Source organism: Hesperophylax consimilis, chromosome 26, assembly GCF_061612785.1.
Source record: "Hesperophylax consimilis isolate HC1 chromosome 26, BYU_Hcon_1.0, whole genome shotgun sequence".
Taxonomy (NCBI): Eukaryota; Metazoa; Arthropoda; class Insecta; order Trichoptera; family Limnephilidae; genus Hesperophylax; species Hesperophylax consimilis.
In genome coordinates, this window is record NC_142861.1 from 12,762,340 (window position 1) to 12,834,428 (window position 72,089).

At 34.7% G+C, this 72,089-nt stretch overlaps 1 protein-coding gene across 2 annotated transcripts; it reads right to left on the minus strand.

Annotated features, from left to right (window-relative positions):
• Nucleotides 1–16,174: 16,174 nt before the first annotated feature.
• On the minus strand, nucleotides 16,175–57,542 carry LOC149411134 (uncharacterized). 2 transcript variants are annotated; one of them, XM_089647195.1, is made up of 11 exons: nucleotides 57,445–57,542; nucleotides 57,178–57,356; nucleotides 55,864–57,060; nucleotides 36,057–36,167; nucleotides 33,814–33,923; nucleotides 29,388–29,467; nucleotides 28,572–28,643; nucleotides 27,423–27,648; nucleotides 23,474–23,567; nucleotides 17,686–20,513; nucleotides 16,175–17,535 (listed from the first exon to the last, which is right to left on the minus strand). In XM_089647195.1, the coding sequence occupies exons 3-10, from the start codon at nucleotides 56,765–56,767 to the stop codon at nucleotides 17,758–17,760; spliced, it is 4,353 nt and encodes a 1,450-aa protein (XP_089503321.1). In that variant the 5' UTR covers nucleotides 56,768–57,060; nucleotides 57,178–57,356; nucleotides 57,445–57,542; the 3' UTR covers nucleotides 16,175–17,535; nucleotides 17,686–17,757. The 2 variants fall into 2 exon arrangements, with proteins under 2 accessions (XP_089503321.1, XP_089503320.1); XM_089647194.1 differs by having other exon boundaries at nucleotides 57,178–57,506.
• Nucleotides 57,543–72,089: the final 14,547 nt, after the last annotated feature.

The following is a 72,089-nucleotide window of genomic DNA, read 5'->3' on the forward strand; positions in this document are numbered from 1 at the left end:
TTTCGTCGTACTGTCGGAAAATCATGTTTTGGAAATTTTCTTCAGTGTTTTTGCAAATTTCTTGTCATTTTGGGTTTCTTCTTCTCAGATTAACAAGTTTCATCTTAAGGAAATGCACTGTAAAAGTTTATTTTCTTAGTCAGATGAACCTTGCCCTTGGAAAACATTTCGACATTTTTCTGCTTCAAGGACATTTTTATTTTAATAATAGTTTTTTTGGGCTAGTGAATGAATAGAGTAGGCTGAGAGCAATTATGTTGTCTATGGTCGCATCTTTTTTTAAATGGCCTTGAGTTTCCTCTACCTTGTCTACTGCTCTGCTCCGCACGGTAGGTACTGCTTGTATATCTGTGGTTAAGTACTGTATAATTCTGTTGGATACAAAAAAGTAGGGGGGTCGACTCCGACCTAAATTTTGGTCCTAGAATGGTGGTGCTTTGGTGACGTCATAGCAATATTTAAAATGCCAATATCCAATAGGAACACTTTGAACGCCATAGAAGAACTGAGTTGTATAAAATGGGATATCTGTGGTAACAAAAGTCAAAACACCACATGTTTATGGTTGTTTATTTATGTTCATGGTTCTTCGCCGACGTAAATATTTGTGAAAAGTGAAAGTAGATTTGTTAAAATGCCTCGCTAATTTAAAAACGACTTGTGGCTCGTTGAAAAAAGATGCTTTGCCAACCCTTAATCTTCCAGATATCGGAATAAATCGGGATTTACCTGGTGCACAAGGGACCCGGGATGTTAACCAAAATGCAGGTGCGAATCTCCCTCTGTTTGTTCAATGTTTCTAATGTAACTTATCATTAACTTGAATCACCTTAGAATTGAATCTATTTTCTTTTTTAGACCGTATTCGTGTTCTACGTGTACCCCCAGTATACTACTGCACAAATTGTGATGCCCTCCGAGATCACAATTACAGTTTTAAAGGTATAAATCTCTATCGACCTATCTTAATATTATTCATATGATTGTGAGTGTTGGTAGAGAGATAGAATGAAAGAATATACGTTGATTTGAGTCGTTATTATGATAAAGATTTTCATTCAATAGAATTATTATTTCTTAAAACCCAGCAACTGAATTACAGATATAATATTCTATGTTTTGTTTGAGTAATGTGATGTTTATTTATTTCAGAAGCTAATGTCTTCCCTGAACCCAGCAGCGGGCCCATTGCTGCCAAAATGGACGTAGAAGCGTATACCTTCATACGCTTCTATATACAACTGTTTTATTTTTTTCTAAAGGAAATAATATTCTAATATTCTGTTTTGGTGTGTTAACATTTTATTGTCATTTAAAATGTGTTTTGTGTTTGCACAAGCTTGTATGTCTCTGATGATCTCTTGCCCCGCTACCCTTCGGCCGAGTTTGTTGTTCTGGGGGACTTCAACGTTCATAACAAACCATGGTTGAAGTTCTCAGGCCCAACGGACTCGGCTGGCCGACAGGCGGAATCCTTTGCCATTTGCTACGGATTAGAGCAATTGGTTCAGGAGCCTACAAGGGTTCCTGATGTCCAGACTCACCGCTCCAATCTGTTAGACCTATTCTTAACTACTGTGCCACACGGTTATAAGATTGACGTCACAGCGCCTCTGGGATCATCTGACCACTGCCTAGTGACGACATCAATCCCCGTTAGCCTCAGACCAACCAATGAGAGGCTGAGGAGAAAAGTGTGGCACTATAGGTCAGCAGATTGGTTCGGTATGCGGGCCCATTTCAATGCTTTTCCGTGGTCAGCTGTTTGTTTTCGGACTTTGGACCCTTCAAGATGTGCCCAGGAGATTGGTGAAGTCATCAAATCGGCGATGGATGGCTTCATACAATCGACTACTAAAGAAACTGGTGTGGGCTCAAAGCCGTGGTTCAGTCGACAATGCTCCGAAGCAGTTCGACGAAAAAACGCGGCTTACCGAGCCTACAACACATCTCGAACGCCCGAAAGCAGATCAGCATACAACAAATCGGCAAAGGAATGCAAGAGAATCATCAATAGGTCAAAATTCGAACACGACCTGCAGATCAGCAAAAAGCTGGCTGCCTGCCCGCATGGCAGCAGAGCATTCTGGTCGCTTGCGGGCTCAATAGGTCGGAATTTTTCCAAACCCAGTTTGCCACCTCTTACCAGACCTGACGGCTCACTAGCAAACACCGCCACCGAAAAGGCAAACCTATTAGGGAAAATATTTGCGGAAAACTCGACCCTCGACGACGGGGGTGCTGTTCCGCCGTCGGTTCCTCACTGCGGCTTCTATATGAAAAAGCTGAGGATCCGGCATCGGGATGTACTACATGTCATACGGGGGCTCGATGTTAACAAAGCTAGTGGACCTGATGGAATACCTGCCCTGGTATTGCAGAGGTGTGCTGCGGAAATAGTTCCAGTTTTGACAAAGCTCTTCAAAATGTCCCTGAAGTGTGGCACTGTGCCCTCTGGTTGGAAAAAAGCGGCAATTCACCCTATTCCCAAGAAAGGTGACCGCTCCAACCCGGCCAACTACCGCCCCATAGCGATCACATCAGTTCTGTCCAAAGTGATGGAACGTGTTATCAACGACAAACTGCTCACATACCTCGAGAAGAACAAAATTATCAACGACCGTCAATACGGATTCCGGCGGAACCGCTCGTGCGGTGATCTTCTCGCGTATGTGACGCATGTTTGGGGGCGGTGCCTGGAACGTCACGGTGAGACCCAAACGGTCGCACTAGACATATCCAAGGCCTTTGACCGGGTCTGGCACCGAGGACTTGTCAACAAATTGCATTCTTACGGACTTCCCGCATCCCTGTGTACGTGGATTGCTGACTTTTTAAGGGATAGGTCGATTCAGGCGGTTGCTGACGGTTTCACCTCTTCCTCGCACTCCATAAATGCTGGCGTCCCACAGGGATCGGTTCTGTCTCCGACTTTGTTTTTGTTGCACATCAATGACCTTTTGACATGTGCACCGATTCATTGTTACGCGGATGACAGTACAGTTCATGATAGCTTTTTGTTTGACAAGCCCCCAAAGGGCACACAAACTCCAACGGCTCGGAGGGCTTTGAAGCAGAGAATGGACGGTTATCTCGAGAGTATTTCCTCCTGGGGTAAAAATAATCTCGTCGAATTTAATGTTTCAAAGACCCAATCCTGTCTGATTACGTCTAAAAGGGATCCAAATGATAATCTAGTCTCCTTCAACGGAAGCAATCTTCCGAACAGGCCTTCCATTGATATGCTTGGTGTAACTATAAGTGACCAGCTCAGGTACGGGGGCTCCATCGAAGCCAGAGTAAAGTTGGCCTCTCAGAAGCTGGGCGTACTGTACAGGGCCCGCAGATACTTTAATAGTACACAACTGCTCACCCTGTACAAATCGCAAGTGCGCCCTACTGTCGAATTTGGCAGCCATCTCTGGTCTGGAGCCCCAAAATACCTGAAAAAAACCCTTGACTCTGTGCAGAAACGGGCGGTCCGTTTGATAGATTCCCCAATCTTAACAAACGGACTGCAATCTTTAGAGCACAGGCGTCAGGTAGGTATGCTGTCCTTGTTCTATCGGTATTACAATGGAAGATGCTCTGAGGAACTAGCGTCATTGATCCCTTCGGCACCGGTGCGTAGTCGGGATACACGCCAAACGCGCGCCCAACATTTGTACACAGTTGACACTTGTCACATGAGAACGGTTCGCTTCTACGATTCGTTCTTAAGTTCAACAGCTCGGCTGTGGAACGAACTGCCGGCCTCTGTGTTTCCTCCCTCCTACAACATGGGACTCTTCAAGACCCATGTTCACTCCTTCCTCTCCACAAAAAGACCCTCCACACAGCATCCCCAAAGATGACATAGGCCCTGAGGGAAATTATTTTCTTCAGGGCCTCCTGTGTGGAGAAAATATAAAAAAAAAATGTCCCTTTTTTGTGTTATCTGTGTTTGAGTAATAAAATAATTCATGCAATTACGAGTTTTTCACTTTTAAATAATATTTTAGGCTAATAAATTGGGACCGTTTTTATATTGTCTATGGTAGTACCTTTTTTTTTTACTTTCCTCTATCTTTGGTCGATGGTTTGTGACGTCGTGACAACATATTCCCTTCTCTTTCTTTTTCTCTTAGTTCCTAACTTGTTTATTTACGGTGATAAGTTTATTGTTCGCCAAACAAGTTGAGAAAATGATTAGTTTACTAATGCGGATTTTGTGTTGTTTAGATATACAGAGAGGTTATCTTGCCTTTATCGCGAGACTAATTTTAAAATAAAATTTTGAAACATATTTATATTAGATTAGCCGGGCTTTACACACAATTTTTAGAATTCGGATGTAGGTAATAATTTTTATTTTATTCTTATCGTCAAGTATGCAAAATTTCATCAACATCGGAATAAAACTGTAGATTTGTATAAAAAGCCAAACCAAACATCTTTATATATTATTATGCATGTAGATAGATATATAGCTGATGACCCGGCGTTGCCCGGCTTTATGCAATTATTTCGAAAAGTGGCCCTGTCCCAATGTTTTTGTTTTTGTCGGATGTTTTGAAAACATTTTGTCGCTGGAGACCTGACTTGAGATGACCGCCGCTAACTATGAAATTTGGCAAAATTTCGTTGTTGTTTCTAAGCATACAAAAATAATTACTTTTCTACCAACCTTACGGTTTTACTGTCAGTGAATTCAATTCATTTGGCTAATACCATTTGTTCCCACCCAGCCTGGCTGGTTTCGTCGGCTGGCTAAGTCCCCCATCACTGAATAAGCAACCAACATCTGCCGCTTATAATGACGGTAGTAGGAGATTTTTAAATAGTGATAGGTTTTTCGAAATCCGAGAATGATTATCTTTCTTTTAAGAAATAAACCTTTTCGCAATTGTCGTCCATCGTAGAAAGGCAGCTACTAAGTCATTGGTGACAAACATAACGCTAGAGCCAAAGCAGTTCGTTAAAATACAAGCCAAAATCGATAGTTAATTTTGACAGACGTGAAGAGAGATAATTACGTTATTTTCTGTTATTTCTAATACAAAATGTATCATAAAATCGTCCACCATTTTGAATTTTCGGAATGCTATTCTTTTAAAATTAAATTTGTAGTGAAGTATAAGCGGCTCTGAACGGAATTTTATTATGTTTAAAAAAAAAAATAAAGTACGTAAAGTTGTACACGAACGCATTCAATTTTCGACTATTTCAACACTAAGCTAAGCGTTTGTGTAGTGGATAATAGGATAAAACCTGCAGTCGTGGGTAGGATTCTAACTCACGACTGTTCAGGAAGCGAGCATCATCCTAGACAAGAAAATGAAATTAATGTATTATGTCGTCAAATTAACCTTTGTTTGTATGGACTCGTCTTTTAAATGACAGCGTATCGTTATATACATAGGATATACACCGTTGCCAAATCAAGACCAAATTAAAAGGATTCTGAAAGCATCGGAATATAAACGTATGGCATACGGGAATATACGGAAGTCGTTAAATGTTCGTAATGAACGGACGCCTTATTAAAAACATAATGTACTGTGAAATTCTTAAGATATATGCGGTTACCAAAAGGGCAGCAATATGAGAGGGTGTCCAAAAGACTCTAAAATGTATGTACCTTGCAAAAATATGAATACTCTTAAAACACGATTTCTGGCAAATTCTGTTACGATCACTTTATTCCAGTCATACTCAACCTGCGGCCCGCCATGCTATTTTGTGCGGCCCTCAATACATTTAATATCAGGAACATGGTTTACAAAATCTGGCATTCTATATCACGTTAATTTGGGATTAATTGCGACTTTGACGTACAGACATTGAAACCGAAGAGGATAGTCGTTGTCGTGTCAACATCAGATCTGGTATAAGAGTGTTGCCACTGCACACGCTAGATCTATCTCCAAAAAACAAAGATATGACAGACAAAATAAATATGCGCGCAAATAATTTTGCTCGTGGCAACACATACATTTTTGACAGCTCCAAAGTTAAATGCGTCACATTCATAGTGTTGCCAAAAAAACGGGGGTGGTGGGTTTCATGATATTTTTTGTCATACCAGTATCAGTGTTGCCAACGAAAAAATCTAAAAAGCGAAAAAATCTAAAATCGAAATGGAATTCCGTAGCTACCCCCCCTCCCCAATGATTTCGAAAAATTGGTGTGGGGAATCACATATGATGTTTTTGGATTTTTTTCAGAGAAGTTCTGACAAACCCCCCCCCATGGATTTCAATATTTTGTGGGGAGCACTCATTTTGAATTTTTTTTGTGGGGAATTATGTTTTTTACAGAAATTCTCTAACAACCCCCCCCCCCCATGGATTTCGAATAATAAAAGGGGGAATCAAGCTCACGTAAAATATTTGTGGGGAATATGTGGGCAGAATTACTGCAACTGAAATTCGGCTACATTACGCTACTTAATGTTTGCGACATTAGGCCAAGATCCGTTGGCAACACTGACCAGTATAGTGTTGCAGCCCGCGTAGCTTTACATTAGGCCAAGATCCGTTGGCAACACTGACCAGTATAGTGTTGCGGCCCGCGTAGCTTTACAAACATATGAATTTGGCCCATAAGTGTACAATGTGAGTGCCGCTAAAACTCAGAAACGAAACCGGTACGATCAAGCGAGTTATATGGTGTGGTAGCCCTCTATCCCCCATTCTTCAAGAAGGTTTCCGTTTTTAATTAAGATATAAGGGTTGGAAGTTTCGCCCTCTAGAAATTTCTAGAATAGTCCAGAACATTCAAGAGTATTCGAGAGCATTCCACAACATTCCAGAACATCCCAGAACATTGTGGAATGTTGTGGAATCTTAGGGAATAGTCTGGAACGTTCCCTGAGCGAAGTCGGGTACCCCAGCTAGTTAATAATAATTGTGTTTTTGTTTGCAGCAATTGAAGAGAGAAACTGAAGAATATAGATATCAAGTCATCACAGGGAATTATGAAGCTTTGGCCACACCCGACACGACAGTCAAAAAGAAAATTAAAAAGGATTCCTATTTTAGCGATGAGGAGATATCAGAATAAATATTAAATCTTTTGAAATTAATATTTGAGTTTCATTTTTGTGATAATCTATAAATATCTAGATGTTTTATAAAATTTCTCGCATTGAGCAGTTTACATCTAGTAATTAGAATTGCCAGAATACCAGGAACTTACCAAAATGGTGAGGTATATTAAACAGAAAATAATTTTTATTTAAATTTTTTTTTTTTTTATTCTTTGATAATTTGTACTCATTGCAACAATAACATTTGGCTGTCATCAGTTGTTTTGTTTTGCTCTATCTAAAATTAATTTTTTACGATTCTTTTTTGTTTTCTGGCAAAAAAAAAAGTGTAGTGTGTTGTGCCTTGAGGTTTCTTCTCCCTCCTGATCTTCCAGGAGTCACTTTTCGCTGCTGATTTCCAGATATTTATAAACTTTTTTACTTCTGTTATTTTTCATACTATTATTGTAGTTGTTTACGGTTGTGAATAATGGAGGAAGATTTCCCTCCTGGACCCCCTACAAAGCTCCCAAATCCATCTCCGGACCCCCCAGACGGGGAAAATGTAGAAATTTCTGACAGTGATTCTGTCATTTTGACTTCTACCAAAAAAAGGAAATTTACTCCTTCTTCCCCAATAAAACTTGACTCGCCTTCGACTTCACAGTCCTCACCAGCACTTTCTCAACTTCCTCCAACAAACTTTTACTCTCCTCATTCCCGTGGCCCATTCATGAGCAAGAAAAAACCATCCACCCTCTTGAATTTGGCAAATTCCTATCAAATAGCAAGAATCTTTCAATCAAGCCTGGAGGTGTAAAAGCCGAGGGTCGCTTCCGAATCTCCGTCGAATTCCTCTCAGGGTCAGCTGCCAACAGTTTCATCAAAAATATCTTCATTTCATCTAATTCAAATTTCAAGGCATATATCCCTACTTTCAATGTCACTCGCATGGGCCTGGTCGCGGTATCTCGACCGATCTGTCCATCGAAGAAATTCTGTCTTCACTTTCAACCCCCCAACACATTGGCAATCCCATAAAAGCCAGGAGGCTAAATTACAAGGACTCCTCTGAGGGTATAATTTCCTGGAAGCCCTCCCAATCTGTCGTTATCACCTTTGAAGGTCAATCTTTTCCCTCCTATATCGGACGCTTGTTCATTATAATTTAAGAATGACTTTATATTGTTTTTGTTTACATCTTTCGCTACTATTTACTACTATAAGAAATAAATAAATATTGTTTGCGTATAATGTTAATCCGTGGATGTGACATTAATAAACTATTTTGAAATTGTCCACATTCACGGAACTCTGCATTGTGTACCTAGCTTTAAGATTGTCAAATTCCTTGAAATGTAAAAAATGTAACTTGTAAAAAAATAAACAATAAACAATTGGCCGGCGGGTAGCAAATTAGAAAGTGTGGGGTCCAAGGCTGGCTGGTACGCTCCAACGGCTATAGAAATCCGACCAATGAGAAGCCATAAAACGGTCCGCTGGACCTTGGCTGACCTTTTTTTATGTGCCGTTGCCGAGTCGCAACTTTGACAAAAAGCAGCATTTTTAAATTCTAAATCCTCTTTCTCCATTGGATCACCCTCGCCTCGGACCTCCGCATCTACGAGCTACCTGCCGCTGCCCCTTTCTGCCAAGTTCTGAGAATTTTATTGGCCTTTCTCCTTCAACTGAAGAATCCTGCATCGACAAGATTCCGGCGGGCACCACGTGGCTTAAGAAGCTGACATACTTAACTGCCTTTTTAAAGGCAATCTTTCATTTATTTGCATTTGCACAAAGTCGTATATATACCAGAAACGTCCTTTTCAGGACGAGGTTCAATTGATTTGCATTTTGCACAAAGTCGGGTATATTCCAGAAATGTCCTTTTCAGGACGAAAGTCAATTGATTGGCATTTACAAAGTCGTTTGAGTCGTGTAACTAACCCCTATTTTTTCAGTCTGTATGCACACGACATTTAGTCGGGTACACCTCCCATATATATTTATTCTTCAACTCATTACCAGTTGAAATGTATACTTATCCCACCACTCGATGTTTCAATTGCTGCCGTTTTGGTCATACCAAAGCTGCATGCAGATCTCAACCCAGATGTTTTAAATGTGGAGAAAACCACGCAGCTGACCAATGTCCTTCTTCCTCCTCACCTAAATGTTTTAACTGCTCAGGCTCACATACAGCTATCAACACATCTTGCCCAGAACAATCTCGCCAAAAAAATATTCAATTTCTATGGCCTCTCAGAACTTGTCTTTTCTGCAGGCTTCTAAACTATTCCCGCCTGTCAAAAAATCATTTGCTGAGGCTTTATCCAGCAACTTCTCATCCAACCCTCTTCCCTCCACTACAACAACTTCTTCTCGTTCAACTAAATTCACATACAAAAATGCTATCTCTAAACCGGCTCCTGGATACGATCAGCAACAACACAACTCACTGCTCTTAAATCCCAATGGTTCATCTCTTTCAAATGCCACAAATGGGTGTGCAAATAATTATAATCCGTCCTCAATGAACTCTCTTAAACTTTCTGAAAAACTCTCCCAAGACAATTCTTCATTTATCCAAACTCTTATTATGCTTCTAATTGACCTTATTTCTTCTCAAACTAATCTACCGTCCAACGCTGCTACTATTATTTCCACATTAAAATCATTTATTCAAAATGACTCTTCAGGATGTCAGAATACTTCAGTGGAATAGCCGAAGTGCTATTTCTAACAAATCTGATCTCCCCTATTTTATTATTTTTTTTATTTATTTAATATTTGAAAAAATTTTTTTTTTACATAGATAAGTATACAGGATATAAACAAGATATAAAACTATGGGAATTGGTAGTGAGACAATGAAAGATAAGGATGTTGTTGTTGTGGTGTTTATTGAGAGTCAGTTGCCGTGACGAGGAGATGATGTTAGGACAGATGTTGAATACTCCGGTTGCTGCGATGATGTGGTGGTCAAGCGCGGGTCAGTGAGTCGACGCCGGACGCTGGTGACCGGGACTCGATGAAGGTCAGGCACTGGCGAAGAACGTCGGTCTTCAGGCACTCCAGTGCTGACGAGACGGCCAAAGGTGCGGTGGACCTTGTAGGCGGTTGAACGGGCGCGGTGTGACCAGTGAGGATGCTGCGTGTCCTCGTGGTGGTCATGATGCGTGGAAGAAACGCTGGTCAGAGACGCTGGGACCAGGGCGCTTGTAATCCGAGTAGCGCTTGCCAGGGACGGCGATCCGGACAAGGCGCTAGGTTGATGTCCCGGTAGAGTCCATGATGGTACGGGCGAAGCCGGGTATATGTCCTTCGCGGAGGGGCGCGGGGCCCCCCAGTTGTCACTCGTGAGATTAGTAAATCGTTGGCGGCAGATTGATGACTTACTGACTACTGACTGACTTACTTAGGTCCTCCACCGCTTATATAGCTGCTGATTCCTTTGTTCTCGTCTGCCACGGGTTGGAGTAGCGTCTGGACTTCGAACCCGCAGGACCGCTGACTCGGTTTATTGTATGAGCGTTGGTATCACCCTATATGCAAGTCAGCAGTCTACGTATGGTGGTACCGAAGTTTCGTAAGAATGATTGCTGTCTCGGCTGTTTAACACATGCCGTCTGGTTATGATTTTGATGACTCTAGGAGCGGTGACATAACCGCTACAAAACAATAGAAATTAAAGTAGCCTTTCCTCACCATAAAGAGACAATGCTCTTGTGTTTGGTGAGGGAATTCTAGTTCAATTATATATATGTTAGTACATATTAAGGTAAATAAATTATTAAGAAACAACACAAGATTTAAACAATATTACTTCTAGATAGATGTAAGTAGTGAACGTATTTAGGACTTATAATAGTTTAAGGTAATTTTTTAATTTAAGGTGAAATTCCTGAATATTTTCGATATTTTAATTTAATGGAAGGTTATTAAAATAAATTATGCCTGGATAAAGATAGGTATTTTGAATGAGCTTAGTGTTAAATTTTGGGATTTTAATAGTTTTCTGGTATCTTGCTGATGTATTGAATTGCAAGTTATGAGTATTTGACTGTATTTTTTTCTAAATTTAAGTATTGAATATTTTTGATACATTTTGTCTACTGTAGGTACTTTGAAAATTGAAAAAAGAATTTCGGTAGAAAATTTTGACGGTTTTTTCAAAATTACTTTGATTACCAATCTTTGAACTACTTTAAGTGGGTTCAAAATTTTATTATATGTTCCTCCCCAACCAATACCATATTGTAGTATAGATTGAACAATCGCATAGTACACTTATATATTTATAAGTCTTTAAATATATAAATACATTTCCTAATCCTTTTGACGAGTTCACAAATATGTGTTTTCCGTTTAAAATGTTGATCTATATATACACCAAGATATTTGATTTTTGATGTTGGACTAAGGATAGGACAAGTTTGATTGCAGTTAGTTCTGTCACATTTGCGTTGGTGTATTATAATGTTTAACTCTGGTTCTGATTTAAATTTATTGATTGAAAATGGGATAAATTTTGTTTTTTCTGTGTTTAATGAGAGAAGATTTTTATCGAACCAATTTTTCAGTATATTAATATCAGCATTTGCCAAGTTATTAACAGTATTCCAATCCGTACCTTCTATTATTATGACAGTGTCATCAGCATACAATATTATTTTCCCGTTTAGTTTTTGTATGAATATGTCATTAACATAGATGATAAACAGTAACGGACCCAGAACTGTACCTTGCGGTATGCCGAATTGACTCGTTTTTGGCAAGCTAAACACATTGTTAATTTTTACGACTTGAGGTCATTTGGAAAGGTAACTTTTTACCCATTCTAGAGCTGTACCATTTAATCCAATGTTTCTTAATTTACTTATAAGTTTGTCATGTGATATGCTATCAAACGCTTTTTTGAGATCTATGAAAATTCCAAGGCATTTTAATGATTTATCTAAAGAATTATATACTAGGCTACTCAATTTTGCAATTGCATCCTGTGTGCTTCTCCCTTCCATAAAACCGAACTGGTTTTCATTAATTATACCATTGCATTTTATAAATTGGCTCATTCTTTTTTAAACTATTTTTTCAAATATTTTGCTATATTTGAGATGACTGATATGGGTCGGTAATTGTTTACTTCTTCTGGATTACCTGATTTAAATATTGGAGTAATGGTAGTTTGTTTGTAAACTGATGGGAATACTCCGCTTTGAAAACTTGTATTTATTATATGCATTAATGGTTTGGAAATTAGTTTTTTAATGTTTTTTAAAATATCAACGGTAATTGCATCAAAGCCCGGAGCAGAACCTCCTTTCATACCAGTTATAATAGAAACTATTTCGTCCTCTGTGGTGATTTCAAATGTTGCCATTTTTTTTCAGCATCTATATTGCAGTCTGGAGATGTTATATTTGGGTCAATATGTATAAGATTGAATTAATTAAATAAAATTAAAATTAAATTAACTATTAAATTCCAACTTTATTTCTTTGGCTGCTATCTCGGAGACTTGGTTTACTCCATCCACCCACTTTAATGTGGGAGGGTATTCCTGTCTCCGCGACGACCGCCCGGAAGGCGGTGCTGCCCTTTTTATTAAAAAATCCATATCATTTTCCCCAATAAATAATATCAAACCCCCCAATGCTGACTTCCAAATGGTTGCAGCTAAAATAAAGGACACATACTTTATTTCAGTCTATCTTCCCCCAACAGCCCACTTCAATAAACAAACTTGGTTGCAAATTGTAAGTCAACTAAGCCCTCCTTTCTTTATATTAGGCGATTTTAATGCCCATTCCCCCGTCTGGGGTTCTTCTTTCTCCGACCGAGATGGTCGAAGTGTGATGGATTTCCTAGATCAATCCAACCTTTTCCTTTTGAATGACGGATCTCCTACTTGGATCTCACGCCCCAGCACAAACCCCAGTGCAGTGGATCTCTCGATATGTTCTACTAGTCTGGCTTCTCTCTCCTCGTGGGTGGTGTCCCCCGACCCTTGCTCCAGTGATCATTTCCCGATCACCATTACTTATCAAACTTCTTTCCAATCGGACAAGTCTCATATTTCGACAAAGATTAAAACGAAACACACCAAATGGGATGAATTTAACTCTCATATGGACAAGTTCCTACTAAATTCACCCGCCACCGATATATTTTCCGTCAAAGATGATTATAATAACTTCAAATCAATGCTCATAACTGCAATAAATAAATCAAATCCTCCCCCTAAAACTAAATCTCTCAAAAAACTCCCTCCAACTCCCTGGTGGGATGAGGAATGTTCCAAAGTAGTAAGAATTCGGAAAGCTAAATCTCTTTCCTATCGTTACAATATGACTATGGAGAACTATCTTATATACAAAAACGCTGAACCCAATGCGAAAAGGGTATTGAGGTCAAAAAAAAGATCCGGGTGGTACAACTTCTGCAGTTCAGTATCTCCGAACACTCCAATTTCGGAAGTTTGGTCTATGATCCGAAGATTTCGATCCTCCTTCAGTTCACCATCTCCTTGAGCGTCTCATTCTAAATGGATAGATGAATTCTTGGACAAAATTGCCCCCCCTTCTGTACCTAACTTAGATGAAATAATGCCCATCTATAATACTCCTATGTCTAATTATTGGCTAGACTCTCCATTCACCTTAATTGAGCTAAAAAATTGTTTATCAACAGTCAAGGACTCATCTCCAGGCAGAGATGGTATACCTTACAGCATAATCAAAAATAGTAATGATAATGTTCTAAACCACTTCTTAAGCATCTTAAATAAAATCTTCCAGACTGGTATAATGCCTGATGACTGGAGTTGTCAAATAATCATCCCTATTTTAAAAACAAACAAATCACCAAATTCTGGATCCAACTACAGGCCAATCGCTCTCTCATCCACCCTCAGTAAACTTTATGAAAAATTAATTAAAAACCGATTAGAATTTTTTGTCGAGAGTAAACAGCTTCTCTCTCCATCTCAATTTGGATTTAGGAAAAAAAAATCCACTCAAGATAACCTTGCCATCATCAGCACTGATAGGAAGTTTGTCTTGCCGTCTTTATAGATATAGAAGGCGCCTTTGACAATGTTTCCATCGCAATCCTGAAAAAAAAACTTCTAGGCTTTAGCCTTCCCCCCATGTTTGTCCAATCTATTATTAATATATTTGTATATAGAAAAATTTTCATTGAACTTCCAGATATTTCTCCTCAAAGTAGGTCTATTTGGAAGGGTTTACCACAAGGCGATATATTGTTCCCCTTACTGTATAATATATACACATATGATATGCATGTCACTATTCCCACACAAGTAAAAGTTATTGAGTTCGCAGATGACATAGCTTCTTCGTATCATCCAAAATCATCCCTCTCGCCGTCAAATATCTTAACGAAGCCATGAATGCCCTTTGCACATGGCTCACGTTAAATGGTTTTGAACTTTCAATCCAAGAGACTCAGTGTGTCACCTTCTCAAACCGCCATAAAAACTCTCCCGTTCAAATTTTATTTAAAAATTCTCCAATCCCCAACGCTTCTGAAGTAAAATTTTTGGGAGTAACATTTGATAGGAAACTTAAATGGTCTTCTCATATTAATAATTTAGTTACTAAATGCGAAAAAAAATTAAATATCATCAGATCATTATCTGGCGTTTGGTAGGGAGCTCACCCTACTTGCATTAAGTTGCTTTACAACGCACTTATTCGAAGCCATCTTGACTATGCCTGCCCACTTTTTAGTACTGCCTCAAAAAATGTACTTGATAAATTAGACAAAATTCAATCTAAATCTTTGCGAATTATTACTGGAGCGATGCAATCGTCACCCATCAATTCCCTTCAAGTAGAATGTTCTGATCCTCCTCTTTATTTAAGGCGTCAACTATTTACTGACAAATTTGTTCTTAAATGTTTAAATTCTAAATGTCATCAGGTTATCCCCAGCGTCTTGTTGTTCATTGACTCAACCCATTCATCTACAATCAGAGCTTCAACTAAACCTCTTCCTGACGTCTGTAAAAATTTTAAGTCTCTTTCAGAGCTTCACATCATCCAAAATGATCTATCACCCTATCTCCAACAATATTAGAAGGGATCGGAATCCTTAAAAGTCATTCCAATCTCCCGGCCCGAACTGTCAATAATATGTTCAATGACATTATTTCATCTAAATGGCCCAAATTTTCTCTTTTATTTACTGATGGATCTCCCGACTCTCCTAACTGTGGTATAGGTATTAACGTTTACCACAATAATTCTAATGACAGAATATTTCATTCAATTTCAAATCAATTTCAATATTTTCAGCAGGGTGCATTGCAATAATAGAATCTCTCAAATATATAATCAAAAATAATTTTGAACATTCCCTCGTTCTCTCTGACTCTCTCAGTTCCCTCCAAAAACTTAAATCCAGTCCTCTTCTTCATCCTGATGATCACTTTGTATGCCTTATTCGAGAGATGATAGCCTCCATTCAAAGCTCTGGTAAAACTGTAACTCTGATTTGAATTCCTGGACATGTTGGTATCATGGGTAATGATATTGCGGATGCCTTGGCAAAACAAGGAGCGTCCAACCCTGTTGTTACCCTCGTAAACCACATTCCCCTATCTGACATTTTTTCCATCATCAAAGATAGATCCCGCAATGTTTGGTCGGAGTATTGGCACATTGCTAGTCAATCCAAGGGAGCCTGCTATACCTCAATACAAAGGACTATTCCATCAAAACCGTGGTTTCAGCAATTCCCTCATTTTTCCAAAAAAGATTCCTTCACTCATTCTAATGAGGATCGGACATTGTTCCGTTCCTTCTCATCTTTTTAAAATTCACGTCGATGACTCCCCAGATTGTACATTCTGTGGTCTAGAAGTGGGAACTTTAGATCACATATTTTTTGGTTGTCCATCTCTAAACAAATATCCTCTCTTCTATCAAGCCTTATCTAAAATTGCCTCCCCTCCATTCATCTCTTCTAAGTCTGAACTCGACTCCAATTTTCATTATAATTTTGAAATTTGCCTATTTAAATAAAATTAATATTTAAATTCACCTTTCATTTCTCAATAATTTTAAATGATGGCCAAGAACACCCTTGAAGGGTTAAAGCCAGAAATAATGGAAAAAAAATAAATAATAATTTGTACTCACATTTAAAGTATATTATGTTATAATGTCACGTTTTAAAGCTTACATGTTTATATTTTAAAAAAAAATATATATATACAGTCGAACTTAGTTATAACGATCACGGCAATAGCGGGTTCACGGCTATAATGAGCAAATTGTTGGCTGTTATAACGAGGTCGATTCACTGATACACTGTGCAAATAATTTTGTCAACACAATTTTTGTTTACATGAATTGAATGGGTCTGAAAAAAAAAACAGAATAATTAGGAATTATTCTTGAAGTTAGCTGCCCGGCATACAGCGGCGGCTGGCGGGAATTTTAAATCCCATTATAGTCCAAGCGATGACCGTAAAAATTCCATCCCATAGGCCACATAAACCAAATTAGTACTGGGCTTTAACCCCAAATAAGATTAGTTAAAAAAACGCATTCATCCAGATTTCGGCCCGGGAGGAGTCCTGGAAAGCGACGACTTCCGCTGTCATTTTTGGGATGAAAATATCCGACGTGCCACATTACCAAAACTAACGGCAAAAGTTGATTGCAAATTTGTTATGAAAAAAAAAAATCGTTCGGCCAACTTTTGTGTGGGGAGAAGTACCTAACAAATGATATTGTAGGTATCCTCCAGATGCGGCAAAATATCTCATCGGCCACACAAATGAAATCGATGTCAAAATTTAGATAAAAATTCCCTGTTTACGAATATGTCGTTCGGCCGAGGAGAACCTTGTGGTCTACGCGATTATTTGAGCGAAAAATACCTTTCTTCTAGCGACATTTTTAAATTACCCGCGTAGACCACAAGGTCGATTCGACCGAAAAATCGATTCATTTTAAAATAATCATTGATTATAAATTTGGTTAATTGAAGTGTATTTTTTTAATAAGTACTACTTAGTCGTATTTTGAAAATATACTGTACATTTGCGAATACATTATTAGTAGAGGAAGGTAGGTAGGTACACTCCCTTTGTGCTCGTTATAACCAAGTATGACTGTATATAGGTAAATGAGTGAAACCAAAATAAAACATAAACTAAATATTTGGTGGCACAAAATTTACAAGCTACTTACTATGTATAAATTCTTAAGGCCTCTGCAAAATAACACTTTCGTATTTTGGAACTTGGCACTTTATTTATTTTTGCCACTTATTTATTTTTGGTACTTTAATGTGTTTTATGAGTTTATAATTTTTTTATGCAAAATAAATTTCTCTCGGGAAAAAGCCTACCTCCTGCATATTTGTGTGCTGCAGTGAGAATCGAACCCCTTCAAGTGCGTATCCCTTAACTTTATGGAGGCCGATTTAAAAAGTACTTTTAAGCCGGGAGTTAATGGAAATCCAAGCCGCGATGATGAAAAACCTTGATCCTGAAAATTTTAATATTATTCGATTATCTAAATTTAAATATATAATGTATACACAGTACTCTCAGTAAACCACAATTCCAAAAGTAACAATTTTTAAGCACTTCGATTTGAAAAAAAAATCACTGTATGTAAAAATCACTTCAAAATTACCTGTTTTTGCTGTCTCCTGTAATTTTGTTGCACAAGCAAATTACGGCTTTTGAAAAAAACCAAGCCTGTTAATTACTTTTTACTTGTATTGATTGGCACCTTTTTAAGTTCACTACGAGAAGCAGTTTGCTGTAAAAGAAGGTCCCAGAAATTAATTTTCTCAGGAGGCTGTTCTTCAACGTGGTCTGCGCATTCAATCACTTCAGGGGATTGTTCTCTTAGAAAATCCAGGAGTTGAATTACTTCAGAAGGTTCTTGGTTAATGAATTCCTTAAGATAAATAATTTCACAAGGTCGTTCTACAATTATTTTTTTGAGATCAATTTTTTTAGAAGGTCTTCTTTTGACAAGGTCCTTGAAATTTACTTTTTCGGAGGAACATTCTCTTTTCCGTTTCTTTCGCATTTCAGTAAGATTTTTCTCCATCGACATCCGATCCCTGAGACGGTCCTTTTCTTCTTCCAATTCCTTTGACCTCTGTTCTCTGCGTTTGCCTTCTTTGTAGTCCTTACAGTTTACTGTGGAAGATTTCCACTCTTTGATATGTTTGTTTCCGTTTTCAACATGTCTTAGAGAGGAAGTACTTTTGACAGAAGAGTGTCGATGTGTACGGTTTTCACCAAACCGTTCTTTATCACGGGAGCTTTCTTTATGCCTGGATGTTTCTTTACGGTCAGATCTTGCTATATCACCAGATCTTTCTTTATTGCCAGAATTTTCTATATTACTGGATCTTTCATCATCGCCGGATGTTTCTTTATTAATGATTATTTCTATATCACTGAATGCGTCTACATCACTCAACATTTTTGTATCGCTGGATCTTTCATTATAATTGGATGTTTCTTTATTTCTGGATATTTCTTTATCACAGAGTGTTTCTTTTTTATTATTTTTTTCTTTCTCGTGACGTACTGAGTCACCTGTTTTGTTATCGCGATATTTTTCTTTATCCTCATAATGTACTTGGGGGGAATATTCTCTTTTCTGTTTCCCTCGCACTTGGGCAAGATTTCTCAACAGCCACCTCTGATCCCTGAGCCGCTCCCTTTCTTCTTCTAACTCCTTTGACCTTTGTTCTCTGCATTTCCCTTCTCTATAGTCCCTATAATTTAACTCCTTGTAATCCCTTTCAGCATGTCTTTGACAGGAAGTACTTTTGTCAGAAGAGTGTCGGTTTGTATGGTTAACACCAAAACGTATTTTATCCCGGGATCTTTCTTTATACCTGGATGTTTCTTTATCACCACATCTTTCTTTACGGTTGGATTTTGTTATATTACGATATCTTTGTTTATCGCCAGATTTTTCTATATTACTGAATCTTTTCTTATCACTGGATCTTTCATAATCACCGGATGTTTCATCATCACCAGATCTTTCTTTAGCAACGGATATTTCTCTATCACTGAATATCTCTGCATCACTCGATATTACTTTGTAACTGGATCTTTCATTATTTCCAGATGTTTCTTTACCACCGGATATTTCTTTATCACTGGAACATTCATTATGCCTGGATATTGGATGTTTATCTCTGGAACTTTCTTTATTCCTGGACAATTCTCTACCACCGGATGTTTCGTTATTCTTGGATGTTTCTTTATCATCGGATGTTTCTTTATCATCAGATGTTTCTTTATCATCAGATGTTTCTTTATCATCAGATGTTTCCTTATCACCAGATGTTTCTTTGTCATCAGATATTTCTCTATCATCAGATGTTTCTTTATCATTTGATGTTTCTTTATCATCAGATGTTTCTTTATCATCAGATGTTTCTTCATCACTCGATATTTCTATAACACTGGATATTTCATTATTCCCGGATGCTTCTTTATGGCAGGATATTTCTTTATCACTAGTTATTTCTTTATCACCAGTTATTTCTTTATCACTGGAACATTCGTTATTCCACAATTCTCTACCACCGGATGATTCGTTATTCTTGGATGTTTCTTTATCATCGGATATTTCTTTATCATCGGATGTTTCTTTATCATCGGATGTTTCTTTATCATTGGATGTTTTTTTATCATCAGATGTTTCTTTATCATCAGATGTTTCTTTATCATCAGATGTTTCTTTATCATCAGATGTTTCTTTATCACCAGACGTTTCTTTGTCATCAGATGTTTCTCTATAATTAGATGTTTCTTTATCATCAGATGTTTCTTCATCACTCGATATTTCTATAACACTGGATATTTCTTTATTTCCGGATGCTTCTTTATCAGCTGATATATCTTTATCACTAGTTATTTCTTTATCACCGGTTATTTCTTTATCACTGGAACATTCGTTATTCCTGGATATTTCATTATCACGGGATATTTCCATATCACTGGATTCATTATTCTTGCATGTTTCATTATCACTGAATCTTTCTTTAACCACAGATGTATTTTTATCAGCGAATGCTTCTTTTTTACTATTTTTTTCTTCCTCATGGTGCTCTGCATCATTATTTTCTTCTTTATTATCGTCACATTTTTCTTCATCCTCATAGTATACTACAATATCCCTATTCTTTACTTTATCACCAAATATTTTTTTACTTTGTTTTTTACTTTGTTTATTACTTCGTTTTTTACTTCGTTTATTACTTTGTTTTTTACTTTGTTTTTTACTTTGTTTATTACTTTGTTTTTTACTTTGTTCTTTCCTATCTCGGTTATCAATAGCATTCTCGTCTTGTTTAGGTATCGGGGGCACAGAAACCTTCAAAGATAATTGTTTAAGATTATTTTTATTATAAACTTCAGTGCAGTTGATTGTTAGTTGACTTCGTTTTTCAGGATAATGATATTTCTTCATAATATGGGCATCTGTTGAAAAAGAATCATGTGTTTTTATTAGTTTTAGAGGACACTCATAAAATCTGGACAATGTTAAAAAATGAAAATGCAAAAAATATTCAACATTTTTAAGTCAAAATTATTATAAAAGATTTTTAATATTACTTTCTTTATTCTTGACTAGGTTTTATTTATTCATAAAATAAAAAAAAAATAACGATTTGAAGTATTATAACAGAAATGTTGCATCTCTATTGTATTCATAAAAAAAATTCAAGAATGCAATGAAATTGTATACTCTTTTCAAACACAAAACTTATAATGGAAAAACTAAATTATAACTATTGAAAACACTTAGGTTGGAATGTACCCCCGCAACTAAAGATATTATAGAATATGAGGAGATATGCTGTGAGGTATGTCCTATCACAGTCACGATAACGGTATATTGAGCGTGATTTTAATACGCCAAGGATTCGTCAATTTAGTTGAGTTTGTGTTGTCACGGAGAATTTTTCATCCTCGTTTCATTCAAAATGTCGTCTTGTTCAGTGCAACTTTATAAAAATGCGACACGCCAAGTGAACTTCACAACAAATGGAATATCAATTTACCAGTAAGTACAAAATTAAAATACGATATCAATATTTAAATGAATTTTCAAAGTATTTATTGGCGTAAGCAGCCGCACTCTGCCGGAGAAGCTATCATGGCCGGTACATCAAAGCTAGTGATTGGACGCAATTTCATTTTTAATACCGAATTTCGATATTTCATCACGCTAACTTTAAATGTATTGTTTTTGTTGATAATTATTGCTGTGGACACTGATGGCAGAAGAAAAAAAGGCAATGTTTTTCTTTTCGAATACAAAATATTATTACCTATGATTTTTTTTTCCCCATGAACTTGAAATGAAAGGAAAAATGGAACTTAATACATCTTTTATTATCTCTCCCGCCGTAATTCAGTTGAAATAATGTGGTGTTTAAATAATTTGTGCGTATTAAGAAGTAAGTTGAGTAATTGTTTATAACCCTTCTGTACAAAATTGTAAACATTTAAATCTACCCAATGTAAAAGCCCAATGGGCGTATTAAAAGAGTAAATTAAAAAGTAAGACAAAATAAGAAAATGAAAAATAAAGTCCCTAACACGGGTAGAGCACACAGTGATGCACAAAATACTTGTTTTTATTATTGTTAAATTATTAATTGTGAAACAATTTCGTAGATACTTTCAGTATAGCCCTGGAGAAAGACCATGATTCAGAATCGAAATGTTGCTTGAAATGGATTTAGCTATGTTCGGCGACCAGATTTGACTAGCCAGGTACCTCCCCACCTTCTTCTCCCCCATCTCCTTCCCCTTCGCACCACCTTCAGCCTCACAACATACCCTATTATATAAAACACATATTACGTGTGTTATTGTGATTAACATTATTGGACAAAACCAAAAAAACTGTATGGAAGAAATTTAGCTATCTAATTGTAGGTATGAAATAATCGACATCAGCGTCCAGAGTTCAGATCACACTTATTCCTTATTATCTGTTCTGAGAATGAGAACTTTTATGAAATGAAAGTTAATCTTAAATGAATTGATTGAATTCATATTGATTTGTGTCTTGCAATCCCTATCCGTTTGTATTTTTTTGTATTTGTATGTATTGCTAATCACGAAAGTTGTTGGAACTTGTCGGCACGGGAATCTGGTCTAGTATTAGTGGCAACAAAAATGATATGTTTCATGTGTTAGTTCGGAAAGGGCAGACACTTTAGCGTAAGCGAAGGCGCGAGTAGTACTGGTTAACAAAAACAGCGACATTAGATCCCATAGTAAAAATGTTTGACAGCATATCTCCTCATATTCTAATATCTTTACCCGTAACACTAGATCCATGATTAAATTTACAATTATTAGTGATATATTTAATTTTCAACCGTCAATTCTTGGCATCATTTTATTTATTTATTATTCATTAATGCCCTATCGGACTTTTACAGAGGAAATTGACAGTTTATGTACGTAAGTGTAACATAATAAATTAATAATAGCATAACTTTGATAATTGAATGCAAAACATCTTGTTTTAGGTCTGTTTATTTTTGAGCCCGTACTTTTTAATGTATTTTCCTGATTTTGTTTTAATGCGTTTCTATAGTCCATCATTGAGGATACTTTTTTAACTTTTTGACACCAACAGTACATAAATCAAATGAGTGATTATAATAATTCAAAAGTCTTATAAGACAATTTTTTGTGACATATCTGTAAAGTGATTCTTCATATGTTGTGTCTGCATGTTGCTTCTGTAAAATGTTTTGTAAATGTTTTCTTCATACATTGTGTCTGCACATTGGGTTGGGTTGGGTCTAATTTATCTGTACAAAACTCTTTTATTTTTATTTTTTTACTCTTCTATTTCAAAACTACCAATTGGCGATCCCTTAATGAGTTTGATAACTCATGGGAGTGCAACATTGTTTGTTGTATGTTTAAAAAAAAAAAAAAAAAACTATATACAAAAAAAAAAATCAAATGCTAATACTAAGATTCATCAAATCCAAATAATAACACCTGATATTGTACATAAATCAAAGTTTCAAATATAAAGTAAGTATGTACATTCGTATACGCATACAATTATCCATGTTTGTTACAAACACCAGTAAGACTGAAAACATTTAATCAGTTGTCAAGATTGATAGCTGAACAAATGCCAAAACCGGCCAAAACTTGGCAAATATCAGGGACCGATCAAATGTAAAAAATTCAAAATGGCACTAATCGTCCATTGATTGTGGCGAAAGCTCAAAAAACCCAATCGTAAAAAGTTTTGTTTATAAGAAGAAATGCACAGTTAAAGAGTATCAGCCTTACTAATAAATGTGTTTAAAATTAATTAATTGTCAACTGATAAACAACCATTTATGTAGGTAATTCAAAACATGTTTATTAGTAAGGCTGTAATAATACAGACTTACTCAACTCTTCGGTAAGCATAATTTTTTTTTTCATTTGGTTGTGTTTCCTTCCATTAATATGTTGCTGCAGGTTGACCTGATTGGTGCATGAAATCTGAAAATATTGTTATAAAACTATAAAATAAACAAATAACTATTTCATCAATGTTCCTTACAATAGTTGGACAATCAATTTTATAAAGACCCTCAAACTATCAGTATCACAGTGACTAGGTGACTGGCCGGCAGAGCCATATTGTGGACTTGCCATGAACTCATCAATTACAAAATTTTATTCCGCATAAAGCCCCAAGGAAAGTAATTTCCCTCAAGGTCAATGTCATCTTTGGGGATGCTGTGTGGAGGGTCTTTTTGATGAAAGGAAGGAACGTGTGGTATGGATATCCATACCACACATTCCTTCCTTTCATTCAAAGGCAATGCACATATGTGCATTGCCTTTGAATAAGCAAATTCTTACTGGGGATGCTGTGTGGAGGGTCTTTTTGATGAAAGGAAGGAACGTGTGGTATGGATATCCATACCACACGTTCCTTCCTTTCATTCAAAGGCAATGCACATATGTGCATTGCCTTTGAATGCGCAAATTCTTACTGGGGTATTTAAGATTCCATTAACCACGGAAATTGCCAAAATGGTTGTTTCTATAATTGGCTGTTTCTTCACATAGAGCTGTCACTCACTGCTAACCGGAGAAAGTGATATTATGTGAGGCTGAAGGGTATGGGGAGGGGAAGAGAAAGGTGGGGATACGCCTAGCTATTCAGATCTGATTGATCACCAAACACAGCTAAAGCCATTTCAAACAACTTTTCAACTATAAAGATTATTCTATAACTACCGACCACAAGCAGTTGAAATCTTTAGGAGAATCTGTGTTTTGTTTGGGCATTAGGATACGTTATGCACAAATACATACTAGCATACATATTCAAATGCAGAAATATTTTTGACAATATCTAGATATTTGGTAACAATGCTTTTCCACTGTTTAATGAGATAACACAAATTATTTGAAATATAAATCAGACACCAAGTGAGATCATCAGCCAAGATAGACCAAATATCAACGATTTTATTAAAACATATTTATAAGTATGCATTTCTTTGGTATGTTGGCGATTGTGTTTTATTTTAAATGTAATTTTCGTTTTGTTAACAGCTTATGTTATAAACTGCGCCTGTTCTCAACACAGGAGTTCATAATGAGACAGGCAAAGCACTTCACTAATGGAAATGTAATTAATAAGAGAGTATTTACCACTCTAGAATGTGCTGCAAGTATACTATGCAGAGATGTGCAAAATGGGTACCCAAAACCATTTGAAATGCAAAATGGAAATGGGTCAAAACTTTTCCATTTGAAAATGCAAAATGGTTTTTAGAAAAGCATTTCAAATGCAAAATGCAAAATACCTATTTTCAAAATGCATCGAAAATGCAAAATGGTTTCTCAGGTCAAACAATTAAAATAATTATAGAATTTTTAAACAATTTTGTCATTTAATAATGGACATCAATGTAGAACAAACATATTACATGATGGTAAATCCAAAAACACCACGACTACAGATTATGAAACCACAAAAAATTTGCGCAGGACTAATGTTCCCAACGTAAAAACATAGAAACTGCTATCTAACATTTAATATTACAGCGTCATGGCCCCATGTTCAGTTTTTGAATCAGTATTTTTTGTAGTGGTATCACTCAATTACCAGGGCTCCTACCAGGGAGCAACTTGACAAATGTAAATTATCTCTCATAGCGAGGTTGAGGACCGACTGATATTTGGGGCTTATGAAAAAAAGATGAGTGGAGATAGTAGGAAGAATGTTGCAAAAAAGCATTTAAAATGGAAAATGCATTTTTTTTTTTTTTTTTTTTATTCACAATTAAACCCGCTAAACTACTTATGTAGTTTGTCAGCAGGGACATAGAGACAACATTTATACATTCATAAGATACAATTTGAACGATACATAATTACATAAATTGGTTACATTGCAGAAAAGTTTAAATAGCAGCATAAAAGCCTTATATAATAAGCAAGTAAAAATAAATGTATGAACAAATTAGTATTATCAACATAAAACATAAAAGCCTTATAAAATAAGCAAGTAAAAATAAATGTATGAACAAATTAGTATTATCAACAAGTACATCAATAGTTTCATAAATAGAGGTAGGTAGTCAGGTATTACAAAATAATTGTTTTTCCATTTTCTAAGAATATGAATTCCATTTCAGGGGCATCAGTATAGATCATTATTATCCAATAACCATTTCCTTAGATTATATTTAACATTGGCAGTATACATGTTATTATTTTTAATTGTCATTGGTAATAAGTTAAACATTTTGGGTACTATATAGTTTAAAGTTCTTTCACCATATTTATTAGTACATTTCGGAACTACCAGTCCTTCATTTTGAGTGTATCTTGTGTTATGTTTATGGCAAACTCTTTCCCTATACAATGAATCAGACAATATAACATGTTGACTTACAATATTATAAAACAATAATCCTCTGACAGGTAAAATATTCAGAGACTTGTATATTAATTTAATGTTACTTCTGTGTTGATTGTCATATTTATGGATTAACAATTTTATAATGGAGTTTTGTAATGTTTGTATATAGCTTATATTAGTTTTACAAGAATGTCCCCAAGAAGTAATTCCATAACGTATAGTGGATTCAGCCAGAGATAAGTAGATTAACTTTAAAGTACTTATAGGCACGAAATATTTTATTTTATAAATCCTACCCACAATAGCTCGTAGACGTTTACAAACATTAGCAATTTGTACATCCCATTTCATGTAGCAGTCAATAGTAACACCCAAATATACATAACTTTTGACAAAATCAATGGTTTCACATGAACAGGGCTGTGCAACATTTTTATGTATGCAGTCAAATGTGTGTGTATATAATGAAGGAATTATATTACATCTAGCGTGTGGAGATCTGATGTGCATAATTTTAGTTTTTTTGGCGTTTATAAAGAGGCCTGCATCATGCGACCATTTCAGTAGGGCAATAAAATCATGTTGCATAAGGTTCATTGCAGTAACCAGATCTTCGTGCGATATTACGAGCGCCGTATCGTCTGCATATACAAAATGTTTGAGAAAAGCATTTAAAATGCAAAATGGTTTTTAAAAAAGCATTTAAAATGCAAAATGGAAAATACCCATTTTGCATTTTGCATTTCCATTTGAAATGGATTTATTTGAAATAAAGCACATCTCTGATACTATGTATATTGTTTGATATTGAAACAGCTATGGGATTTATTCCATATCCCAAAAACCTGTCTAGAATATTGCCATTTCCGTTGTTCCTCTCCTTTCCTTGGTGTAGTTCTACCTACTTTAAGCAAGAAAAAAGCCTTCGAAATATACTATATAATGCTGAGTAAGATGGTAAGTTATTTCAACACAATTGTAATATGTATTGTCGTCGTCGATCTTAAATTGCCTTTGTGGCTCTCGCAACTTTGTCATTGCACTCAAAATCTTGTTACCTACAAACTAGAATCGGCCATTGAATTCGAATCAATCTAGTTGAATTTTGCATCCCCAAGTTAAGCGTCATGTTGTGAAAGATATATAAATAAGTGTTCGTTAGTTCAAAATCTTAAAACTCCAAAAGTTCTTCCGATTGCTTTCAAATTTTGACACAATGTTGCATTCAAATACACATGTGTTTTTATATACCTATACTATATAGATGTCACCTGTGACAGGTAAAAACATACATTTTTTTAAAAACAGCTCCTTCTGTTGGTCGTAAACGCAATACGTGCTATTGTTTCTCTATCTGCACAGACAGGCCAAGCCACAGCAACGAATGGCGGGGTACAGCTAGTTATAAATAAATTAGATAATAGGTGTTTATTACAAAAACAGAGGAGTTATCAAATAATGTCAGTACTTACATTACACAGGTCGCACTTGAATTCTGTCGCTATTTCTGATTCTACTTTTGCTGGGCGACCTTTGACTGCGGGGTTTAGAACTGGGGGTTTTTTAACCGTTGGGATTAAGAGCGGAGGTTTTAGCACGAGGGATTTTATAACCGGTGGTTTTTGGACTAGTATGTATTCAGTATGTATTTTGTGGGGTGTATGCATTTCTAAACTCTCACGTTGTAAAAGAATTGATCTGAAAATAAATAAAAAGTCATCATTACTTATAGACTAAGGACGGGTTGTTTCGGAGAATTTGAACAATTCATCAAATTTCAACGTTCATTTTCGGGTTCTGTGAAAGACTTATTCAAGTTCTGTTTTTATATCATTGTAGGCTAGTTGCTTGACAAAACTGAAATAAAAACAGAACTTGAAAAAATCTTTCACAGAACTTGAAAATGATCGTTGAAATTTGATGAATTGTTCAGATTCTCCGAAACAACCCGTCCTTAGAATTTCACACTGAATGGAACTAATCCCTAAGTAAAATCCAGTTTGCATTGAGACAAGCCTGTAAAAAAATAAAAATCCACTTTCGGTTGAAACAAGGCGTCTTAAAATGCAGTTATTGGATGTTAGTTGTAAGTCAACGATTTATACTACTCCTCTATTAGAAGCTTTTGTTTCTCTATTATAATTCAAGCATCAATTTCAGCAAGACCAATAATTTATTATTAATAATAATAATATTTTTTGTGGAAATCTCGTCAGGGGCACTATAAATGCCTCTATTTTTAAAATGCCATAATTTTACAGAGTTGTCAATTTTTTTTTAATTTTTTTTTTAATTTTTTTATTAAATTTAATATAATTACATTTAATACAATATAAGATATGGGTAGTCCCACAAAGCTGTGACAATCAGCTTGTCTGTAGGTTCTACCATTTAATGTTATAACATAATACACATTAGCTTAAGTTTAAATATTAATAATAATAATAACATTGTATTTCGCTAAGTCTTATGTTATTTCACCTCAATTGTACTTCACTATAATAAACTCCATTCAGGGGATCTCAGGGACTCCATTTTAGCTTAACACGGTTAAAGCTAAAATATTAATCCTGGTCCAGTTGGGCAAAAAAAAGTTTGTTTATTTTATGAAAATATCTTACAGTTTATGTGTTCCTTCCGGAGCAATGAGAAGGGGGAGATTCTGGGTCTGTTTTTTGCCTTCTATAACAATTCTGTAAATAAAACAATAATTGCCAATTACAATTGACATAAATTTAATGCTTATTATTGTTGTTTTTTTTTCATAAGGGTTTATTAGATAATGTAAGTGTACAGCAGATAAAGGGTTCAACAATATGTTATTTCAAATGATCTGCATAAAGGTTAATATATAACATATGTTTCTTGATTTTAATTAATACCTCCCTTATTGAGAATAACTCGTGTTTAGGGTTAGTATCATCTTGAGTTAATTACATTAAATAATTTCGGGAATACTACCATACATATAAAAATTCAAATTATGAACATAGGTGTACAGAATAACAGATGCCTATATGCTAATTATAGAAAAATTAAATTTACAGAAAATTTAAATTAAAATAGAATTCCGTACATATATTTACAACACTGATTTTTTTTCAAATGCATACAATATTATAACCAGATTAATTTGAGGTAAAGTTAAGTTTATTCTTAAAAATATCATAATTTTTTTCATCGTATCAATGCTGATATCCAGCTGATAGCTGTGAAGGTTCTATTCAAGTTCTATTATTATATCATTATAGGCCAGGAACTTTACAAAACTGAAATAATAACAGAACTTAAAAATCATCTATGAAATTTAATGATTTGTTCAAATTCCGTGAAACAACTCGTCCTAAATGTATTAACTGTTAATACGGCCGTATTCAAAAGGTTAATAATCTACGAGTTAATACAATATGTGTAAAGTGAAGATCACAAACACTTACAAGTTGTGGTCATGTCCGGTGGTGTAGTGATATTTTGCCATTTCCGGAGAAGTGAACGTCTTGTTGCAGATATTATATTCCTGTAAATAAATACGTTAAAGAAATCATAAAGCTTAATGCTAGTCTCACATAAGCACTTTACTCTCATGATCTGTTATGTGGGGTTGGCCTGTTCCACCATATATTATGAGAGTACAGTGTGTAATGATCTGCACTTTTCAAACTTTTCCTTCTCTTCTTTCTACGATAAATTTTCTTCAAGTCCCATAGGTAACTTTTCCATAAGGCTTTGATTATGTATATATCCAGGGTAGGAATATCCTCCCTGTCGTCTGTACAAGCTTTTGCTCCTCTCTTTATTACGCATTCCTTCAAGTGTGCGCACCCTAGTTTGTCTACGTGTTTTACGATCTTGAACGTAATCATTTCACGTGACGGTTCAGTATAAAAAGGCTTCACCGAACGTTGTGTTGGTTTTTTGTTTCTCGGTTCAGAAACCTAGTTATCTATGTATGTGTGGTATCCCTTGGTTCTTTTGAGATAGAGTGAGTTGAATCCATTACCGCTGTGTTTTAAAGCCATTTTATAAACCTTATCTTCTAAGTCGCCTGCTCCCCCCCCCTAGCTACGCGATTCTATCTATCGTAGGGTAATGTGAATATAATAAAGTGTTAGATTTTATATATGTGATATACATACGATAAATTTATGGTGTTAGTTGTCGGCGCCATCCATGTATATATTTTGGGAGGGGAAGGAGAGGAAAGGAAATGCATTTGTTCAAGCTAAGATTGGCTCCTCCTCTTTACCAAACAAAACCGATGGATGGTAATTTGAACAAGGCGATCGATATCTGCGTGTCTGGATATCGCAACCGGCCGGGTCTCCCCTTGTTCCAAATCGGCAACCGTCACGCCAGAATAAAGAAAGCCAGGTCTCCTCACCAATTTCAGAATTGCCCCAACCTCATACACCTCCAGGATAATCTACTTTACTGAGTGTAGAAGGGGAAAACCATGACATCCCTTGTCACGAATCTAGTCGCGAAAATGTGACACGTAAGGTCCTAAGTTACGCGCCACCTCCAGAAAACGTTGTAACTTCCTCGTCGTCGGGAATTTACATCCCTTTCTAGGTCAATAACATAGATAACACACGACGATCTTGTCGACATTTAGCCTGCTTTTATCGATAGGTTGTGTGCCTACCCATTCAGCCAATTATCATGTGAAATATATGCAAGGTTTACTCGAAATGCCAAATTTAGGATGAGGACTGTCTGTATTTTAATATTTGGTTCCAGTAATTATTTTATGAGGTTACTAGCATCCTCGTGTATTAGGTATGGGTAACTTCTATTGAATACCTATCCTCTCAGGTAGGTATAAACGGACAATTGGTTTGATTTTTGGCATTTAATTTAAAGAGGATGCCTACCTCTCGAAAGGAACCTGTTGAGAAAAGTTGTTCGGATGGTAGTTTTATTTCGGAGATTACCACCTCCCTCTTTTGACTCTAGATTTGTTTTTGTGCATCCCAATTTGTAAATTAGAAAGTCAAACAATAGATGAAAAGTATTCATTTTTGTTCTGTCTGGTTGCATCCGATCGCTTTCTATTCGGGCGGTCATACGCTAGAAAACTTCCCTTTCGACTGACTGTACACCGCGCCTCGGCCTATATATGAAAAGGTCATTGGCCCGTCTCCCTTTTTCAGCTGGTAGATAGTCTGATTGACACATTCCCTTTTGAAAAATTATTTGGACGACAGGGGTTGTAAACTTGGATACTGTATCCGTCCTTTAAAGGGTCTTCTGGAATTTAATAAATAATATAAAAACTCACCCTGTTAGTCTCCTCCAAATCCTAGTGTGAAACTTACCTGGTTACACACTACATAGCTAAATCAGTTTAGTTTTACGGTCTCCTCCTTACCGGCATTCCATTACATTAATCATTTTCTCCTTTTAGCGAAATCCTTGTAATTTGTTCAATTTTGGTCCCCTCCCTACGCCTATAAAAGGGTAATTAAATAATTCTGTAAATACAATTGTACCTCCCTAATCTCTGTTGGGATTCGAACCCGAGTTTTATGATTTGTTTGATTCTCTGGTTTACGATCTCCGTGGATAAAACTCCATCTCGCCAATCGTTAATTCTTCCTTAATCCGATCGGACACTTCCTGCCTTTAAATACGTTCACTCTGTTTTAAACGCAATCATTATCCTTATTATTTCCATGTTTTTAAAACAAGCAATCTAGTCCGAACTGTATACGAAATCACGCTTAAATCAACACAACTTTATAACACAATCGCGATCGCACAACACCTAGCGCCCCTGAGGTGGTTTTTTTCACAAAACGGCGCTCTACAAATTATCCAATTTTCTATCCTCACTGAGTACAACCACTTTCACTTCACACAAACACCGGATCAATAATATTTCACTTTAATTCAATATTCCACAATACTTTTAACACCATCTGAATTCACTAATTAACTGTAATCTCACACATCACTTCTGATTTGTATTCATTTCTCGGAGCTGTCAACGTACCCAAGTTCAAAAACCGACTGCCTCTTGCGATCCCCTCTTTCTTCCTTCCCGTGGGAACATGTTTACTCCAAGCCCCGCCTGTCAATCTATCCCATGTTGCTAGTCTAGACAAAAATTTTTTTGGACCACGTTTGTTTATTATTTATCGTTTATTTATGTGATTATTCAAACCATCACAAGTGGCCCTGTGAGACTAGCTTGAAGCGGATATAAATAAATACTTACAAAATAAGATTAATATTCTGGTCAAAGGATCTTCGAGAATGGAAAAGTTTTAGCACCACTTCTTTGTTTAAAGGTGCTAATAATCGAGCCCTTATGTGGAAAAACAGTGCTATGTGAAAAAGTGAGTTCTGAGGCTGATAAACATTTCATTTATAGAAACATTTCATTCATATATAGAATTAAGCATAATCTACACCAACACTTTGTTGAATCCTACAAATTAGAGTAGCGTTGGTAAATTAGTTTTAATGTTTTGTCTTATATGTAGTGTTGTTGTAATTTATTTTTTACTTTATGTTACTCTTACGTTTTACTAATATTGCTTCATATTTTTTAACATTTTCTCATTACACTTGTAATCAGAATTTTACAAGTGTGTATTTTTTACCTTCTTTAAAATGGATTACATCTATTTACTGTCAATATCTCCTGTATAATACATATTCTCTTATTGTACTGCATCATGTATCACTTCTATGTAAAAGCCTTTTTAGGCGTATATATAAATAAATAAATAAATTTGACTGCAGTGAGCAGAATAAAATTTACATTGAGTCAAATACATTGAAATTCAAATAAGTGTATATGTAATAAGGTATTTCCAATTTTGAGTCAGTATAATAAACAAAAAACAACACCTTTTTTATTGTACTTCAATCAATATTTTTTTTCGTTTTACTATCAAAAATTTCCATAAAATTTAAAAATTCCAAACATGTTACTCCAAATTAACAAATAAGAAAACAATGCAGAAATAAAACTTGTAATAGTGACAAATATGCCAGGAGCCGATCGCACATACCGGCAGTTTCAATTAAGCAATGACTGACTTGTAGGGACTTTACCGTTGCACGGAAAAAGAGTGCGCTACCGGCTATCACTATAAGCCTTGTACTGCCATCTGTGGTTGAGATTTTAAAACAATTATTGCTGTGAACATAGATAGACATATGGCGCGTAATTTAAATAGGTCTGCTCAAAAACAGAATTATTTCGATAGCGCTGTTTTTCCGCATAAAGGCTCAATTATTATTATTATTTTTGTTATTTGTGTTTGGGGTGTTATGCCGTGTTGCACTAACTCCTTCTTTAGCCAATGTTTCGGACAGCATTGCAGTGTCCATCATCAGGGCAGATGTGTTACCAGATAACACATCTGCCCTGATGATGGAAACTGCAATGCTGTCCGAAACGTTGGATAAAGAAGGAGTTAGCGCAACACGGCATAACACCCCAAACACAAATAGCAAAAATACTTTTGGCCGTGAAAATCTTAAATCATATTTGCTCAATTATTTATTTATTTTTCATGGTCTCCATAAAACAGTTATACAATAACTGTAATATATACTATAGAGAAGATAACAAATGTAGAACACAGGTACAGTAAATGAGAAATGGTAAAAAAATATATACATAAACAAGTATGTAGTAACAATAACAAAGAGAAGATGTAAATAAAATGTGTATATTTATTGAAGATTTAAAAATACTAAAGACAACAATATCAAATGAACATGCAACAGGTGACATTATTGTGCTATTTTACGTTGGTACAACTAGAAAAGGATGATAAGAAATAAAAGTATAAAAAATCAACCTGTAAAAAGTTTTTAGTATAATAGATCTATTCTTGCACTCACCGGTTTTATTTTGGAGGCTTCTGGTACAATAAACCCAGTGGAGGTACTCCACTCCTCCATCCATTGCTGAATCTTCTTCATATGGTCTATGGATTTGTAATGTTGAAATCCTGAAAGATTAAAATTTTATGAAAAACATCTAAACTGTTCAAAAGTAGCAGAGCTAAGTTTTTATTCATTGAAGAAATGAACTGTTAGAAATGTAATCAGATTTTCTTGTGAAAAACAGTGATTTCAGTAACATTTCACAACATTTACAATTAATAACATACATACCAGTACATTAATCAATTACATCCAATCATCATAACAGTTGCGATGCAGCTTCGTGGTACAAAAAAAATACTTATTCAAATTTTGAATTCAATGAGGTTTGACTGAAAAATATCAATCTCAGAAGAAAGGTGGTTTAATAGCGTAGTCATTCTCCCCAGAGACATGATCATTGGTAGTAGGTTGGTCCTGCCTCTTGGAAAAATAAAAAGTGAAGTTATCGGGGACATAAAACTTAATACGTTCCAGAACATCAGGATTGCAAATATGCCCATTGAGCAGATTGCAATTTTACGTCTAAACGATCTAGTCCTAGTATTCCAGCATCAGTCAGAGGTGCATAAACATTTTTTGCACCTTTTCTATATCATCTGAGTATAGGGCATCCAAGGTTCCCCATATTACCGAGCCACTCTCGAGAATGCAGAGAACCAGAGTAAAGTAAAGCATTTTTATGACCGCCGTGTAAGAAAAGTATTTTGCATTGCAGATTACAAAACGTAGCATTTGCTTGGCAGTGTTGCACACCGAATCGATACAAGAACGAAAAATCAGGCGCCTGTCAAAAGTGATTCCTAAATCCTTTTGTTACTGAAGAAATGTTTTTTTACGAGGCGCCAGACAATTTATAGTTAAAGTACAGTGTACAGTTTGCCCTTGTAAGCACATGTCACCAATTTACATAAGACTTTTCAACTCCACAGGCCAATGAAATTGAATATCTTTTGAAAGATAATTATTAAAAGAAAGAAACCAGTGGTTTTATATATTTATATTTCATAACATATTACAATATATACAGCTATTAGCAAGTGTTCTTTTTTTTTAAAGAAAGGCAAACATTCCCGGGTTACAAATAACCATTGACAATATTTGAAAATCTCCTACTACCACCACAGTAAGTGGAAAATGTTGCAAGTTTTGTGATGGAGGACTTAGCCAGCCGAGGAATTGAACATACTACACCTGGGTGGGACTCAAACGCGATGCCAACTCAGCCACCGACCGGACCGGTTTATATGAAGATATTTGCTTTTTCCTTTGTCTGAATCAATTTCACTGAAAAAGTGCTGTGTAGGTACAATGATTTGCTTGCAATTAAAACTTCCCACATTCACAAACTGTTATTATTAATACATACACATATTTAAATTTATTACTACCTACCTAGTCTGTCAATAACATATTTATGTTCAATTTTTGAAGACATTATTAGCGATTCCTAAACGAAAATTTGAAACAGAAAATCAGGAATCATCCAGGACTCGAACGCAGGACTCTTGCCTTGCCGGGGCACAGCTTTACCAACTGAGCTAATGGGACCCATCTCCTTCGGTCATATTTAACTGTATTATACTTCGATTAAGAACTACCGACATTATCTTCATTTTTCTCACTGCACATTTTTATTGGCAGCTCTTTATATATGATCGCAAGATTCAACCCGAACTAAATGCAATCTGGACAGTGTCTTATATTAATATAAATTATTTTTATTTTAATGTGCGACATCTATTGACTTTTTTCTGCAAGTCTAGGATAAATATTTTATTTTTTGAAATAACCTAATGAGTAAAACTTCAAATTGTAATATTTAATTATTGAAGAGAATATTAGCGATTCCTAAACGAAAATTTGAAACAGAAAAATCAGAAAAAGATACGGTCACATCTAGGACTCAAACCCAGGACCCTTACCTTACCGGGGCACCGCTCTACCAACTGATCAAATAAGAAGAAAAAAAAAGAGTTTTTTAGTCATAATAGACATAACCACATATCCAATGACAATCCTGGTGAACTTTATCAAAGGTTACTGTTAATGGAAATGAGGTAAAATAGGAGATGGCGCAACGTGGTTATGGCCTAAGTGCTCACGGAAACTATATACATATGTAAACCATCTTTAAAAAAAAGATCTTCACAGATCTTAAGCGGAATACATTTAAAAAAATATTGGTTTTGACTTACCTTTACAGATGGATTTAAATTCCATTTGACAAAGTTCGCATGAAAAAACCTTAAACTTGAGTAACAGTTTGCTGGGAAGACACTCCACTAAATCACTGCGAATTCGGTAACCTAAAATAAAATAAGAAAAATCTTAGTCAATATTTTGTTCGCTGTAGAATGTTATGGCACATTCCCATGCAGGGCCAGCCCTGAGCCAAACGGGGCCCGGCACTAGTAAAAACCTCAAGGGTGCTGTACGGGACCAAGTTAGTGAAGCCCGCACAAATACTGCAAATTCAATAGGGCACCGGCACACATTGACACCTTGATCTGAGAGTTTTTGCAGGGGCAGTAGAAAAACATTAAATTAAACAAGTATTACTTTCCCGAGTACTCTCGGATGAGAAGTGACTGTTTGTACCAGTTACTTCTCTATTTATTGGACAAAATTATACATTAAATCTCACACATGTTCAATGAGAGAAATTAGCGATCACCCTTATCTCTTCACTGTGTTGAACAAAACAAAACATTAGTTTTTAAATGTATGGTGGCGCCGAAAATCCATTAATATTAACTATAGCAGTCGCACATTAAGGATGTGGAATAATATTATAGTATTGCTACGACCCTCGGTTGAGGCGCAGTAAATAAAAACTTAACTCTGTACGGCGAGCGGTTGTCGAGAAGTTCTCTTCGTGGTTGATGTATAATTTAGAGATCTGGACACTGAGGATGTGTATGTAAGATCTGCAGGTGTAAGTGTGTAAGTATCTTGGAGTGATACAAGTTCCAGTGTGTAAGTATCTTGAGGTGAATATATGGATTCCACACAATAACAACTTTATAGATTTAGTTGAATTACTTTATTTATATAGAAGTACACTTATTTATTTAATTAAATGATAAGTACATTAATTAAATGACAATGACAATAATGCGTAGAGGTGCAGCGTGTAAGCAGCACAAGTGATGTTAATTGTGAACGTAGGGGAACAGCTTGTTCCTGTTTATATAGTATTCCACGCCTCTGGGACCGTGAGAGCATTGTGGACTTTAATCCCTAAGATGCAAAAAAGGGTCATGTGACTAATTTGAATATTGCATCATCGATTAGTTTCCCAAAATAATAGGGTTCCTTTTAAAAGTGCCGAAGAAATGAATGTTTGCCATTATAGCTTACTTTTGGGGCACCGGCTAAGATTAACAGTAATATTAAGATGTAGAAAGAAATAAAGGTTGATTTTAATTACTTAGATTTATAGCATAGGCTGGGATTATAACATATCTCCCCCCTTAAAATGAAAGCAACGGTTTTTTAAGTTTAGTTGCTGTAATTATACTTCAAATTATTTTCACTTGAAGATAGATCTTGAAGAGGTACATCTTCGTTTTCCAGATTTGTTAAATTTCTGAATGTCATACTTGGTTGGATCCTTGTAGTGGATCGTCTAGGATTGTTACATTGATTATATATCCTGACACAACATTTATTATCGTCGTCATTATTTAAAAAGTAAGAATTAATTATTCTAAAGAATTTACAACATTTCAATAGTTTGTAAACAATAAAAATAGTTAGCATAGCAGATAATGTATAGATAACAATTTGAAATTTTGTTGAATGTTTAATAGTGGCTTTGAATTATATGATTTAAGATCTTCATTGAATTGGTCGATTTTATGAGATGCCAAATTAATGTCATCGTGTTGCAAGTTAATTAAATTTATCGGTTCAAGTTCATTTAAGGTTTCATTATATTTTTTCATATTACAGCAATTGTCGTCGACAATGTTTAAAGTTGGAATAGGGTTAACATATTCTGTGATGAGATTACTTTTTGCAATTAATTGTGTGAGACCTGCATAGGCTCTACAACTTGAATTTAAAGTTAATATTCCAGTATGGAATAGTTTGATATCAAAAATATTATTTCTATCTTTACAGTCGATAGTTATTTTAGAAGGATGAGAATAAGTAAAAATCCATTTATTATTTTTTATAGGCTGCCATAAGATTATGTTGCCTTTGATGATCCTACTAAAACATTCATTAGGTATTTCATTAATATAAGCAGACAATAAAATTGTCTCGCATATTGGATCGGAGAGAGTGGATAACACATCTAGATCCTTACATACAAAATTTTCATTGGTAATAGTTTTACAATTATTCTTAAAATTATCAAGGTACACATAAAACGATTTGTCCTTTGTGATTGCTAAATATTTATGGTTAGGAATAATTAAGGAGAAGGTATTAGGGATATCAATATTTGGAACAGGTAGAGGAACTACATGAAATAGGTTGTATTCCTGCGAAGTTACTAAAGGTATTTTTGTTATGAAGATGAGTTTATCATCAATATAATAGGCAATTACATCTGATATAACGATTAAAGAGTGAATATTTTCGAGTTTTAAACTTAAGGGGAATTCTTTTCCGCTTGGTAAATGTTTAATATTAGAGTTTAGTTCGAAGTAAAGTTGTTGAGGAGTAATTATGTCTGGATGTAAAATTCCTTGTTTAGAAAATAAAATAGCATTGATTAAGGAATCAATTTGTTCATAAAAATATTCGGTTGTTTCGAATAAAGAGCTTGTTTGCGAGATAAGTATATTTTTAATTTCTTGCATATTCATTTTATCGTGGTCTTCCTTAAAATGGTTATTTATTTTTATTCATAGTATATTCGTCATAGTTAAGTTTAGTAAGGGTAGAATTGAAATTTATGAGAGTCGATTTAGTGACTTGTAATTGTTCTTTCATCAGATTATAAATATGTTTGTCATCTGACATGACGCGTTCAATCGCATCGTCATAATATTGCGCATCTTCGGAGTCGAGGGTTCCGAAAACAGCTTTAAATATTTTTCCAACACCATCGATTAAACCGCGTTTTGTGCGTTGGTTGGAAACGAGGTGTGTAATTGATTCATATTTAGTTTTACATTTTTTAATAGTATTAAAAACAGGTTTTAAAAGATCTTTGCAATTGTCGTTAGGTACGTATGATAAATATTTGGAACATGTGCTTTTAGTTAAGGCATAATTATCTAATAATTAAAATAAAATAACTTTGTTTAAATACCGCATAATTATCTTCTAAAATTCGTATTTGTCTAGGGAAGGTACTAATATTTAAGTAGGTAATAACTTTCCAATCATCATTATAAACTTTTAATTTTCCAATTTGATCGAAGAAGAGTTCATTTCCAGTGGTTATTGGTTGGACGTCTTGGGAAAGAATTAAAATAGTCTTGAAGGACCTGGAACAGGAGAGAAAGCGCGATATGGCTTAATTCTGTTAACATGGAATCTTTTTAATGAATTATTTTCCATTCTTATGGTAACATTATGATTATTATGAACCTGTACAATCTTGTACGGTCCTTTCCAATTAGGAATAAGTTTCTTGCTTAATGATTTAGGTTTATTAGTATTTTTTATTAATATTAGGTCGTTAATTTTATAAATATTATTCGATACATTTCTATCGTAATATTTTTTGGATGTCTCTTTGGCATGTCCGATTCTTTCACGGGCAAGTGATCTGGTAATGGCGAATTTATACTTTAATTGGTTAAGATAGCTTTCGTAAGTTGGGTTTGAATCTGGGTTTTCTAAAGAGCTTGGTAAAATAGGTTTATGTCCAAAGACAAGTTCGTAAGGAGTGAATTTAGTTGTACAGTGAGTACTTGTATTATATGAAAACATAGCTAGAGGGATATAGTCGTCCCAATTTGTTTGGTCGCTATCTATACAGGGTGTCCGGAAACTCGTAGTACAAGCGGGAAACTGGTGAATCTACATCACATTTGGAGTCGATTTTGTAGTATAATTTTTTTTTATTTGAGCTTTCGTTATCGAGTAAATCGAGTTTGAAGTTGATTTTTTTTTTTTTTTTTTTTTTTTTTTTTTTAATCAAATTCTTATAAATTATTACTGAAGATCAAAGTACCCAACTAATTAAAACTATTTGAAAGTAAAACAAATGAAGAAACTCGGATTTGAAGCATTATTTTGAAATCACCCTTCATTTAACCCGGTGTAATCATAAAATATTTCTGCTCTGCAGGGTTAAAACATCTGTTATTCAACCCTAAACACCAGAAAAAACTTTAACCCTAAAATAGCCGAAAATTTTTTTTTTTTGGTTTTTTTTTTTTTTTTTTTGAAAATGCTCAAAAAAAAAAACTTTATGTTTTTTTGGGTTCCCCATGTGGTGTAGATTCTCCAGTTCCCCGCTTGTACTACGAGTTTCCGGACACCGTGTATAATGAGTAAGATAATCCTTTAAAGTAGAATGAGAGCGTTCTAGTGCTCCATTTGTTTGTGGATGATAAACGGTAGTTTTCAAATGTTTTATTTTAAATAGGTTGGTAAGATGTTTCATTAAATTACTAGTAAATTGAACACCTTGATCTGTGAGGATTGACTTAGGTATTCCATAGTGAGAAAAGAATTTAACGAGGCAATCAGCTACAGTTTCTGTTTCTGTAGAGTTAACTGCATAAGCTTGAGAAAACTTTGTAAGATCGTCTTGTAATGTGACGATGTATTTATTATTATTGACAGTTTCATTAAGTGGTCCGACTATGTCGACCGCAATTCTTTCAAAAGCTTCCGTGGAAGTGGTAGTGATTTCCATTGGAGCTTTATATGCTCTTCTGTCAGTTTTATTTTTTTTCAGTGGATACAATTTTTCACATAATAATCGCTGTGCTGAAGCTGCCAGACTCAAAAATACGGCTTTTAATGCACTCCGGAAGATTAGCTCCATGAATAACCTTTCGGAATACCGAAAACGGGCAAGGGATTGTAAGGGAGTTCTAAATAGAGCTAAGAGCGATCACGACCAGAGAATTGCGAAAAAGCTGGCTGACTGCCCCACTGGTAGCCGTGCTTTCTGGTCACTCGCTAGCTCGATCGGAAGAAATTTCTGCAGAACCACTTTCCCACCTCTGACCAAGCCTGATGGTCGGCTGGCTAACTCGGCCCGCGAGAAAGCTGAATTATTAGGCAAAATTTTCGCGGAAAACTCAACTCTTCAAGATAACGGAGAGACTTCCCCTTCCATTCCGCACTGCGGTTTTCAAATGGAGGAACCGAAGATCCGGAACAGAGAGGTTCTCCGAGTCTTGAACGAGCTGAAAGTCGACAAAGCCAGTGGGCCGGACGGAATACCTGCCTTGGTCCTCAAGAGGTGTTCTGCAGAAATGACTCCAGTGCTCGCGAAATTATTTAGGCTCTCTCTCAAAGGTGGAAAGGTGCCAGATCTTTGGAAAAAGGCAATCGTCCACCCAATCCCAAAAAAGGGGGACCGCTCCGACCCTTCTAACTACCGCCCCATAGCCATCACTTCCATACTCTCGAAGGTATTAGAAAGGGTGGTTAACAACAAATTGCTCACATATCTCGAGAATAACAATATCCTAAGCGATCGGCAATATGGATTTCGTCGGAACCGATCGTGTGGCGATCTACTCGGATATGTAACGCATATTTGGGGGCGGTACATGGAACGTTTTGGTGAAACCCAAACCGTTGGGTTGGATATCTCCAAAGCCTTTGACAGAGTCTGGCACCGGGCGCTTGTCGGGAAGTTACCATCGTATGGGATCCACCCAACCCTGCATAGTTGGATTGCGGACTTTCTGAGGGGAAGAACAATTCAAACCGTGGTTGACGGCTCTTCTTCCTCACCGCACCAAATCAATGCGGGGGTGCCTCAAGGATCTGTGCTGTCTCCGACGCTGTTTTTATTGCACATCAACGATCTCGTTGAATGTGCACCAATTCACTGCTACTCTGATGACAGCACCGTTCACGAGGGTTATCTTTTTGACAGGCCCCCTTCCACCTATGATGTCCGAACAGCTCGGGAAGTTTTGAAGCGAAAAATTGACCACCACCTAGAGATGGTTCGTGCCTGGGGTAAGGCCAACTTGGTCAGTTTCAACGTCTCAAAAACCCAAGCGTGTCTGATTTCGGCAAAGAGGGAGATCAATGACTGTCTGGTGCAATTTGATGGGAGCACTCTCCCCAATAAAGACTCCATTGAAATGCTTGGAGTTACTATATCAGACCAGCTCAAGTATCGGGGATCCATAGAAGCCCGAGTAAATCAGGCCTCCAAAAAGTTGGGCGTCTTGTACAGGGCTAGGAGATTCTTCAACAGTGACCAGCTGCTGACCCTGTACAAGTCTCAAGTCCGCCCAACTATTGAATTTGGGAGCCACCTTTGGGCTGGTGCCCCAAAATACTTGATAAACCTGCTTGAATCTGTGCAAAGGAGAGCGATCCGTCTGATTGACAATCCATTGTTAACAGACCGATTGCCTTCTCTAATGCATAGACGCAATGTAGGCATGCTGTGTCTGTTCTACAGGTATTTCAATGGAGCCTGCTCCAAGGAGCTAGCAGCATTGATTCCTGATGCACCGGTGCACGTGCGCGAAACTCGACGGACACGAACTGAACACCTGTTCACTGTTGACGTTGGCTTCATGAGAACGGGCCGTTTTTACGACTCGTTTTTGTGTAAGTCGGCTCGTATGTGGATCAAGCTACCGGCATCTGTTTTTCCTCCCTCCTATAATCCGAGCCTCTTCAAGGCCCGCATTAACAAATCCCTTCCTACAGCCCCTACCTTACTCCGCCTCACAACGCCGCCCAACTGGGTGGTGACATAGTTCCCCTGTCTGTGCACTGCACAGGCAGGGACACTCTTGTGAGGTGTCACATAAAAAAAAAAAAAAACAGAACTCAACAACTATGTACAAATTTTTTCACTGTGATAGAAACTCTAAATCCAGTTCCAAAACAAGGGGAGGCAGAGTACTAATTGCAATAAAGAAGAAATTGATTGTAAAGTAAACTCAAAACAAAAAATAACACACTCGAACAACTATTTGTACAAATTGATACCACTGTAGAAAAAATAATAATTGCAACTTTGTACACACCGCCACTATCTGATGCCGGAAACTATTGAAGCCACAGCGAAGACGTTGAAAATCTACTCTACAAATACCCTAACTCTAAAATTATTATTCTCGGAGATTACAACCTCCCTAACCTAAAATGGAAAACAAGTGATAGTGGTTTCATTGTTAATGAAAGCGAAAATGATCATGCACGTGAGATTTTAGATGACAAATTTTTTAAATCTTTTCCAACATAACTTTATATAAAACACAAATGATCGCTTACTAGATCTAGCAATATCAAATTATGCTAAATTCATTGAGAAATGTAATGATCCTCTGATACCCGTTGATAACCATCACCCCCCTCTTTATATTAAGTTAAATATATGTGGCGTCAAGCCGAAACCCGTTGAAAAAACTCTCAACTACAAAAAAGCAGATTTTGAATCTATAAATTCTCATCTTCCGCATGTTGACTGGTCTTTTTTGTCTGACATTAATACTGACAATTCCTTAGAAAACCTATATTCAATATTCTCCACCACCATCAAATCATATGTACCACTATTTACTCCTAAAAAACATACATATCCAACTTACTTATCATCAGAACTAATAGCCTCACTACAACAATAAGAAATTTAAAAAAAACTCAGAAGAAAATCGACTATGCAAATTTCAGTGAAAGTAGGAAAAAATGCAAAGATCTCTCTAAAATCTGTTATAGAACGTATATAAATTCTATCGAGAACACAGTCTTAAATTAGAACAATCTCTGGAAATTTATTAAAACAATAAACAACGACAGCACAGACTATCCTCCAGAAATGCATAATTCGCCAACAATACACAAGACATCGTAAATATTTCATTTAAAGCTTTGTAAATTTTTGTTATTTCATATGTATTGTGATATTGCATCAATCTGTAATGCACAAAAAAAAAAAAATTTCTTCTGATTTCTTTAAAAATGTTTATGATGATGAAACGCCAGAAGAAAATATTCATTCAAACACATTAAAAAAAAACCACACATTTAACAGACTGCTACATCACCGAAGAATCTTGCAAAAAAAACTTAGTTCCTTAGACATTAAAAAGTCTGCAGGCCCGGACACAATCCCGCCAATTTTCCTAAAAAGTGCTCTTTTGTATTGTCTAAACCAGGGGTCTCCAAACTACGGCCCGCGGGCCGTATCCGGCCCGCCAGTGTCTTCCATCCGGCCCGCGACATCTTATGACCAGTGTCATGAAGGACCCGCGACAGCTAATGGCTAAGACCTTGCTCAGAAGGGGCGAAAACTCTGCGATATTTTTAAATAAATATGCTCGTTGGCGAGGTACTTGGCACCAATACATTGCGTCAACAAGTATCGCGCGAACATATCAAGAGGATTTTTTTGAAAAATCTTTTTTTGATTCGCAACGATATCAAGGTCTGAGAAACGAGTATCAAAAATTATCTTCAAAGCTACGTTATCTAAAGCTATATTTTCATCCCTGAAAATTCTATTGTCTACCCCCCCCCTCCCTAGGACAGAATATATGGGTGTCTAGAAATTAAAACGGTTTTGGCCCTCCGAACTCACTGGAGTAGTCAATGTGGCCCTCCAGCTGAAAAGTTTGGAGACCCCTGGTCTAAACCACTAACCATTTTATTTAACCACCTACTATCTTCTGGATATTTCCCGTCTACTGGAAATCCAGCTATATTATTCCAATATTTAAAAAAGGTGACGAGACTGACATTTCAAACTATCAACCAATATGTATGCATACAATCTGTATTACACAAAATCTTTGAATCTTTAGTTCTGGAAGAAATATATCCTACACTAACAAAGGTAATAAATGACAAACAACGTGGCTTCATTAAAGGTAGATTAACTACAACAAATTCACTACTGTTTCAAAACTATATATTGGAGTCTTTTTCTAAAAATAAACAAGTTGACTGTATATTAGTGTGGGCCGATTTTTTTTTCTTCAGAATTCCATTTGACGCTACTCATAAAAAGTTGTCTTTGTATCTAAAACATCAGAATAATATACCTACTTAAAAAAAATCAAAAAATATCTTAAGGCTCCACTTTGCCTTTAAAGTTGGAGAAAATATGTTAAAAGTTAGTTTTTTTCAGTCTCATTATAAAGTATTCTGGATCAGTTTAATCATGTGCATTTATGAAATCTTCTTTAATAAAGTATGTAGCTTTACTGTGTATAACTAGAATCTATTATTTTTGTAGTAATTTGACACAAAAAAGTTCCTGCCCGCAGTTCCTAGCCTCGCCGTCGCACGGGCTGCGCGCTTTACTCGCCGTTCTGTATTTGCCCTAGGCCTTAGTCGACCAACTGCTTTCGAAAGGAGAGGTCACGCGTATTTTTTTGGTAACAGTGTAAAAATGAGCAAAAAATTAGAAAGTTAACCACGTGACCTATTATTGGTAATTTTAAGGTGCTTAAAGACAATGTGTTGCCCACGTACGAAGACGTATGGAAGTGTTGTGAGTGGGAGCGATCGGAGTGGAAATCGATCCATGGCCCCAAAGACCCTCCGTTACGTGATATTGTTTTGAAGGTAATTTCAAGTATTTTAGAAATATGGGAAAAAGCTTCTTTGCCAACTATTTCGAAAGAAAGAATTGCGAAAATTATTAAGGTTTATCATCTTAAGTATAAATTCCTGTTAAAGACAGAAAAGAAATACAGTTTATTTAAAAAAAAAAGTATCTCAATTTAAGGAAACAAGCTCCCGACTGTTCGATATTTGTTCTTGTAAATGTAAAGACAATTATTGTATTTGTTCGAAAGCAAGGAAAGTTTCCCTTAAAGAAAAACAGCTTTTGGAAGACCAAAGAGGTGAGAGAAAAATGTTCATCAGCAGTGTTGATACACCGACTACGAAACAAATGGAAAAATCTATGAAGAGAAAGAGAAAAGATCTCACTAAAATAAAAAGCCAGGTGTGGGAAGAAAAAGAATTTGTAGACACTGTATCATTATCTTCCACTTCAACATCAAAATCATCTTCTCCGATCGCAAAATCAAGTAGGCTACTTAAGACTAATACCACTGCTTTTCCGACGACCAGCAAATCTCCATCTTTTACAGTTCTCTCCAAGATCTGTGACAGGTTCAGGATATCGGAACGAGCTGGTGCAGCAATCGCTTCTGACGCCTTAAATGATTGCAATATAATAACGCAGGATAATACCAATAAAGTAATAGATAAAAATAGACTGCGTCGCGCACGTCTGCGTACCAGATCTATACTCATGAAATCAAAGACTTGGGATAAAGTAAGTGGATTATTTTTTGATGGTCGAAAGGACAAGACTTTGGTTAATATAAAAAAAGGACAGAAATATTATAAAAGCACGGTACTTGAAGAACACGTACCGTTAATCGTGGAACCAGGACCTCATTTCTTGACCCATATTACCCCTAAGTCAGGCACTGACGGTTAATATAACCAAAGTAATTATAGAATACTTTGCTTGTCAAAACATTTCACTTGACCATTTAAAAGCAATTGGTTGTGGTGGTACAAATGTTAACACGGGAACAACTGGTGGTGTGATTTGAACGATGGAGAGACACTTAAATCGTCCAGTACAGTGTCTGTCTTTTTCATTGCAATGAGCTGCTTCTACGCCATTTGATTATTATGTTGGATGGCACAACTACTGGACCTCGTGCTTTTTCCGGCCCCGTATGTTCGGCTCTTCATAATTGTCATAATTTGCCGGTTCAATCTTTTTAAAATATTGATGTGGAGTAGTCGACCGATGTCCTGCATGCTGATTTAAGCACCGATCAAAAATACTTGCTCGATATTTTCAAAACAGTTTCCAGCGGACGTTGTCATCCTGATATTGCCAGAAGAAACCCCGGAGTGATGTCACATGCACGATGGCTTACTACAGCGAGTAGTATCCTACGACTGTATATTGGATGCGCAACGCCATCAGAAAATCTGGTCATATTAACCACATTTATCATGAGGGTATATGTTCCCATGTGGTTTGATATAAAACTACATGGGTCGTGCAAAGATTGTTTCGAGGCATATTTATAATATGATAAACTATTCGCGCTATCTTCCCGACGAATTAAAAGCCATCATTTATCCCGTAATACAGCGAAATGCTTACTACACTCATCCGGAAAATTTACTCTTATCAATGATAACCGATGAATCGCTTATCATCAAAGAACTTGGGATAAGACGTTTGTTGAAAGCCAGAGAGTTTTCCCGGACAGAGCTCCGAACATTTAAAGTACCAACATTGAATTTTAATACACAATGCTATATTGATATGATATCTAGGCAAGATACGCCGATCACATATCCTCCAATTTTAGAAGGTGTAACAAAACAAGACCTGGAGGATCATAACCAAATTCTGAAATCAGTTCCATTTTCCTAAAATTTGAGAGATTCCCCTGACACACACAATCGGTAGAACGCTGTGTGAAGGTTGAAACTGAAGCATCTTCGAAAGTGTGTGGCAAGAAGAACAGGGAAGGCCTTATTACTACCACCATAATCTCCAGAAAAAGGATGTCAAAAATTGAAACTAAGCGTTATTTCATACCGGAATAATTGATTACGTTTATTTCTATACGATATCTATAATATTTATGAGTTAAATTCTTAAATTATTGTGAAAATTGAAATTATAACTCTTTCATTACCTTATCACTTGGGAATAATTCACAAAAAAATGTATTTTAATCAATTTTCGATCGCAAAATGGAACCTAAAAATGATAACATTCAATGACTTTTTTTTATTTTTTATTAACAATAAAGACCTAAGGCAACTTTTTATCGGTAGCGCTTATTGAAATAAGTCTTCTTTTTTTTCGCCATACAGTGGCGGCCCAGGCTACTGTATATATACTGATTTCTCGAAAGCAGTGTCAGCGAAAAGTAGCTACATATATGGTAGAACTTTATTTGTTAAAATAAAATCTTTTTAATCTAAACCATTTTTGGCCACTAGTGAACGATAATACTAATAAACGATATAGTCAACTGCTAAAAATGTCAATGTACTGCTATTCGCCGACTATATTAAATTATATAAAAAAATAACCTTCTTAACTGTCAAGTTCTTAAATCTAATACAGACATGCTAAATAACTGGTGTTCACAAAACAATTTATATTTAAATTTTGAGTTTTTCCAGAAAAAAAACATCAAAAAACATCGGCTAGTCAATAAATGAAACAAATTTAGAAAGAGTAAAGAAAATGCTAGATCTTGGCATAATAATGGATGAGAAACTAGACTTTACGGCCCACATTTAACAAATTGTGAATAAGGGTATGAAAACATTAGGATTTATATTATTAAGAACAATTCAAAACTTTGAATCTTTACAATCATAAAACTATTGTACATATCCCTTGTTAGAAGCCCGATAGAGCATAACTCCATAGTTTGGTCGCCTTTTATTTATTTTATTTATTTATTTATTTATTTAAACGCCCATAGGGCTTTTACCTATAATAATGTACATCTTTATTTTTTAGTTATACAGATGACATATAAAAAATAAAAAAAAAATAAAAAAATCAGTGTTAGCAAAATACAGGTTACATAAAAAAATATCAGAGTTGACAAAATATGTTACATAAAATATAAGAATTTTAAAAATATAGGTATGGATAGAGTAAGTGAGACGAAAAATATAAAATCTTCCAAAATCCACAAAATCAACCATAATGATAATAAGAAAGTATAACAATAGTTTACAAATTAGGTAAAAATAGTTCGCACATACTCCGTTTAAAGTTGGCCAAGTTCAAATTATTGTCAAATACATTTATATTATTTAAGTATTTGTTACCAAGACTGTGTAAACGTTGTATTGGAGAGTGAAAACTATAGTTGGAATGAGATGTATGTATGTAAAATGTTGATATTTGCCTAGTTGTTCGTGTAGGTATGTGTAGATTTATTAAATGCAGGAGTTCACAACAATCGAATTTAGAGTTCAATAATTTTAATAAAAAGGTTAGGTCGTTTATTTTTCTTCTGTTTTCTAATGTCGGAATATTTAAATGATACAATAATGACTGGTAATTTATGTGTTCTAAAGGGATCTTAAGTTTAAAATTGACGAAGCGTAGAAATTTTCTTTGAATTCTTTCAACATTATGAATATGTACATTGTAGAAGGGCGACCAAACTATAGAGTTATGTTCTATCAGGCTTCTAACAAGGGATATGTACAATAGTTTTATGATTTGTAAAGATTCAAAGTTTTTAATTGTTCTTAATATAAAACCTAATGCTTTCATACCCTTATTCACAGTTTGTTGAATGTGGGCCGTAAAGTCTAGTTTCTCATCCATTATTATGCCAAGATCTCGCATTTCCTTTACTCTTTCTAAATTTGTTTTATTTATTGAATAGCCAAAAAATTGTGATGTTTTTTTTCTGGAAAAGGTCAAAATTTTGCATTTTTCTACATTTAAATATAAATTGTTTTGTGAACACCAGTTATTTAGCATGTCTATATTAGATTGAAGAGCTTGACAGTCGTTTAAGGAAGTTATTTCTTTATATAATTTAATATCGTCGGCGAATAGCAGTACATTGACATTTTTAAAGCAGTTGACTATGTCATTTATAAAAACAATAAATAAAATTGGGCCAAGATGACTACCTTGCGGTACGCCACTAGTGGCCAAAAATGGTTTAGATAAAAAAGATTTTATTTTAACAAGTAAAGTTCTACCAGATATGTAGCTACTTAACCAGCTTAACATATTTGCTCTGATTCCTATAGCATGAAGTTTTTGGATCAGTACTTTGTGAGACACTTTATCAAAGGCTTTCGAAAAATCAGTATATATACAGTCAACTTGTTTATTTTTAGAAAAAGACTCCAATATATAGTTTTGAAACAGTAGTAAATTTGTTGTAGTTGATCTACCTCTAATGAAGCCATGCTGTTTGTCATTTATTAACTTTGTTAGTGTGGGATATATTTCTTACACTAACAAAGTTAATAAATGACAAACAGCATGGCTTTCTACAATGTACATATTCATAATACTGCTACCCGGCTCAGAACAGATATTGTCTAGTGAGTCGGGTAGCGCACATAATTTGTAAACAAATATTGATGTCAATAAACGCCCGGGTTACCGGCACTTTAAAAAAAAAAAATAATAATGTTGAAAGAATTCAAAAAAAATTTCTGGGCTTCGTAAAATTTATACTTAACATCCCTTAAATAACCTGTCATTAATAAATCTTTTAAATATTCCAACATTAGAAAACAGAAGAAAAATCACAGACATAGGAATTAATAGACGAGAAGATAATGGCGAGGGGTAAAATCAACTGTTGAAGAACGAAGGGGGTAAGGCTGACTGTGATTCGTCAATAAATCAATCTGACAGTAAATAGGCATCTCGCATTATAATATCACCATTTAGTTCTTAAAAGTAAAATCTGCTTTTGAATGAATAGACATTTTTACATGGGAGCGCAAATTACTCGCCACGTTATGAACTAATTTGCGAAGTCCAAATTCGGCAAAGTAAATTTCTTCTGTTTGCAGAGTCGTAGTTAGTTTCAGAGTATTTAGTTAAGACACTTTTAAAAATGTTTCATAATTTACTTACCCCAGTAAACAACGATGAGCACACTTGAGAATCGCTACATTGTGATGTGATAGTATATGTTTCTAAAACTGATCCATATAATACGGTGTGAATAAGCTTAAAATAAAGTAAAATAATGCTTACTTATGGAATGTAATATGACAATTGGGTTTATTCTCTTTTTCACATCTATTTTTACAAGTTTTCATATCACAAGTCAACATTTTGCCGTGTTATTTCGTAAAATGAACCGATGATGCCTCGACCATAGTTCGCACAAGAATGATGACGTCACGTTTTCAAATTTCACTTGAGGCCATACGCGAGCACAGCCGGCTCCAATGGAACCGGTATGGGGAGTGGGGATAATACGCTTTTAATCACTTAGGGCAGGTCTACTAATATTCATATGTCTATGAGAAAAATAAACTACCAAACCTTTTTATTAAAATTATTGAACTCTAAATTCGATTGTTGTGAACTCCTGCAATTAATAAATCTACACATACCTACACGAACAACTAGGCAAATATCAACATTTTACATACATACATCTCATTCCAACTATAGTTTTCATTCTCTAATACAACGTTTACACAGTATTGGTAACAAATACTTAAACAATATAAATGTATTTGACAATAATTTGAACTTGGCAAACTTTAAACGGAGATGTGCGAACTATTTCTACCAACTTTGTAAACTATTGTTATCAACTTATTTTATACCTTCTTTTTAACATTATCGTTGATTTGGAGGATTTTGGAAGATTTTCTATTATTTATCTCACTTATTTGCACTCTATCATACCTATATTTTTTAAACTCTTATATTTTATGTAACCTATATTTTGTTAAATCTGATATTTTTTAAGTAACCTATATTTTGTTGACACTGATTTTTTTTAATGTAATCTGTATAACTAAAAAAAAGTAATGATGTACATTATTATATGTAAAAGCGCTATGGGCGTTTAAATAACATAAAACATACTTTAAGCAAAAACATGTCTAAACAATCAAATAAATTGAAAAAATGTTTGAAGGAATGCTTTCCTAAACTTTACTTACCTGTGAAATGATATTCCTGCCTTTTTTTATTTTTTGATATTTTATTTTTATTTTTGATATTTATATTTCTGCCTTTTTAAATTTTTTTTTTGATATTTCTGCGGGATCTTGAATGTTTATAAGATGTTCTAAAAACAATTACCATTTTAGAGACAAGATAACATTACTTTTTAGATTTTATTTGAAACTAGCTGACTTGTCCCCGGGCGTTGCTGGGAGTTATCCTTAGAAGATAGACATATATCATTGCTGGGAGTTATCCTTAGAAGATAGACATATATCATTGCTGGGAGTTATCCTTAGAAGATAGACATATATCATTGCTGGGAGTTATCCTTAGAAGATAGACATATATCATTGCTGGGAGTTATCCTTAGAAGATAGACATATATCATTGCTGGGAGTTATCCTTAGAAGATAGACATATATCATTGCTGGGAGTTATCCTTAGAAGATAGACATATATCATTGCTGGGAGTTATCCTTAGAAGATAGACATATATCATTGCTGGGAGTTATCCTTAGAAGATAGACATATATCATTGCTGGGAGTTATCCTTAGAAGATAGACATATATCATTGCTGGGAGTTATCCTTAGAAGATAGACATATATCATTGCTGGGTGTTATCCTTAGAAGATAGACATATATCATTGCTGGGAGTTATCCTTAGAAGATAGACATATATCATTGCTGGGAGTTATCCTTAGGAGATAGACATATATCATTGCTGGGAGTTATCCTTAGAAGATAGACATATATCATTGCTGGGAGTTATCCTTAGAAGATAGACATATATCATTGCTGGGAGTTATCCTTAGAAGATAGACATATATCATTGCTGGGAGTTATCCTTAGGAGATAGACATATATCATTGCTGGGAGTTATCCTTAGAAGATAGACATATATCATTGCTGGGAGTTATCCTTAGAAGATAGACATATATCATTGCTGGGAGTTATCCTTAGGAGATAGACATATATCATTGCTGGGAGTTATCCTTAGAAGATAGACATATATCATTGCTGGGAGTTATCCTTAGAAGATAGACATATATCATTGCTGGGAGTTATCCTTAGAAGATAGACATATATCATTGCTGGGAGTTATCCTTAGAAGATAGACATATATCATTGCTGGGAGTTATCCTTAGGAGATAGACATATATCATTGCTGGGAGTTATCCTTAGGAGATAGACATATATCATTGCTGGGAGTTATCCTTAGGAGATAGACATATATCATTGCTGGGAGTTATCCTTAGGAGATAGACATATATCATTGCTGGGAGTTATCCTTAGGAGATAGACATATATCATTGCTGGGAGTTATCCTTAGGAGATAGACATATATCATTGCTGGGAGTTATCCTTAGGAGATAGACATATATCATTGCTGGGAGTTATCCTTAGGAGATAGACATATATCATTGCTGGGAGTTATCCTTAGGAGATAGACATATATCATTGCTGGGAGTTATCCTTAGGAGATAGACATATATCATTGCTGGGAGTTATCCTTAGGAGATAGACATATATCATTGCTGGGAGTTATCCTTAGGAGATAGACATATATCATTGCGGACTTTTCTGTAGGCCTTTTTAAGATATACAATTCTGTAGTACATTATTTTGATGTATCTCATATGGTTTAGCCAGCGTTAGCAATGTAAGCACCATAAAATATTTTTTTATGACTTGATTATAAAACATTGACTTTTCTCTAAACTAACTAACTAACTAACTAACCATCACGCCGTTTCCCCGCAGGGGTAGGCAGAGAGGACGGACCGCCAAACAACTCGGTCTTGGCACACACTCCTTGCCTCATTCACATTCATACATCGTCTCATACATACTCTTCTATTGTTCTGACCCTTGACATGGCCCGACTCAAGTATCTGATTCACTTGGTCATGCCATGTCTTCCTCGGGCGTCCCCGACTTCTGCTACCATTCACATTTGCATCGTATATTCTCCTTACACTCCTTTCTTCGCTCATTCGCTCTACATGCCCAAACCATCTAAGCGTCCCTTTCTTGATCTTACTCATTACGCTTACATCAGCCTTGCACTCTTTGCGGATATCCACATTCCTCACACGATCATACATGGTTTTACCACACATACGCCTCAGGGATCTCATTTCAACAGCATTCAATCTACTTTCATCCTTTCTTTGCCAGTTCCATGCCTCACTTCCATACATCAGGGTAGGTACCAGCACTCCATTGTGGACTGCTAACTTCGCTTCTTTGGACAATTTTTTGTTAGCGCCAACTGCGTTCAGTCCTCCATTAATGGAGTTACCTGCATTTACTCTTCTTTCAATATCTCTGTCAGCCTTCCCATCTCTCGTAAACATGCTTCCTAAATACACAAATTCATCCACCTGCTCCAAGTATTCCTCATTCACAACTATATTGCACACTGTTTTCGTACTTTCTCTTTCAAACACCATTACTTTAGACTTACTTACATTCATCATTAACTCATTAATAATATGCATGTTTTATATACATATATATAAACCTTTCGGAAGAAATTCTCTAAATTATGGTGAAAACCCTATCAAATCCGGTGCACACTTTAGAAGAACTAAGCGCACAAACAGACAGACGTGAAAAGCGACTTAATTTTATACTTTTTAGAAACATCGCAATATTTTACTTCTACAAACATTTTTAATCAAAACAAGCAAAATCAAAATTCAAAAAACAGTCTTTTTATAAGGAATTTGCATAAAAGCTGTCATTTTTTATCTTGTTCATACAATTAAAAATTATAATAATAATTCCCACAGAATAACAAAAATTAATCTGTCATTTTACATTATTTTTGGCACAATATAAACATTGATTTCTTGGAATTGTATTTACCTGCACATGTATAAAGCATTTGTTATAAAAAAATATGGAATTCTTATAAAATTCATGTGGTAACAGGCAATTAAAAAATAATATGTTCGAAATGACCTCACTTTTTCCAATAACATGAAACTAAATTCACAATATGACATTATTAATGACTACAAATAACACAAATAATAGAAAATATATTGAATTATACTAATATAATAATTTATTTATTTTAGTACTTATTAAAGTACTTAGATAGAAAAATATAGAATAGTGTTGATAATATTATGTTAAATTTTATTTTTTATCTTCCAAAAGGTTATTTTATACGAGAGATAAGGACGTAAAATCACTTTTTATTTCAAGTTTAAAAATGGTTATTTTTGTTCCTAATACTTGATCTTCATTGTTGTTATTATTTAAATTTAAATTTACGAATCTTTTGCGCGGTTTTATTTCGATTACTGTATAATAATGACTAGCCATAATAAATAAAGATTCGAAATTTTAAAATTGGTAATTCATATTTCATACGGCATATATTCTGGTCTAGTAATGTGTCATTTCTATCATCTAAGAAATTCTAAAAATATAGTACTATAGGATTGATTTATAAATGTGGAAATTCTAACTATACAATTGTAAACGTTCTCCAAAATGCCCTGGAAAGAATCTCAGGCTTGTGATGTCCCGAAAGAAACCATTCATCTGTTCTGAATGCAATTACTAATGTTATCAAATTGACCCTGGTAATAAATTACATCTTTGCGATTCTTTCAAGGATAAAGAAACCATCCTGTCACTTCGAATGCAATCAACAATGTTCTCAAAATTTGTTTTGACAGCATCGCCATTCCATTGTAAGAATATTATGTACTAAATACACTATTTGGCTGTCCTGAAACGGGAATCTTCCCCAGTTGAACAGACAAAGGTTCATTGTGTTTTGCATTGTTTATAATTTATGTATATATAAAATAAAATAGTGAATTGGTCATTAGAATATAAATTATGAACATATGTTGAATCACACATCACAAATCAAAACAATCGTTTAGTAGGGGAGCTCATGCGCAATGCGCATGGCTGCCAATTAAAGCATTAACTTCGCAGCCGGTTAAAGACATTTTTTATTGGTAATACTTTGAAACAGAAATTGTACAGTCTTTATTCAATGTGTAACCAAAACACCGTTTAACGGTTTGGAAGTGTTTTGTTTATTAGTAATGCTGTTAGTGTTTGCTTGACGCCAAAATAACAAAATATTTAATTAACATATTTGCCATACTTTTTATGAATAAATGTTCAGGAACATGCAAAAAATAAAGCCAAACTTACCAAGCAGTCTTTTCATAATGACCTTCACTTCATCAGACCTAAACATCGGACCACCGGCTGCATCGGCAGCCTCTTTCCAACATTCGTCATATAATTCCTGGTCCAAATCAAGATCCAAAACATCTTCTTTCAAACTGATCTCAGGCGTTATCTTAGAGGTTCTGTTGTGAACACTTATGGTTCTTATGTTTAGGCTTTCATCAGAAGAGCTGAAACTACTTGGATGTGTAAGAATATGGTGGTTCGGTGAAAAAAGAGGAGCAGGTCTGCTGTTGGATTCATCCCATTTTATCGAAGATTCATTTTCTAAAGATTTGATTGTGGTTTTGTTTTCACCAGGCTTTACTGTAATGTTGTTTCCTCCAGACTTCATTGAGGGATTTTCGTCAGACACTGTTGAGGCTTCATTATAAACGTTTTTGGTTCTAATCTTTAAGCTTTCATCAGAAGAGCTACAAGTACTCGGGGATGTCAGAAAGCGGGGGTTTGGTGAAAAACGAGGAGCAGGCCTGCTGCTGGAAATGCTTAACTTTATGGAGGTTTCATTTTCTGAAGATTTTATTGTATTTTTGTTTTCTTCAGATTTTATCAATCCTCCATTATAAATGTTGTTGGTTCTTTCTTTAATCCATTCATTAGAAGAGCAGAAGCTACTTGGGGACATCAAAATACGGTGGTTTGGTGAAAACCGAGGAACAGGTTTGTTGCTAGATACATTATCAGCAGATTTTATTGTGGTTTCGTTTCCTACGGGCTTTATCAAGGCTTCAATCTCTCCAGACTTAATTGCAGTGTTGTTTTCCCCAGGTTTTCTGGAGGTCATAATTTCTGCAGAATAATTTGAGAATTCACTTTGTCCAGACTTTATTGAGTCTCTATTATTATAAACGTTTTTGGATATCATCTTCGAGCTTTCATCAGAAGAACTGTAACTACTTGGAGATGTCAAAATACGGTGATTTGGTGAAAAACGAGGAGCAGATTTGCTACTTGATTCGCCAAACTCTATTAAGGTAAAATTTTCTCCAGTCTTCTTTGAGATTTTATTTTCTTTATTCTTCTTTGTGGAAGTATTTATTAAGCTGTTATTGTCACTTTCGTCAGGTGAAAAACATCTGTGAGGACGTGTAACAAGAATACGGCGGTTTTTTAGAAACCACGGAGCACCACGGAGGACAAGGATGATTTCTAGGATTCCTGTTGAAAACAATATTGAATAGTGAATAATTGCTATGAAATAAAATAATACGTTTTTTTAAAACAAACATCTAATGCTAAACAAATTAACTTTTATGTCAAAGAAACGAAACATACATGTATTTTGTTTTTTCTTTTCCACATATCCTCGAGTTTGTCTGACAATCGTTAACAAGTCGTTTAGTGCTTTGCTATAATTGAATTCCTGATTTTGTATGGAATCTGACTGGATTGTTCTCACGGGAGTTGAAGACAGGTGTAGGGCAGTTTTTGCCTTTGCTTGGCGCTGTCATTGACTAGAAAAGGAGTAGTAACTATTTAACTGATAACAAGCACGCAGGTTTGGATGACATAAACAAACAAATACCGGCAAATAACAAATACCCTATGTGCCCTATGATATGACAGGAAGCATAAAAATAGTCATAAATCAACTATCCATAAATATACCACTCTCTAGGTCATAAACATAAATAAACCACTCTCCTCTAGGTAATAAATAAACCACTCTCTAGATCGATATCTTCGGGCTTTTTGTATGGCGCCATTTTGTCACCCCCTTAACCACAGATAAAACGGTCGTTTGGTCCAGACAGGTAAATATATCGTGGACCATAAATAAATCTTAAGGCCATTTAAAAAAAGTGTAACCATAAACAATATAACTACACCCAGCGAACATCGTTCATTCAATAGCCCACAAAAATTATATTTTAAAAATAAAAATATTTGAATACAAGAAAAGGAAAATAAAAAAAACCCACAGCTATGCACACATAAAAATACTTTTTATTTTCAAAAAAACAATGGACAGTAATACAAAACAGGATCAGTACAACCGATGTATTGAGCATTGATTTATCATTGAAGTAGAAGATAAAACTAATATATCTAAACAAAACATGAAACAGAACAAGACACAGAAAAATAAAAAGTAACGGTCTCAACTAGGAATCGAACCCAGTCTTACTGCAACAACTTAATAGGATTTAATTTGACCTTGCACAAAAATACAAGAATATATACATATTCAACAAATTTAAGTGTTCATTATTATTGCCACAGCACTAGAAGTTATTCAAATTCTCCTGCAAGGGTTTCATATAATTTCCACAGCTCTGTCGTCAGCAAACATCATGGAAAATGCTGGTTAAATCTGAATACTTACATGATGCAATTCTGGAGAGGTTTAAATGACCTTGTATGATGTAATCGTGGCTTTTTTTAGCAGTTTTAGCATCCTAATACGTGGTATTGTATCGCGTCGGAATACGGATAGGTCTGAAAAGGAAAATTAATTAAATTATTAGCCAATGAAGTACATTCAGAAATCAGGAACATTGTATGAAAGAACGAAAGGTTAGTACTTGTATTTTACAACGAGTTCGGGTCCTTCTTTCAATTGGTGGAGATAGACCGGATAACACACTTTAACACAACACGGCATTAATTTATCACCTTGAAGAATTCTAGCACGTAACATTATTTTTAGATGGGTGAAAGAAAATTCAAAATATTTACGTAAAAACATCAACTGACTTTTCAACTTACGAAATGGCGTCTTGGAAATTACCGTTAATTTTTATCGGAGCATAAAGCATGCTTAGCTTCTCTTTCTGTTACACAAGTCGCTATGGTAGAGAGCGAGAGATCAAACTACAATTTTTGCTCTAAGCCAATGAGATCTGAGCTTTCAGCCACAACAGCTTTGTCTATAAGAATTTGGGTATTGAATAACTCCTCCCATCAGGGTTACAAGGTCATGCGGGAGTTATACGCCCCTGCTCTAGGTCGATATCTTCGGGCTTTTTGTATCCACTTACTTAACCACAGATATACAAGCAGTACCATAAATAAACCACTCTAGCAGTACTTACCGTGCGGAGCGGAGCAGTAGACAAGGTAGAAAAAACTCAAGGGCATTTAACATTATGAATACCAAAAAAATTGCTTTAGATAAATTTAAGGTTTTCCTATCGCTTGGCTGTAGAATACAAATAAAAATGTAAATTAACCAATAAAAATATTAATGCAAACTACAAAAAAAAATGTTTTTTCAATAGAAATGTATGAAAGCATAAAGGGAACAACTTTGTTTTTTGCTTGAAATCGAACTTTTCTAGACTCAGTTTGTCAAGCGATTTTAATGCCTATTACGTACAATATAAGGGATACCAAGAATATACACATTTTTGGCATGTAGCTTCCTCTTAACTGTGCATCACAACACATTTCACAATTTTTGTTATTGGTTTTTGGGGTGTTATGCCGTGTTGCGCTAACTCCTTCTTTAGCCATCGTTTCGGACAGCATTGCAGTGTCCATCATCAGGGCAGATGTGTTATCTGCCCTGATGATGGACACTGCATTGCTGTCCGAAACGTTGGCTAAAGAAGGAGTTAGCGCAACACGGCATAACACCCCAAAAACAAATTACCAACATATTTTTGGCCGTGAAAATCTTAAATCATACATTTCACAATGTTCCATGAGTAAAATTCCTGACAATAAATGTGATTGGTTTATTTATGATTCACATCTACGGAGAATGGCGTTGCAAATGCAGTAAAAAGCACACAATGCTTTTTTAAATCTTGAAATCGGTTTTCAAATTCCAGGTTCAAGTCTGATATCAACGTAGCGTATTTATCTGCCGCCATTTGTGTGACGTCTGGCTGCAATAACAATGTAGGAAAGTGAGTGAAATGTTTTTCCTTTTGTTCCCAAAGCCCAAATTTCATTTGGAATGCTGAAATAAGATCATACATGTTATTAATTAGTTGATCTTTCCCTTGTAGACGAGTATTAACAACATTTAGGTGGCTAACTATATCGACCAGAAATACAAAGTCGCTAACCCACTCCTTGTCTTCAAATTCTGGGATACTTTTGACTTGCTTGCGAAGAATGATTATTTTTGTTGCTTCAAATCAAACACTAAAATATATTAAAATATATTCTGCATAAAATGTAACGTCATTAATCCAAAGACTTGAGAAACTCTTGGAACTGACGGTGATCCAACCCCTTCGACATGATCCATTTCAAGGGACTTGGAATATAAATTCTACTGATGAATAAATGCAATGAAAACTTAGCACCGAAGTATTACCAACTTGGCAGGCCTCATTTGCAATCAATTTTACTAAACCTTCGTGTTTCCCAACCATTGCTGGATAACCGTTTGTTGAAGCCCGATAGGTTGTTGAGTTGAAACGAAAGGCGATTCAAAGCTCCTAACAAATCTCGTGAGCAAGAAGTGGTTGCAGTGCCCCCTGATATATTTGATGAGAGTGGTATATTTATGCCCCTGATAAAAATCGCCACTTGGGCGGTATCTGTTTACTGTTAGGAGAGTGGGTTATTTATGCTGTTAGGTGTGTGCTTTCATCCAATGCTAGAGCATAAAATATGAACTTGGATGCTCGATTTTTAAAATTATCTTCTTGTTTTCCAATGTCGTCGACACGCCTAGTAATAGTTTTTATCACGAATTTATTTATTTATTTATTTATTTATTATTATTTATTATTATTACACGCCCTAATGGGCTTTTACACACTACAAAGTTTAATAGTAGAGTATCACAGTTATTATAGATTCTACAAAATTAAAACAATAAAGGAAACATAATACAACGAAAAAAGAAAAAAATATTAAATGTTACAACAAAAGCATATAATAAAATAAGATACATTAGATTCAATAGATATTCAAAATAAAAATAAAAATATATATATTGCGGAAATTATAGATGTCTATTTGTGTCTCGATCTATAAAAGAATTGAAATAAACAATATTTATATTGATTATTTTTAAGATGAAATATATCTCCCAGATCAGAGTATTTATTTCCGAGACTGTGAAGTCTTGGAATCGGGGAATTTTGATAAGACAGTGTCCTGGTGTTGTAAAAATAAAAGGGTAGTAAATTTCGGCAAGATCTTTTGGGTATGTGGATGCTGATTAATTGGAGTAACTCAGGACAGTCAATTTTGTAATGAAGTATTTTATGTAGTACTATTAAATCTGTGTTTATTCTTCTTTCAGAAAATTTTAATAGGGACAATTTATCTAGTAAGTAGTTATAATCAATGTTTTCTACAGGAATATGCAATTTATAGTTTATATACTTCAAAAACTTATGTTGAATCTTTTCAATATTATCGGAATGAATATTGTAAAAGGGAGACCATAATGTAGAGTTATACTCTAGTTGGCATCTAACAAGGGTTTTGTACAACATGATAAATGTGCCTAAATTATTGAAGTCTTTTGAAATTCTCAAAACAAATCCAAGAGTCTTAAGAGACTTATTGATAATGTTATTAATATGATACACAAAAGTTAGTTTGCTATCGAACAATATACCTAGGTCAATAATTTCACTGACGCAATTTAAGTTTTTATCATTTAATGTATATTGAAAAAATATTGGATTATTTATTCTGTAAAAATTAATGAACTGACATTTCTTTATGTTCAATGCAAGTTTGTTGATAGAGCACCATTCAAAAAGATTTCTCAAATTAGTTTGTAATATAATGCAATCATTTATGTTATTAATCTCTTTATAAAGTTTCAAATCATCAGCAAAAAGTAATACTTTTATTTTTTTTTGTATTTCTTTGGCATTCACTATGTAACAATTTCTAGACATTATTTGTTTTTAATGAGTTTTTATTATTCACAATGTACATTTGTTACGTATAAATTTTTTATAAAATTAGCGACCGGTTTCGACACGTCCGTGTCATTAACTAGCTATTTTAAAACTCCGTGTCCGTGTCATTAACTAGTTTTAAAATAGCTAGTTAATGACACGGACGTGTCGAAACCGGTCGCTAATTTTATAAAAAATTTATACGTAACAAATGTACATTGTGAATAATAAAAACTCATTAAAAACAAATAATACTTTTATGTTAGTAAATATATCAACAATGTCATTTATGAATATAATAAACAAAATGGGCCCTAAATGAGAGCCTTGTGGCACTCCACTTGTAGCCATAAATGTGTAAGAATTTGTGCCATTTATTTTCACACTAAGACTTCTTTTGGACAAATAACTAATAAACCAATTTAATAAACTACCATAAACTCCAAGTGTGGCTAATTTATTAATTAATATTTTGTGACACACCTTATCAAAGGCCTTGCTAAAGTCAGTGTATATTGAGTCAACCTGGCATCTGTTTGCTAAAGAATTGGATATGAAGTTTTCGTATATTAGTAAATTAGTTAAAGTAGATTTATTTGAACAAAAGCCATGTTGGTAGGAAGTTATAATTTTTTGTATGTTGGAAGTTATCTTAGAGTGTACAATTTTTTCAAAAAGTTTGGGTATCGCTGATTGGATACATATCGGTCTATAATTTGTAATGTCCGTTTTGTCCCCTTTTTTAAAAATAGGTGTAAGAAAACTGTGTTTCCATGTATCAGGGAAACAACCTGTTTCTAGAGACTGATTAAAAATTAGGAAAAGAGGAACAGTTAGGCCGTTTAAACATTCCTTAATTAACACAGGTGGAATATTATCAGGTCCAGCATTTTTTCTAACATCTAACAAATTTACATGCTTTTTGATATCATTAATTTCTATGCGTATTTCAGATATATCCAGACTAAGATTTGATGAGAATTGGGGAATTTCGTTGCTAGGTATATCCTCTTCATATACAGACTTAAAATAATCGGCGAATAAGTTTACAATGTTTTCATCATTACAACCAATTTTCCCGTTGAAGTTCATACAAGGAGGAATACCCAAGATATTATTTTTTTGAGAATTAGTGTAATTCCAAAAATGTTTTATGTTTACACGAATATCATTTTCAATTTTATCAATATAATTTTTATAGCACAATTTTGAGATTTTACAACACTCTTTTCTTAACAATTGAAATTTATTGTAATCACTTGACAATCTGGATCGCTTGTAATTTATATGAGCAATTTTCTTTTTATATGTTAATGTGATCAATTCGGGGCTAAACCAGTTTGGAAAATGAGAAATTTTATTATGTCGAATGGGCACAAAATTTGCAATGGCATCATTAAGAATGGAATAAAATGTATTGACATTATTGTTAATATCTGTGTTTTCCAGAAAAGACCAGTCTGTTGAATTTAAGAAATTAGAAATTTTAGGAAAATTTGCTTTATAAAAATTATAAGGCGACTTGACATTTTTAAGATAAGTGTTGTTAATAAATGCAATAGTTATATCAAGAGGAGGATGGTAGAGTTCTACGGGCAATAGTTCATCCAAGGATTTACATACGGTAGCAGTGGGCTCACTGCAAAACACTAGATCAAGAAGACGACTATTTATATTAGTGATAGTGTTTAATTGTGGGATTGATAAGTAATTCGACATACCCAGAATCTCTCTTTCGCTGAGATTTGTAGTTGACAAATTAACACCAGATAATTCGGGGTCGTCATGGTTCCAACATATATTTGGCAAGTTATAATCACCTATTATTACAAGTTTAGCACTAGGATATTTAAACCTTAAAATTTCTACATCTTCCACGTGATTCTTATAAAGCTGTGAATTAGAAGATGGCGGGAAATATACACATCCTAATATTAACTTGCCAGCATTTTTATTTTCGAGCAACACGAATATTTGTTCAACATCACTATTTTTAATTTTAAGCACTTTCGAAGTAACCCTTTTGTGGACAGCTGTCAGGACTCCTCCGCCTCTTGTATTGGAGCTGGTTTTTAGACTCCGGTCTACTCGATAGATGTTGTGATTTTGAAATCCAAGTTCAGCCGAGAAGATTGATGGGATTAACCAAGTTTCCGTTAACATGATGACGTCGTGTGAGAAAGACGGAATATTATTCTGAAATCATTTAATTTAGTTCTGATGCCTCTGATATTCTGATAGTACAGGTTAAATTTATTTAGTTGGAGTTTTTTGGCAAAACATTGATAATTTTGGGGAGGTTATTAATATATTTTATAGTTAAATTTGGTTCGCCATTTTTCTTTCTAGTTTCTAGTTCGTCCCGAAGCATCATAAGTTGTTTTCTTTGTTGACTCGTCTGATCGTTGCCGGCTTTAACACCATCTTTGAATTTTTTGTTATTAATTTAATTAATTTTGTTATTAATAACAAAAAATTACCCATAATATATCATAGAAGAAATTGTCACGATAGTTGAATCCATATATTTATGGTTGAATCAATGTACTGAGATACTAGAGGTGGGTCCTGTGAGTACTTTTCGTTACTGGGTACAATGAGTACAGGTACAAAGAAATACCTGATAAAAATACCGGTTACAAAATTTTCAAAAGTATTTTATACCGACCTGAGGATTGATTAAGAATAAGTAATTTGTACTTACTGTACTCACATAATTTCTACCCACAGATACCTCACAAATTTTGTACGTAGAATTGATTCCACCAATAATTATTCGAAATCCATGGGGGGAGGGGTTGTTAGAGAATTTCTGTGAAACATAATTCTCCATGAAAATTTCAAATCCATGGGGGGGGGTACCTATTAAAATACCAATCAAAAGTACCTATTACAAATACCCATCCAAAATACCTGGTAAAAGTACCTATTAAAAATACCCGTCAAAAGTATCTATTGAAAATACCCATCAAAAAGACCTATTAAAAACACCCATCAAAAGTACCTGTTACAAATACCTGATAAAAGTACCTATTAAAAATAACCGTCAAAAGTACCAATTCAAAGTACCTATCAAAAGTACCTATTAAAATATTTAGTCCCAGTATAAAATACTTGTGAGTATTTTGAAGATTTGTCACAAGTACAAAATATTATAATAAACACAGAAAAAGTAATAATATTATAAATTATAATAAACAGATAAATAGTAAAATAAGAAAATCAAAGATAAAAACATATAAGAGTAAATAAAACTAAATGCAAATGTATAAATTAAAAATAATTTTAGAAATAAAGAAAAATAATATTTTCGTGGAGATAGAATTGAAAGTTGAAATAAAAATTGTAGATATTCTACTACAAGAGTCCATGTCTAAAGTTCGTGCAATGTAAGAAATTGGAAAGAAGGTGTGATAGAGTAAGTAATTTATTTTTATTTTTTTATACACGGTGTCCGGAAACTCGTAGTACAAGCGGGAAACTGGAGAATCTACACCACATGGGGAACCCAAAAAAACATAAAGTTTTTTGATTTGAGCATTTTCAAAAAAAAAAAAAAAAAACCAAAAAAAAATATTTTTCGGCTATTTTAGGGTTAAAGTTTTTTCTGGTGTTTAGGGTTGAATAACAGATGTTTTAACCCTGCAGAGCAGAAATATTTTATGATTACACCGGGTTAAATGAAGGGTGATTTCAAAATAATGCTTCAAATCCGAGTTTCTTCATTTGTTTTACTTTCAAATAGTTTTAATTAGTTGGGTACTTTGATCTTCAGTAATAATTTATAAGAATTTGATTAAAAAAAAAAAAAATTAAAAAAAAAAAATCAACTTCAAACTCGATTTACTCGATAACGAAAGCTCAAATAAAAAAAATATATACTACAAAATCGACTCCAAATGTGATGTAGATTCACCAGTTTCCCGCTTGTACTACGAGTTTCCGGACACCCAGTATATATATAAGGTGAGTTGGGGTAAGTGAATTTTTGGGGGAAGTTCATCCAGGCCTTCTACCTTCTTTGAATACAATATTCAAGCGCTGCTATCTATGAGAATGTAATATAATTAGCTAAATCCTCATTCTGACATATAGATGGAGCTGCTTCATAAACACAGAGAGTTGTTAGAGAGCTTCAAATTTTGGCAGTTGGTTTTAGTCTGCGTGCGAGTTGTGAGTGCTGCCTTCATTTATCTATAACTTGACAAAAACTTGTTCTAGGAAGTTACAAATTGGTGAGTACTCTATAATTGAATTGAGGTTTGATGTGTATATATTTGCATTATGAATATCTTAAAGAATTGTGATTTATGAGACTAGATTCACTTCCCCCAAAAATTATCATGCTGGGGTAAGTGCTACTAAACTGTAGATCCACTTTCCCCTGATATTTTTGTATGGACGCAAATGTTACTAGTGATGTGCATACTACTTTAAAAAACATAGTATCAGACATAGAAATAATAACTACTACTGATTTTGAAATGTGTATTGATTAGGAAAACATAAAAATAGATAAACCAAGTCACATTTGGAATGCGCAACCAACAAAAACATTACCTGAAAATCCACTATCATCAATAGAAAATATTGAAAAATTTTATGCCATACCTTCCACATCTAAAGAAGTCAAACCTTTTATAGAACAATTTGTATCACATGTTGGAAATGACCCAATTCAGTATTCCGAGTCTTCTACTTATACTACCAAAAATCACTCCCTTAACCCGTTGAAGAAGATTACAATTTTAGAAGACCGAATAATTAAAACAGCTAATTCAGATTTTCTGTGTTCTGTAAAGGTCAATTAATCATTTGAAAAGCTTATGCTGAGATCTATACAAAAAAACGAACCTGCTTAAGTAAAAAAGACGAAAGTTGCACCTGGTGCGGAAGTCATAACATACGATGATGTCGTAGAGCGTTTAAAAAATAAACTAAATGATTCGAAGAAGAAAATTAGTTCAAGCAAGAAGTCTAACCTAGCCTGGCGTCCGAAACATCTGTCAGCGAATCTGATTGGGAGTCTAGTTCTGAAGATGAATGCGACTATTTCCAAAATCTATTAATGGAAGACGTGGAAGACAATACAAATAACGTACCTGTAGATGATGTTCTGTCTATTGACATTAATGGCATTTTGCAAGAGCTGGATGTACAACCAAATTTAAACGTTGAGACAAAAGTTGGTGATTGGATACTTACTAAATTTATAACGAAGAAGAGCCTCAAACATTACATAGGAAATATTATAAAACATGATGAATATAAGAAGACAGTGAAATATGTACGAAGGGTTTCACATTTAACCAGAGAAAATCGTAACGTATTTTCATTCCCGAAAGTTGATGACGTATGCGATATTTATAACGCAGATATTATATCTGTTTTGCCAAACCCCTTTAACTGGGAGAAGAGGAGAATTCGTTTTCAAAAAGTCCTTTAATGGTTTTAATATTCAATAAGGGATTTTGTATGAGATAAATTCTTACCTGTAAAAGAAATGTTATTTTTTTTTTTTTTTATCATTTTAATGTCGGAAACAACAGATTCCGCAAAGGCGTTATTATTTCCATATATTGTGTAATTTTTTAAAATCTAGTAATCAAAATATTAGTTCCTATAAAAACATATTAAGTTCAGTTATTAGTAGTAAATATATATTATTATAATAACATTGTTAGTAAATATTGTGAAAAATAATACTAATACATAAAAAAAAGTTTGTTTTCGTTGCCCCATCACTAGTCATAAAATGTTGCACTTACCCCAATCTGCCAAATAATGTTTGATTTATGATGTATATTCCACTATATTCAATATTTTTAAATGGCGAAATTGTGTGTTTAGTGCTTTTGATTGGATTTGCAACTAAACATTTTTATTCTTTTAGCCAAAAATCAAAATATTAAGGTTAGATCCACTTACCCCGGAGGCGGGGTAAGTGGATCTATCAACGGGAACTACGTCTAAACCGTCTCTGCCCTTAAAAAAATAAAAAATAAAAAAGGTACAAGGTGAATTCACCGCTGTCACTAAATAAACTTCACTTTTTAAAATAGTCTAATCACTGTTTGTTTATATGCTTGCGGTAAAACAGCATACAAATCAGCAGTAAGGAGTATCAACAATCGCCGCCATTTGCAAACTGTCATTGCTCTATTATGGCACAACTTGATCATTGACACCTCAAAATCCGTCAGGCCCCCAGCCCTTAGTCTAGTCAGTTTGAGGTTATATTCGAGGCAACTTTTGAATACAAAAACGCTGGCTTGGCCTATTGTTTATTTCATTCATACATATATATATATATATATTTATATATATATATATATTTTAATATCTTTCTTTGTGAATGACGTTTGAATTAATAATACTGGAAACATAAAGAGCGTCACATTTCACAGTACTTGCCACATTTTACTTAATTTTGTGAGACAATAAAAAGTCTAGATGTATTGTAACATCAATAATTATTGTCAGTAAATCACAATATGACACTGAAATTCAAAATAATGTAATGCATACAATCGAGCAAAAAAACAACGACTCATATTTTCTAATAAATTCCTGTACCACAACATCGCAGTAAATAAAAACCACGGTTGGCGTAGAATTTTGTATATTAATAATTTTTCATCTTCATGTGTTTTAAAATTTCCAACAGAAATTAAAGCCGCTTTTTATACCAATAATAACCTAGGTAAACTTTTAATTAACTCAGAGGATAAAGAAAATAATTTAAGCCATTCTGGCATCTATAAACAAATGTAATGATTGCAAGAAATGTTCAAACGCGGGTAGTTGAGCACTTGAGATGCTTAAACAACATAGGTTTTTCCATGTTTTTTCGGAATTTGCAACACATTCAATAGATAAAGATAACTCATTTAATAAGCCTTCAGGTATAGATCTATTACATAGAAACGGGATAGGCCTCAACAATTTAGAAGCACAATCCCTTAAAGTGAATAAAATCAATTTATTAAATAAACAATTAGATTTAACAAACAGCCCCATTTTAAATATATTTCCCTTCCCTGCACCTATGTTTACCCCCTCTCTCTCTCTCTTAGTCTTCCACCCCCACCAAAGTTGATGTTCTCCCTCCCTCTTCCAGCTTAACTGTAAGTACCCATACACCTTTGTAATTAATTTAATATGTTTTTATTAACCCTGATGAAGGTTTGGGTTGAACTGAAACCAGTTGGTTATAAATATATACAATAAAGTGGTATTCAAACAAAGTTATTTTATTTTAATTATTATAAAAATATATATATATTGTAACATCAATAGTTATTGTCAGTAAATTGTCAATAATCTGTCTTGTCAATAAAAAAATTGCATCAATTAGGTTTTATGTGATTTTCCAAGAAATTAAATAAATATTATCAGTTGTCAGTGGAAAATTGCGATATTCCAAGAATTTGAATGAAATGTAATTTTTTTTATCCATCATCAGTTGTCTCTCTTTCTGGAGAAGGAATGTCTCTCGTGGTCGTGGGTTCTAGCGTTATTAAAATATTGAGTTCTGAACCCAAATATTCATGCAGGAGCATCTAGAATAATCAAGGCAGTTGCAACGGGGTGGGCCTCCCATTACTCCGTTGCATTAAGGCGGTCGGTGAGGTTCTGAGCGAAGCAAGCAACTTTGAACATGGCCAGAAAAAAAAGGTTCCATGCTCTAAGTTTATGTTCATTTTGGGCATTAAATGCATCGTTTTAGCACTCTTCGATAGTTGAGAAGTAAACGTTTATGTGGATCATCATTTTCAATACGTATTTTGTGTAAAGGAAGAGTTTTGGGTTAGGCAAGCAGTGCTTTCATTGTTTTTATGGGCTGACCACCCTTGCTCCCTACCTTTGCCTTTTTATGCCTTCTCTCATCTGTACTGTTTCTAAATGTTGAGAACCCAGGTCCGGTCCTGTGCAGGTACAATAGAAGCATTCCGCTCCGAGGCGCCAATGAGTCAAGGAGCCAAGGCGCTAATAACAACCTAATAGCGCAAGGCGCCGTTTAGCTCATTTACAGTCTAATAGGTGGCCCTGTGAGCACCAATGCATATTGTCCACCGAAGAGATAATACACAAACATTTTTCATTATTCAATGGTATTATACTTTCTTTTTCTACTAACCACGTTTAAAACAATATCCGTCTTACTAATTAGATTCTTAGATGCCCTTTCAACGTTAGTGTGTTAAAACCGGCCTCGAGCCTGGTTTAAGATTAACATGGCGTTTGTTTGATTTTAACCAAACAAACGCCATGGTAATAAGTTTTTCACTGTTCTGACCTTACGTGACGCGTAATATTTACACCACGTTTTTAAGAAAGGCTGTAATTATTTATGATAGTTTTGTCTGATAGGGGAGGTGAGTCTGTATCTTTTGCGTTAGCCTAATGCTGCATTATATTTGGGGGAGAGTGTGATAAAGTATTCAAATGATTCAAATCAAATAACAAATTCAAAAGACTTTTTACAGACTAATAAAAAAAAACCATTGTAAACAAATTTCCATATATTTTTAATGATAGTATTATACAATTCAATAATGTAACTAATTTTATGAGCATTCATAACAATCATTTAAATATTTATCCACACATGACGAAATGTAATGTTATGACGCATTACGATAAGGCAATGTTATTTTGCAACTTTGTCACCAATACGAAATCACTCCCCAGACATCTTGAAAGAGTTGATACGACTGACATTAGTTATAACATGCGCAATAATATTGTCCTCGATAATATAAAATATCATTGGCAAATAGCGGAACCATCACAACTTAACTGCCAATCCTTTAAAACATTTTATTTTGTTGTGGCAACACTGAAATTAATTTTTAAAAAAAGAAATCAGTTTTCATGACACTGAAATTTAAAATAATGTAATGCCTACAATCAAGCAGCCACCAATTTACAGTATAATAGCAAATACCCTACAATATTAATAATACCTCCAACTTCTGACGTTTTCCATACATTCTTAAGGAAACATGCTACACTGGCACCTCCTAGCGGCACGAGTTGTGCGCCATACTTTTCAATACATTTCTTTCATACGTTTTAATGGCCTCTTTAAGACATGAATAAATCCTTTCCTACAGCCCCTACCTTTACCCGCCTCACAAGGCTGCCCAACCGGGTGGAGACATAGCTCCCCTGCATTTACACTGCACAGACAGGGGCGCTCTTGTGAGGTGTCACAAAAAAATACAAAATGTGATTTGAACATCATACATACATGGAACTAACAGAGCTTTGCTGAATTAACCTTAAAAATTTTATAATTATATTTTCATGGTGTAATCCACGTTTTACGTAATTAAGAACTTTTTACTTGCTTGGATTTAACGAAATCATTTCACCAACATTTTTTGGCATCTCCAAAAAAGACTTGGGTGTGTTTTTGTTGTTTGTTCGTTAACTGTACCGCGGAACCTACTTTTTGGAACATTTTTTTATTATTTTTAACACCGCCACCAAGCACTAAATAAATTCAATTTGCCGACATTGAAAAGGATGTCAAAGTCAACATGCTACAGCTTGTTACAGAGTTGTTGATGTTGCCACTATTTCACTGGAGTTGCAAGTATTATTAATATTATAGGGATTTGATAATAGTGAAGCAGTAAGCTTACTTGAGAATGAATGAGTTTCAACTGACAGTAAAATGGCAGCCATCTAAACGATCACCTAACAAAAGGAATGGTTTTTAAAACTTTCTCGAATATCTTAAAATAATAATCTAGTTTCAATGTTGTCACATAGCTTTCCCAATTATGTTATATTTACTAACCACTCGAGCGGCGGAGATTTCAGGGTGTTCGGTTTTCGATTCGGTCATTCAATTTAATTAACCCCTTAAAGCCTCTGACATTTTGTAATGAATTTGCAAATTCACAGTTTTGTTTATTAAAAGTATTTCAAAATAAAATCTTATTCTTAAAAGCAGATGAAAGACCCCTTCAGATCTTAGTATTACAAAAGAATTTTTTTTTAAAGTTGCTTCTCGATGGTTTTTATCATGTAAACTGTGATTACTACTTTACACAAAACTAAAAAACACAATTAATTTTAAGTTAACTATAAAACTTATTGTCACTTCACTTTATTGTGCAAAAATATTTGCAAACCTTGATTTTTCAATTGCTAAATATTTTTCATAGAATTATTTCAAATTTTCGGGAGCGTTTATGGTAAATTTTTGAATGCAAACTGAAAGCGCGGTATTCGCTTTTTCCAACACTGTTTAAATCATATTTCTCACCTACAAAATGAGATAGAAAAGAACGAGACCATTTGAGGCAGGGATATATATCTCCCAAAAAGACTCTACGGTTGTTTCTTGTC

Coding starts and splice junctions, on each gene's coding strand:
- LOC149411134 (XM_089647195.1), bottom strand. CDS start 56,767: ATGATATCCAAAAACGTTTATAATAATAGAGACTCAATAAAGTCTGGA. Junction 33,924..36,056: donor ATTTAAATCCATCTGTAAAG/GTAAGTCAAAAC, acceptor TTAATCTTTCAG/GATTTCAACATTACAAATCC. Junction 29,468..33,813: donor AAGCCTCCAAAATAAAACCG/GTGAGTGCAAGA, acceptor ATTTATTTACAG/GAATATAATATCTGCAACAA.